The 72,089-nt window shown below is 32.8% G+C and overlaps 5 protein-coding genes and 1 long non-coding RNA gene across 8 annotated transcripts in view; 4 read left to right on the top strand and 2 right to left on the bottom strand.

Annotated features, from left to right (window-relative positions):
• Window positions 1-4,896, top strand: part of LOC133194145 (ATP synthase subunit beta, mitochondrial) — a 9,494-nt gene extending 4,598 nt beyond the window's left edge. Inside the window, exons 5-10 of the mRNA XM_061330127.1 lie at window positions 661-845; window positions 1,916-2,074; window positions 2,441-2,563; window positions 3,260-3,472; window positions 4,076-4,277; window positions 4,599-4,896. Coding sequence (XP_061186111.1) covers window positions 661-845; window positions 1,916-2,074; window positions 2,441-2,563; window positions 3,260-3,472; window positions 4,076-4,277; window positions 4,599-4,696 — 980 coding nt within the window. The 3' untranslated portion in view covers window positions 4,697-4,896. The remainder of the gene's footprint in view (window positions 1-660; window positions 846-1,915; window positions 2,075-2,440; window positions 2,564-3,259; window positions 3,473-4,075; window positions 4,278-4,598) is intronic.
• A 12,828-nt stretch (window positions 4,897-17,724) lies between these two features.
• LOC133193786 (cytochrome c-like) lies at window positions 17,725-19,885 on the top strand. Its single transcript, XM_061329716.1, has 3 exons — window positions 17,725-17,778; window positions 18,705-18,886; window positions 19,289-19,885. Coding segments are annotated over exons 1-3 (330 nt in total). The 5' UTR covers window positions 17,725-17,776; the 3' UTR covers window positions 19,435-19,885.
• A 3,404-nt stretch (window positions 19,886-23,289) lies between these two features.
• Window positions 23,290-48,687, top strand: LOC133194151 (serine/threonine-protein phosphatase 6 regulatory ankyrin repeat subunit A-like). 3 transcript variants are annotated; one of them, XM_061330134.1, is made up of 28 exons: window positions 23,290-23,453; window positions 27,936-28,019; window positions 28,585-28,734; window positions 29,932-30,132; window positions 30,567-30,719; window positions 31,351-31,554; window positions 32,024-32,110; window positions 34,442-34,520; window positions 35,783-35,897; window positions 36,295-36,447; window positions 36,962-37,030; window positions 37,664-37,807; window positions 37,988-38,099; window positions 38,342-38,407; window positions 38,721-38,796; window positions 39,459-39,584; window positions 39,752-39,839; window positions 40,065-40,182; window positions 40,506-40,646; window positions 41,207-41,276; window positions 41,416-41,503; window positions 41,797-41,880; window positions 42,128-42,273; window positions 42,601-42,680; window positions 42,950-43,032; window positions 43,780-43,871; window positions 45,422-45,571; window positions 45,889-48,687. In XM_061330134.1, exons 1-28 carry the CDS (start codon window positions 23,379-23,381, stop codon window positions 46,008-46,010), a joined length of 3,156 nt encoding a protein of 1,051 aa, XP_061186118.1. In that variant the 5' UTR covers window positions 23,290-23,378; the 3' UTR covers window positions 46,011-48,687. The 3 variants fall into 3 exon arrangements, with proteins under 3 accessions (XP_061186118.1, XP_061186119.1, XP_061186120.1); XM_061330135.1 differs by lacking the exon at window positions 34,442-34,520 and adding an exon at window positions 32,864-32,915; XM_061330136.1 differs by lacking the exon at window positions 45,422-45,571.
• Window positions 48,688-56,138: 7,451 nt separating this feature from the next.
• Window positions 56,139-58,287, bottom strand: LOC133193784 (uncharacterized). The gene is made up of 5 exons (XM_061329715.1): window positions 58,231-58,287; window positions 57,963-58,103; window positions 57,695-57,790; window positions 56,622-56,739; window positions 56,139-56,254 (listed from the first exon to the last, which is right to left on the bottom strand). The coding sequence occupies exons 1-5, from the start codon at window positions 58,277-58,279 to the stop codon at window positions 56,170-56,172; spliced, it is 489 nt and encodes a 162-aa protein (XP_061185699.1). The 5' UTR covers window positions 58,280-58,287; the 3' UTR covers window positions 56,139-56,169.
• A 2,022-nt stretch (window positions 58,288-60,309) lies between these two features.
• Window positions 60,310-64,442, top strand: LOC133193783 (uncharacterized). The gene is made up of 5 exons (XM_061329714.1): window positions 60,310-60,393; window positions 61,030-61,170; window positions 61,366-61,461; window positions 63,721-63,832; window positions 64,043-64,442. Exons 1-5 carry the CDS (start codon window positions 60,312-60,314, stop codon window positions 64,125-64,127), a joined length of 516 nt encoding a protein of 171 aa, XP_061185698.1. The 5' UTR covers window positions 60,310-60,311; the 3' UTR covers window positions 64,128-64,442.
• Window positions 64,443-69,718: 5,276 nt separating this feature from the next.
• LOC133193785 (uncharacterized) lies at window positions 69,719-71,246 on the bottom strand. Its single transcript, XR_009722009.1, has 3 exons — window positions 71,136-71,246; window positions 70,878-70,973; window positions 69,719-69,796 (listed from the first exon to the last, which is right to left on the bottom strand). It is a non-coding gene; the product is annotated as an uncharacterized LOC133193785 (long non-coding RNA).
• Window positions 71,247-72,089: the final 843 nt, after the last annotated feature.

Genomic DNA, 72,089 nt, shown 5'->3' with positions numbered 1-72,089 from the left:
GTATAATTCGGTGTACCCCTTGGATATAAAACAAAATAGTTATGACTAGCGGTATTTTGGGAATTTACCGGCAACAGTTTATTTCACACATTTTACATTTAAATAAATATCACAAGACAATGAAAAAATATTTAGGTATACTATTTTAATTAATCGTTACAAATAAATGGTAATAAAAAAAATTCAATTGCGATTGTGAAAACTCCTCCGTATTTTAAACTTTGATACGGTTGCGGTTTTATTTTTAGTAAACGATTGCGACTTCCAACTTCACAAGATGGACACAGCATGTTGTAAATATACTTTGAGACATTATTGATGATATAATAAGTTTTTTTGTACATCGACGGATATTTAATGGAACTTATTTTGTAAGAAATCAATGGAATAAATATTTAATTGTTTATTGTTTATTATTTTTTTCTCGGTAAAGTAATTTAAAAAAAATACGAAAATGGCACAGATTTGCTTTAAAATTGACGTAAATTTTACTGATTTTGGGGCATTTTTCGTAAACTTGGGCCTTAGATAGGTCGATTCGTTAAATAGGACGATCCCAGCGGTTCTGAGAAAAAAAGTATCGTCCTATCTTCCAAAACTTACGGTAGATGGATTTCTGTAGGATGTGTTAGCTATACTTGTGTCTGTGTATCTGTACAGGTCTGTTTGGTGGAGCTGGAGTAGGTAAAACTGTACTGATTATGGAACTGATCAACAACGTCGCCAAAGCTCACGGAGGTTACTCTGTGTTTGCTGGTGTAGGGGAGAGAACTCGTGAAGGAAATGACTTGTACCACGAAATGATCACATCTAAAGTCATCAGTCTGACAGACGATACCTCCAAGGTTTGAAATTGACACATAATTTTACCAATGCTGATTTCAGTACTTAGAAACCATTCATTAATCCAGCTGGTCAACAAATGATCAGTGAGAATATAGGGTAGTTCTTAAATACTGAAGTACATTTATTGAGTTACTTTTGTAAAAAAAAAAAAAAAAAAAAAAAGATAATTTTTGAACATTACATTAGCTGCAATAATGTAGCCCTCTCCGATTTTTTTTAATCTGATATTTTCAGGAGAGGGCTACAATTCCACTGCATCTCTGTAATGGTGCAAATATATTTTTTTAGATACGGGCGACTGCAGGCAAAATAAATTGTTTTTGCACTCAACTTACTTCCAATAAGACAGAATTTTTATTCACTATCAACATCATAGCCCTTTATACGCGAAAATCAAGTAAAATAATTCTGCGTGTTTACCAGTCGTTCTCTTCAGCAGCCATGACAGTTCTCGCGTGATGTACTGAGACTTACGCTTGAAATTTAGAATCGCTTGATAAAGTAAATGTCGGTGTTGATAAACGTTTGTGTTGTATAATATCACTAAACATCGATAAATAAAAGCATTCCATGGGATATTTTTTTCATAAACAGTGATACTTATGCTTAAAATAAGGGAAATCCTAAACGATCCGCTCCCCTAGATCCCGTATTCTCATTGGTTGTCCCAAAATAAAATCGATCAAGGTCAGTAAACATGGCGGATAAATTTAAGTTGGGATGTTGACATACACGAAAAATAACCGATATACGGATTGTTCTGTATATTTTTGGATCTATTCATGTCTTGAATAACTACATTTTATGAGTTCAGGTAAGATATGTCAATAAAATACCCACTTACTGATAATTTGAGCCGAAATCATTGCGGCAGTGAATCACTCCCGCACTTGCACCATTACGGAGATCCTAAGGAGTTGTAGCCCTCTCCCAAAAAAAAAAAAAAAAAAAAAAAAAATCGGAGAGGGCTACATTATTGCAGCTAACATTACATATGTGACCTCCACATATCTTACATACTGAAATTTTTAGGAGCAAGTTCAAAAGAATGTTTATTTTATGATTACAGGTATCACTGGTGTACGGACAGATGAATGAGCCCCCAGGAGCTCGTGCTCGAGTCGCCCTGACAGGTCTGACTGTGGCCGAGTATTTCAGAGATCAGGAGGGACAGGACGTACTGCTCTTTATTGACAACATTTTCCGATTCACACAGGCAGGATCTGAGGTGAATATTGCGAGCCAAGATCTGCATCTCACAAAGTTGGAGCAATGGAGGCCTTATATTAATTCAGAAAACTCAGAACCCTTTTATAAAAATTTCTCTATTGATGTGCAGAATAGTGAGATCTTATTTCAACTCTGCAAACTTTAAAATCCTATTGTAAAATTTCTCCATTCACTGGCAAAGCATGATTACTGGGGAAAAAACTGTTTGATAAAGTAAAGCATGAAAGTAAGGCAATTGTTGGGGACCATTGTTTATTTGCTGAAAGTTGAAACATTTTGTGGATTTCTATTCTGAATTCAGTGTGATGCTTTTTGAAACTTTCATTTAGGAACGTGAGGTTTAATTTTCTCTTTGTACTCCTAGGTATCTGCCTTGCTGGGTCGTATCCCATCTGCTGTAGGATATCAGCCAACTCTGGCCACTGACATGGGTAGTATGCAGGAAAGAATTACTACTACCAAGAAAGGATCCATCACATCTGTACAGGTAAATATTTAAGATTTACAAGTTAAAGGATCTATTAAGCTACCAAGTTCTAAATTATTAATTGAGATCCAGAGGAAGTGAAGTATGCAGACCTGCCTGACCTCCCGATTTACCCTAAATTTTTAGGATTCTAGACCTAATTACACTGTAAGGTTTAAATTCCAAAATGAAATCTCCCAATTTTGGAATTTCTAATATTTTTTATTTCAAAATTATTGGAAAGAAAATAGAAACAGTAGATACAGATGCCTGAGTGTTAGAAAATCCTCATGCAGTTTTCAAGCATCTGCTTGAGAAGTATCTGTCCAGTGGACAGACATCCTCATAAATTGATATACAGGTAGTTATGAAAAAAAAAATTACACCTGTACTTCCTGTAGTTATCCAGTTTGGTCATATCTATCTGTCAGATATAATATTAAGGTGTATCCTCTGAATACAACCTTAAGTATCTTTAATTTGAATTTACTTAAATTTCTGCATCGAAAGTAGAAAAAAATTTCTGCATAAAAGTCCAATCTCGCTGACACATTGGTAGAAAATTACATATTACTATCATCTGGTTTAGGTAGGTCTGAGTATGTAATTTTATCAATTATTGTTAAACAAATTTCTAGAATTACATTTTCAAACCTTGTTGTGTCCAGCATTAGACATTTACTGATGGGAGAATTCAATGTTAATTTTGTATTGTAGGCCATTTATGTGCCAGCTGATGACTTGACAGATCCTGCTCCTGCCACCACATTCGCTCACTTGGACGCCACCACCGTGTTGTCCCGTGGTATTGCTGAGTTGGGTATTTACCCCGCTGTGGATCCCCTAGATTCCAATTCCCGTATTCTGGATGTAAATGTTGTAGGAGAGAGGCATTACCGAGTAGCTCGTGGTGTCCAGAAAATTTTACAGGTATGTTCCTGCTTTATAAACTCTAATAATTTTACTATTTCATAAAATGAATAGTTGTGAAAATAACTGAGATGAGCAGAAATGTGTTATTCAGCAAAATAAGTTCCATTTTGATAAGAGTCGGGAAATGCAGTATTGTACTTCAGTAAAATAAGTTCCATTTTGATAAGAGTCAGGAAATGCAGTATTGTACTTCACTTTACACATGTACTTTTGATAGGTAAAATGTCATTTTAGTTTGCTATGCACATAGAAGGGCTTATGCCATTGAGGTGCGGTTGAAATTAATATGAGTTTCCTACTATCTATAACGAAACTTTATACAGATGTCATCTCAGCTTTTCCCAAAGTCCTGTGGAGAGTTATCTCTTACCTCAGTTGTTTAAATTTTTTGGATAATATAACTGGCACATTTCTATGTTATTATTCCTGAAATTAACAAAAGTAATGGCGTCATATTATTGAAAATGATTAATTAAATGCAGATTTCATAGTAGACAGGTAAAGTAATCATTAAAATTGAAATTGTCCAGGTATATTGTAAACAAAAATGTTATTGGCCAAAATGGTCAGTTTTAAAATTACTTTCATTTAATTTTTCAGGATTTCAAATCACTACAAGATATCATTGCCATTTTGGGTATGGATGAATTGTCAGAAGAGGACAAATTGACAGTGGTCCGAGCCAGAAAGATCCAGAAGTTCTTATCTCAGCCTTTCCAGGTAGCAGAAGTCTTCACAGGTCAGGAGGGGAAATACGTACCTCTCAAAGAAACCATCACCGGATTCGAGAGAGTATTAAATGGTGAGTTCTAAAGTATATAATGCTCAGTGAAACCAACATTGAATTTGAGAGTGTTGAGTATGCACTAGTACAATGGAGGGATATTTAAGATTGCATGTATATAGGGTAATGAATTTTATGAACATCAGAAAGAAATATGATTTTGATAAAGGCGATTTCTGTTTTAATTAAAAACATAAGCAAGTAACTTCCTTTAGTTTGTAAAAGGAAATTGTTAAAATGATAACATGTTTAAGATCAAATATATACTGTTAAATAAAGTTTGATGACACTCAAACCAGCATGTATTGAGATGACAGCTTACACTGTGTAATATTTCAGGTGAATATGATCACATCCCCGAGGTAGCTTTCTACATGGTGGGTCCCATTGAAGAAGTAGACCAGAAAGCAGCCAGACTAGCAGAGGAACAGACCTAAGGCAGCCTTGTTGATTCTTAATAACTATAGGGTGATCTGACTTCTTAATATAGGGAATATAATTTATGATTGAACATTAGTGCTGTGAATTGGACAACAGAGATGTAAAAAGATGACCAAGTGACATATTTTGTGATGTATGAAAAGTTGTAGGTCTTACAAATCTACAATAAACATGTTTTGAAAAAACTGAATATAAAGTTTCAATGGTTTGTTTTTGCTATGAATAGCAAGCAAATTCAGAAAATTGTGGTCCTTTGCTTTCTTGTTCATTGGGGTGCAGTGATACGGCATATTGTTGCTGTCATGTTTGTCCTGGCTTGTCTGTCAAACATGCAAGAAAAATGTTATATATTTTGGAAGCAATATGTTTTGGTGCAAAAGTTAAGGAGTTTGTGAATGTCTTGTCACAAGATATGCACTCGGAAAAAGTATAAAAGGCCAAGATTAAATTTTTTGAGAAGTAGGTCAATCACATTTAAAGGTCTTATCCGACAGGTAATGTACATATAAAACTATAAATGCCCTGTTTCTTCAGGTACAAAAAGCCATCACCAAAGTTAATTTGTCTTCTAATTAGGTCAAGGTCATGAGGTCAAAAATGATGACTCCATCAAAGGTTTCGTTAGAGACTTAGAGTTGATGAATGTGAAATATGAAAACCATATCTTAACTCTTTCAAAAGTTGTAACCAATGTTAAAATTTTCGAGAAGTTGGTCAAAGGCATGGGCACTGGAAGTTAATGTAAATATATAGTATGTATAAAAAAGGATTTATACATGCACATACTATATATTTAAGTTAACTTCCAGTGGCCGTGGTCAAAGGTTAAAAAATTTTGAGTAAAAAATTATAGAACATTTGAAAAGGTATTGTCACAGGTGCACATCTGAAACCTCATATTCAAAAACTTTTTGACAAAAAGTTATTACCAATGTTAAAATTGCTGAAATGTAGGTCAAGGTTACAAAGTAAAATAGTACATGGAAAAGTCTTGTCACGCATAATGCACATCTGAAATATGAAAGCCCTATCTTCTCACATGGAAAAGTCATTGCCAATGTTGAAAAGTAGGTCAAACTTCAAGGTCACAGAGTCAAAATTTATAGTACATTTGGAGAGGTCTTGTTATAGGTAATGCAAATATAAAGTATAAAAACCTAATCTTCTCTCATTCAGTAGGTATGACCAAGGTTAGAAGTTTCTGGGGCATACTGACAGACAGACGAATGAGATTTAACGTGCATTAAAATGCCAGTAACATTTCCAGAAACGACCAACGGCCGACATTTTTTAAGGCAAAAAATAAGATAGTCGGCTGTTCATCGTTCGGCCGTTGTCTTGCCTGATTTTGACCTCTGTTTTTCTCGGTCGACTACTTTTGTGTCTGTCGGGTCATGTTATATTTTTTTCTGTGTCGGTGGCCGATTCCTTTAATTGAAGCAGTTGTTGAATAGTCTGTCGACCAACCTGCGATTATTATCCGACCATCGGCAGACAGTTCGTTAAGTCGGTCGTGGGTCGGTCGACATTTACGAATTGGGTTGTCGGCCGACGGTGAAAATCAAACTGCAGCTTAGCGAACGATGATCGGGCGACTGCATGAAATAGCGTACGGGATACGTCTGTGTGATTTACACACCAATTACATTCACAGTACAAAAAACCCAGAAGCAACCCTACCTGTGGGGCGACAATATGTACAGTGAGGGTATAGGCACATAATGTCACCGACAACAATATGTACCGTCATAATCGCAGCGATTAAAAAGACTATTTAACTAAGAGTCAGAAAACCAACAGTTTGTAGAAATGCATGTGACGTTCAATAAATTGGTGGGTTTCAGCGCACGCATGCAAACACTAACACAACCATTAAGACTTCTCAGCTATGTTATATTATTTTTTAAAAGTAGGTCAAACTCCAAGGTCAAGGTTAATGCCAAAATTGTTGGTATCCAAAGGAAGGTCTTGTCACAAGGAATATACATGTGAAGGATGAAAGCCCTTGCACCAACTGTTCAAAAGTTATAGCCAAGATTAAAGTTTTTTTTCAAAAGTAGGTTAAACTCCAAGGTCAAAGGGTCAAATTTGTTGGTTTCTAAAGGAAGGTCTTGTCACAAGGAATGCACATGTGAAGTATGAAAGCCCTGGCACCAACTGTTTAAAGTTAATGGCTAAGGTTAAAAGTTTTTTAAAAGTAGGTCAAACTTCAGGGTCAAGGTTAAAGATGTTGGTATCCAAGGAAGGTCTTATCACAAGGAATGCACATGTGAAGTATGAAAACCCTAGCAATAACTGTTCAAAAGTTATGACCAAGGTTAAAGTTTTTCAAAATTAAAGTAGGTCAAAGTCAAAGGTCAAAGTTGTTGGTATCCAAAGGAAGGTCATGTCACATGGAATACACATGTGAAGTTGGAAAGCCCAAGCACCAACTGTTCAAAAGTTGTGGTCAAGGTTAAAGTGTCATAAAATTTTGCAAAAGTGGGTCAAACTTCAAGGTCAAAAGGTCAAATATGATGGTACCCAAAGAAAGGTCTTGTCACAAGGAATACACATGTGAAGTATGAAAGCCATAGCTTCAGCCAATCAAAAGTTATGGGCAAGGTTAAAGTTTTTGCGGACAGACAGACAGCTAGACGGACGGACAGGGAATACTATATGCCCCCGAATCTTCGATTACGGGGACATAAAAAGTATATACACACCAAAGAATGCAAAAAATTGATCATTTTTCATACTATGTCACAATTTATCCACAGCTCTATTTTTTTTAAGATTATACTTACAAGTGGGTTTTTCCTCCATGTTTTTCTTAACTGAAATATGAATAGTTATACGCATATACGGAGCAAAGACCTACTATACATGTACATAAAAATACTCTTTTGTAATATTACATTCGTATCTTTCAGAGAAATATTTAAAGTTCATTTAGTCAAGGGTCATTTCACAAACGTAATTTAAATGCCTCTATTTGTTATGAGCTGAGTGTGTTAGTAAAAAAAAAAAAAAAAAAAAAAAACAAGATGTGTTTGTGAAACACTGATGCCCCCGTATGGCAGCTTATAGCAAAGGTTAAACTTTATCAAATGCAAATCAAGTATATTGGTACCCAAAGAAAGATCTTGTCTCGAAGAATATACCTGTGAAATATGAAAGCCCTAGCAGCAACCATTGAATAGATATGGAAAAGGTTAAAGTTTTTCAAAAGGAAGTCAAACATCAAGGTCAAATGGTCAAAATTAATGATGCCCAAGGAAAGGCCTTCTCACAAGGAATACAAATGTGAAATATGAAAGCCGTAGCACCAATCGTTAAAACGTTATGGGCCAGGTTAAAGTTTTTCAAAAGTAGGTCAAACTCCAAGGTCAAGGTTAAATGGTCAAAGTTGTTGGTATCCAAAGGAAGGTCTTGTCACAAGGATTACATATGTGAGGTATGAAAGCCCTAGCTCCAACCATTCAAAAGTTATGGCCAAGGTTAAAGTTTTCTAAAAGTAGGTCAAACTCCAAGGTCAAAAGGTCAAAGTTGTTGGTATTCAAAGAAAGGACTTGTCACAAGAAATACACATGTGAAGTATGAAAGCACTAGCACCAATCGTTCAAAAGTCATGGCCAAGGTTAAAGTTTTTCAAAAGTAGGTCAAGGATCAAAGGGTCAAAGTCAAAACTGATACTCAGGATTTTTAATGATTTGGTTCGAACCCCAAAAATACCTCAGAAAATGATTTTTACTGCAAGAATTTTCCGCAGAAAATTTTTGTTTGTCACAATTTCATACTTTTCAATACACTTTTATACATTTGAAACTATGGGCATTTTGCATGCCTTGTTCGGACCATCTCCTTTAAGCAAAGGTGATCCTTAATTATTGTGTGTTTACAGAAAAAAAAAATTAAAAAAAAAAAACTTCCCTCACCCTTAATCGTCTGTTTTTAATGCTGCATGAAATAAGAGAGCAGATTTCCTCTCCGTAGAATAATAAATCATTGCCATAGAAGCCTTATTTTCGATGTATGAGATTAATTAAAACTTATGTAAATTGGATAGCATCCTAACAAATTAAAAGTTTGAAATTACGTATACGTGTACATGTACATGTTGTATTGATGGAAAATGTTTTAAGATTATAACTAGCATGTACAAAGGTATCAAGTCAAAAGTAGTATAGTTAATGGAATAAGTTCAGAAATGTTTGAATGTATTAAAGTATTGGAATTCGACAAGGGGAGAATTTGTCACCATTCTTATTTTCCCTGTACTAAAATGACCTTGGGGAATTTTTATCTGGTTACAAAGCGAAGGGATTATCTTGTTTGTCAGAAAAACTCAAGAGAGAACTTAATCTCAACTTGTAAACAGCTTTCTGTTTTATTATATGCAGATGATACTATCTTGCCAGAAAATTCAGAGGATTTTCAGGACATGCTGAATACGTTTTCTAAATATTGCAAGAAGTTGCACCTTAAGGAGGTTGGATCCTGCCATCAAAAGTAATGAGAATTTTTTATCAAGTATATTTTTAGAATTTATACACATAGCTTAATTAAAAATCAAAACAAAAAATGGGGGTCAATGCGCGTCTTTTGGCGCTACAGAGCATTTAGTGTGACCTTTTTGCACTGTAAATATGTCTTACACATAAATCAATTTTTAAAGTTTTTCCTCCAATATTTTTATTCAAATAAATTATGGGAACAAACACAGTCTTATTTCATCTTGAATAGACACATTAAAATTTGTGACAACGAAATTTTTTTTTTTTTCAAATTACTCCACATGTTCAATTATTTGACCTTTTTGCACTCAAAAAATTTCATTTTTCTGGCATAAAAAATTTAACAAGCAAAAATATCATTTGAAAGTAATGATATTTTACTGAATTTAAGAAGAATGGTTAAAAGTATCTTATATATTCAGAAAATAAAATAAAAAGTGAGGGTCTGTGATGTTAATTTTTAGATGTTACTAAAATAGTACTAATTTATATTCATATATAATGATAGAATTCGTGACAGTTTATTTAATATATAATTTAGGACCAGTATAAAACAGTTCACTGCACAAAATAACTCTGTGTGCAGACTGCATGTAAAAATAGGAATCCGAACTTAACATACTTTAAATACTTCGAAAGAGAAAAAATGATCATTTTCTTCTAAAAAAAACCTTCCACCACAAAATATAGTTCCTCACTTAATGCTTTTGGTATGGAATTTAATAATGGAGTTTTGACTGAATATAGTTTAATTGGCATTGTAGAATCCAAAATTATTGTAAGAATTAAAACTTTATGCAGAATTTTTGAAATATAGGTTAAGATATAAATCTGCTCGAAAGCTCAGGAGCGAACCTCGTTAAGGTTAAATAGTAAGGAAACAAAAGTTGTAATCTTTGGTAGAGGTAAAAATAATAGCTCTTTTATATTTGAGGGCTCCCAGCCTGATATAGTTGATAACTTTAAATATTTAGGTGTTACATTTTGTGAAATGAAATGTATGGAGATAACGAACAGTATTCAAGCTCAAAAGCCCATTAAACAATACAAATTTTGGAGCAGAGCAAACACGGACCTCCAAAACATCAGAGGTGGGATCAGGTGCCATGGAGGAGTGAGCATCCCCTGCCGACCGGTCGAAAATTCAGTATGTAAATAATGACCTAACAATTAGTATGAAAAACGTCAATGAGCATAAACTGTATTTGCTGACAAGGTCATTGTATCGACCATAGAACTTCTGAAATGACGACTTTAAACGAGACTACTGATATTCTTGTTTCATCAACTTGTTTGTCAATAACTTACCTCGTTTTAGAAATACGTAGAGCATGTTCTTGCGTATCGAACCAACTGAGAGATATAAACCCCGTATTCAGGTGATGAAGGTATGTTGCTGCATAAGTAAGGGAAGTTGACGATTGAAAAGTTAAAGTCATCATGTTTATCATAAAGCTTGGTTGTTAGTGAAAGTAATTCTTTCAATTTAAATACCAAAGAATTATATGACAAAGCCACCAAAGCTATGTATAATGTTATTGGTATAGATGTAGAAAACATAATTAAGCAATTGATTGTAAATTAGACATGTTTGATAAAATCGTCAAACCAATACTCCTATATGGATGCAAAATGTTGGGTTTTCACAATGCTAAACTAATCGAGAAATTACACTTCAAATTTTGTAAACATATTCTGAGCTTAAAAACATCAACACCAAACTTTATGGTTTATGGAGAACTTGGTAGATATCCTTTAATAATTGATATCAAAGTTAGATGATTTAATTTTGGGGTAAACTCATTAATGCTCATGCAGAGCTCTAAATTATCTGCAAAACTTTTATGTGCATTGAAAATATATAAGAATTAATCAATGATGTGATTTTGTTCAGAAAATTTTAAATGAATGTGGATTGACTGTTCTGCATGTCTACTACCTCCAAGTCAATTTTCAAAAGATAACATATTTGAATGATTTTTCACATTTATATTGCTATTTATATGAATTTTCAAAAAACATAACTTATTTGGGAAAACAAAAAGAGAGATAAGTCTCTAATTTGACTGAACGGAAAATGGAAATTTATTTTCAAAGCATCCCCCTTGAAACAACAATTCCTTTTTTCAGGCCTGCCAGGAAATGCCGGATTTGATGCTTTGTATTTATGAAGAACTACTCTTTCTCCAATTTATTCTTTCCTCGCCTTCACCGTTTACTGTTAAAATTCCTGAATCCGCCATTTTTTGTTATTATTGTAATATTCTTGCTATCTTAGGGTTTATTCAAGCATGCGATATTAAAGATATTAAAGAATACAAAACAGGTAATATCAGCTATGAGCAGTGGCAGTTGGTAGTAAACAGTGAGCAGTTGGCTGTCATATAAGGAATTCCATAGCTAAAGATGCGTTGAACGATCCGTTGAATAAAATTCTTTTTTTTCACAGACATACTATTTTCACTGAAAAAAAAAAATCGCAGAAAAACTCTCGATCGATCTTTCCCTAGCTTCAGAAAGGGTTTAATGAAATACACCTTAAAATTTGTTGTTCACACTTTGAATGCTTTGCACTCGTGAAAATATCAAAATCCTGTCCCACTTGTGAAAATAGATTCTGTTTCCAAGCAGTAAGAAAAAAAAGATATCTTCAAAATATAATAGAAACTTTCTATAGGTATGCTCTCTCGATCTTTCTCTCTCTCTCTCTCTCTCTCTCTCTCTCTCTCTGATACACGCCAAGAAAAAGTACGCATTCTAGTTTTAGAGCGAACTCAGTAAGAGCTGAATCTGTGATTTTTGCCCCAGGGAGATGTGCGCGAGGCAATTAATGTCAGCAGTTTTGAGGGAAGGATCTTAAGTTTTACTGGTTTTAAATTAAAGCTAGAATACTCATTATTTAGAAGCCTTTGCACCCTTTTTTTGTTTGTTTGTTTTTGTTTTGTTTTGTTTTGTTTTTTTTGAAGGGGGGGGGGGGTTCCATGCAAATCATATGAGGTTAAAAAAGTAAAATAGAAGAAAAAGAAATTAAGTGAAATAAATTACAGTAAACTAATTAATTGCTCAGTAAAAATTAAACGCCTTTCAAATTTTTTAGTGTTTCCATATCAAAATATTTTTTTCCTAGTAGAAATTAACATCGGGCACGATGAACTAAGTTGTTGTGGAAGTCTCGCGCCTTATTAAGGTATCATACCGGTAATTGACCAATGAAAATGAACTTTGTCAATTGTAGTTCCATACATATAAAATTATTATTTTTTCCTTTTGAATTTTTTTTTCTAATTTCCTTTCAGTCTATTTTTACAACTTTGGTACCTATGTCTAGTGCATTTTACATATTTTGTAAACAAATAAAGGTTTTTGACAGGAACTTTTTTTTCAGGGCATAGGAGGCAACTTCCTGGTGTAGAAGTTTATTTTTCTTTTACTAAGAAAACGAAAAACTTAGGATCCACTCCCTCAAATCTGCTGCCGTTAATTGTCTCGCCAGCGTTAGGGGAAGATGGGTGATTTGCATCAATTACACTTTTATTGACTCCATCGCTGTGGAAAAATGGACGGGATTTCTTGGCATGTGTAGATACATGTATAAGATCATTGGCCTTGTCATGATTTGCTCTTTCTAGGAGCGTTTTTTTTTTAATTTCTAAATTTTTAAATTATTTGTGCATAGATATTTTTAGAGAGTGTTACTTTTATCTATTTGTTATGGTGTTCTGCAGGTTTCATGCATTTCGCTCGACACAGTAAATCAACATTAAAGTCATTTTCTGTCTAAATATATTATTTCAAAAGAATTTGATGCATTGACAATGAAATTAAAAAAAAACAGAAGCACAGAAAAGGGGGGAGGGGATGTCTTTTACCGTGCGAAACATCCCGAGGAAAATTGGAGTGTCGAGTGAAGTTCTTTAATTGCAAGCTAATTAATTTTGCTTTTATAAACATATAACTGTCCTACAATACATTGCATTGTAATGCTTGATGTACTGTCTAATTAAAACATACTTGGTCAATTTTTATTATTAGGCAAAACAGTGAAAAAAAAACTTTCCTGTTTGACCGATGAGTGAATATTTTGAGCCTCAAACAAAGCACCGATGACTTTGTAGAACAATCAAAGACGCTTTTCAATACTGCTTAGCAGTACTTGTTTAGTGAGATAAGCTCACACTAAGTCCTTTACGCGCGATATTACCCGTAACCGTTATTTACTCTGACTTTAACACATGGTCATTTGTGAATGTCTCTCTAACGTCTTATATATAGTATACAAGCCTGTTGCTCGTTAGCATTGCTTAAATATTTACATAATATAAAGCAGAAAATCAATGATCGTTTTATCTACGTTGTTCAAAGGGACATAATTTGAGTTATCGAACTTTGAAACAAAACTTACATTATGCAAATTTCCAAATAAACATTCAATCACAAGGACAAATTGTATATAAAAGCTGTCTTTGGAGGGTGGATGGTGGGGGAATATTTCTAATACATTGACAACTAAAATGATTGTGCTTTTTTAAATACAAGTAGAATTGAACCATACTGCACTCTGCTGCAATACAGTGCGATACATTGTGATGCCTGCCAAATTGTCCAATCAAAATGAACTCAGTCAAATTTTTTTTCTTTACTGAATTTAAAAACTGATTGAATACACACTTTTTTTCATTTTATGCTTTGAAAAAAAAAAAAGGTTTCAAAAACAGACTGGAGAGCATTTCTATTATTCTCATATTCTTAAATATTTGTTTTGTTTGATATGAATCAAAACTAACAATCATTAATTAAGGCGAAGGACTTGGCAAAGTTACGTGTTACTGTTTTTTTTTTTATCGAATGACTAGTTTGAGTATGTGTAAAAGATCCAAAAGAAATTAGCACTCCTTTTTGACAGATGAGTGGATTTTTTGTTTGCAAGAGAATTTATACTGTTTACCATAATAAGAATTTAACTGCATTTTATTGCACTGCACTACAATGCAATGTCATTAAAAAAAAAAAAAAAAATGAAGTCCATTTTTGTTTACATTATGGTATTGAAAATAAGGTTTAAATTGTTGTTTAGTGTTTTATGCTACGCCTAGTTTGGGTATATGAAAGATTGAAAAAGAGAGAAATCTCGTGTTTGACTGATGAGCGTAAATTTTGAGAGTGATGCAGATAAGCACCAGGAAGGATAAACAGAACATATTCTGATAACAGTACTTAGAGCTAAGTTCTCATCAAAGAACAGTTACTTTTGCTGATTTTTTTCATTTAAAGACTGATATGGATACCTCAGTGTATATACATGTATAAGATCATTGGCCTTGTCATGATTTGCTCTTTCTAGGAGCGTTTTTTTTTTATTTCTAAATTGTTAAATCATTTGTGCATAAATGTTTTTAGAGAGTGTTACTTTTATGTATTTGTTATGGTGTTCTGCAGGTTTCATGCATTTCGCTCGACACAGTAATTAACATTAAGTCATTTTCTGTCTAAATATATTATTTCAAAAGAATTTAATGCATTGACAATGAAATTCAAATAAACAGAAGCACAGAAAAGGGGGGGGGATGTCTTTTACCTTGCGAAACATCCCGAGGAAAATTGGAGTGTCGAGTGAAGTTCTTTAATTGCAAGCTAATTAATTTTGCTTTTATAAACATATAACTGTCCTACAATACATTGCATTGTAATGCTTGATGTACTGTCTAACTAAAACATACTTGGTCAATTTTTATTATTAGGCAAAAGTGAAAAAAAAATTCTGTTTGACCGATGAGTGAATATTTTGAGCCTCAAACAAAGCACCGATGACTTTGTAGGACAATCAAAGACTCTTTTCAATACTGCTTAGCAGTACTTGTTTAGTGAGATAAGCTCACACTAAGTCCTTTACGCGCGATATTACCCGTGACCGTTATTTACTCTGACTTTAAAGAACAGTTACTTTTGCTGTTTTTTTTTTTTTATTATTATTATTGAAAGACTGATATGGATATAAGCGAAACATCCCGAGGAAAATTGGAGTGTCGAGTGAAGTTCTTTAATTGCAAGCTAATTAATTTTCTTTTGAATAAAATTATAACTGTCAAACAATACATTGCAGTGAAATGCTTGATGAACTGTCTAATTAAAACATACTTGGTCAATTTTTATTATTAAGCAAAACAGTGAAAAAAAAACTTTCCCGTTTGACTGATGAGTGAATATTTTGAGCCTCAAACAAAGACGCTTTTCAATACTGCTTAGCAGTACTTGTTTAGTGAGATAAGCTCACATTAAGTCCTTTACGCGCGGCATTACCCGTGACCGTTATTTACTCTGACTTTAACAAATGGTCATTTGTGAATGTCTCTCTAGCGTCTTATATATAGTATACAAACCTGTTACTCGTTAGCATTGCTTAAACATTTGCATAATATAAAGCAGAAAATCAATGATCGTTTTATCTACGTTGTTCAAAGGGACGTAATTTGAGTTATCGAACTTTGAAACAAAACTTACATTATGCAAATTTCCAAATAAACATTCAATCACAAGGACAAATTGTATATAAAAGCTGTCTTTGGAGGGTGGATGGTGGGGGAATATTTCTAATACATTGACAAGTAAAATAGTTGTGCTTGTTCAAATACAAGTAGAATTGCACCATACTGCACTCTGCTGCAATACAATGCGATACATTGTGATGCCTGCCAAATTGTCCAATCAAAATGAACTCAGTCAAATTTTTTTTCTTTACTGAATTTAAAAACTGATTGAATACACACTTCTTTTTTTTTCATTTTATGCTTTGAAAAAAAATGTTTCAAAAACAGACTGGAGAGCATTTCTATTATTCTCCTATTCTTAAATATTTGTTTTGTTTGATATGAATCAAAACTAACAATCATTAATTAAGTCAAAGGACTTTCGCAAAGTTACGTGTTACTGTTTTTTTTTTATCGAATGACTAGTTTGAGTATGTGTAAAAGATCCAAAAGAAATTAGCACTCCTTTTTGACTGATGAGTGGATTTTTTGTTTGCAAGAGAATTTATACTGTTTACCATAATAAGAATTTAACTGCATTTTATTGCACTGCACTACAATGCAATGTCATTCAAAAAAAAAAGAAAAAAAAAAAAAAAGAAGAAATTAAGTCCATTTTTGTTTACATTATGGTATTGAACATAAGGTGTAAATTGTTGTTTAGTGTTTTATGCAACGCCTAGTTTGGGTATATGAAAGATTGAAAAAGAGAGAAATCTCGTGTTTGACTGATGAGCGTAAATTTTGAGAGTGATGCAGATAAGCACCAGGAAGGATAAACAGAACATATTCTGATAACAGTACTTAGAGCTAAGTTCTCATCAAAGAACAGTTACTTTTGCTGATTTTTTTTTTCATTGAAAGACTGATATGGAAGTTAATTGCAATGTGTTTGATCAGTGACATTCGCGGGTCTAGAGGGAGGTCCGGAACCCCCCCCCCCCCCCCCTGCAATTTGCAGAGTTATTTAAAGTATATACTGAAGCAAATAAAAAATTACTTTGGACCCCCACCCCCACCCTAGAAAACGTGGACCCCACCATATCGCCACCACGAAATGTGTTTTTCACGTTTGGGAATCCATTTTTTCTTCTTCTTTTTTTCTTTTGCTTGTCAAGAAATTTTTGGGTTGGATTTTTTTTTTGACTGGGTTGGACCCCCCTGGAAAAAATTCCTGGATCCGCGCCTGAGTGATATTATCACGATTATACCTGTAGTAACATGAGTAAATACACGTATGTTGCTTCATTGTACCTGTTATCTGAAGACCACATATATTAGTTTTTTAAAGGATATAGTGAATGGATTTGTAATATTTGTTTGAAAGTTAATGTTCAGACGGATTTTGACCAGTTAACAGCTAGGGACATATGAACGTACGATATACATGTACTTCCTAAACTAATATACCGGAGGTATCCTGTTAAGTTTAATGTTTTATATATGATGCATTTGTGTTTTATACATAATAATTATGATAATTTTCTTTTTTACCCCACTTCACTGAATTAATTAATTGTTATATAGGCCTATATAGTTCGATCACCGTCAGAGTATGGAGTAAAAAAAAAAAAAATTCAGAAACAAATGCCTGTGATTCTTCCGTATTTTTTTTTTTTTTTTCAAATGTTCATATAACATAATAATTTAGTAACTGTATATTTTCCATTTCCGATCGAGGTTTCGTAAGATTTTACGAAACATTTGCTTTTTAGAATTTCATCAGCCACTAGATGGCAGATCGGTTGTAATAATGGACTGGGCCCCAATTTAAGGGATGTTTCTTCATAAATTCTTCATTGTTTTAATTGAGTGGACAACTAAATTCTAGAAAAATCATCTTTGTGAGTACAAACCTCTAAAATAAAAGGTGAAAATATTTAAAAGACAAAATATAATATGATTGCTGTCTTTTTCTTTCCTTTGGAAAAGCTACACACCCCTACCAATTGGAACAGTCCATGGTGCTTTCCGACTGTGACGTCAAAGGTTAAATAACCTCCCTTTCAAAGTTTCATTCGTAAGATCTGCGAAGGTAGACGGAACATCATCAAAAATGTAAGTAGAATTCACTAAAAAGAATTAATGTACGTCAGATATTGCCTTTTTGTGAAGAAACAGAAACTTTTCTTTGATTTTGATATCAATTTAAGTTCATAATCTGCGTACTTTTTGTTTAATCGTCAAATATAAAATGGACCGGTATGTCGGTTATTTCAAGGACACTAACTGTGAAAGAACTTGTCAACATCACGAAGCTGTGAAAGAACTAATAATTGAAAATCGGTGCCTTTGTATTGTTTTTGGGTAAATGCTGAATTTATTTCAACATCTCTTAGCTTTAATTCCGAAAGATTTGAGTGCTGTTGTTATAACATTGCTCGAGATCAGCTGTTGTATCTTGAACACGTGTAGTTACTGAGAAAACAATAGTAAAGACACAAAAGACGCTCTTTTTCGGGTGTATAAATTGTTAAAATGTTTATATTCGATAAATAGTATTCCTTCTGATTTAATATGTTCAGTAGGAAGTCAAATACAAAACAAGGACACAGGAAGGACACTTACTGTAAACAAATTGATCTGTCTCAAAAAGAAGAGAAAATTATCATTATTTGCTTCTTATGATGAGAAAAAATAAAATTCCAGTGAATTAGGATTTATGGCTGTAAAATCTGCTTTAGATTGCCACAAGCCTTGACATGCCAGGGGTCTTCAAGTGCTTGATTATGGCTGTAGGTTATTACTTTCACACTCATCTGACACAAAGTAAAAAGAACATTAACTGTGTTCCAGTGTTACATAAGTTGAATATTTATTCATTAGAAGGTTGAGTAACCAAGAATATCATTTTCTCACTTGAGAATATTGATGGAATGAAGCACAATAACATAATTCCTTACAATTTTACCATACCTCACAAGTAACAATGCAATGTTTAAGAATGAGAGGAAATTATGACTAATGATTATTTCTGATTTCAGGCCTGACGTACCAGCTGGAGATATTGAGAAGGGAAAGAAGATCTTTGTCCAGAAGTGTGCTCAGTGTCACACAGTAGAGGCTGGCGGTAAACACAAAACAGGACCCAATCTTAACGGATTGTTTGGCAGAAAGACTGGTCAGGCAGTTGGCTTCAATTATACAGAGGCAAACAAAAACAAAGGTACAAAAAACTGTCATATTTCATTGCAGGTTTCTTTGTAGTGACTGGAAAAGGCATGGTAATTTTTCTTTACACAAGTGTCACTATCAAGAGTAGATTTTGACATGACTTTTTTCTGTGAAGTTGGTGTCATTTTTCAAATGAATTACACTTTATTATTCTTTTCACATGAAATGAATAGGGAAACATCTAAAATTTTGTGTCTAATATTACTACATATGTGAGAAAAAATTTAAACAGAGAGAAGTGTTTGTTTAACCCCTCTTAATATCACATTCTTATATGGTTTTTAATTTCTTCAAAATTAGCTATTGAAAAATCAAATAAAAGGTCATTTATAGCATGTGTTTCTTTTTTTCCTATTGATGTTAGATTTTACTACTTTGTTTCATGCTGTTGCAGGAATCACGTGGGGCAAGGACACAATCTTTGAATACTTAGCCAACCCCAAGAAATACATCCCTGGAACAAAGATGGTGTTTGCTGGAATCAAGAAGCCCCAAGAAAGAGGCCATCTTATTGCCTACCTGGAAGATGCTACAAAATAACCGCGGCACTCAATAGGATTCTAAATTATTTGTCTTTTTTTTCACTTCAGGCATTTGAGATTTGTGATTTGGTACATGTCAGTTATTTAAAAAAAAGGACATGTTTACATGAAATAATTTTTTTACTTCAAAGAAATAGTGTGTAAAGGAAAATAAATGTGCCATGTATTGTACATGTAAAACTATCTTCAAAACAACCTTTGACACTTCCAGTTAAGTATCTGTTTAATTTTTGTGAAGTTAATAGTCACAAAGTTAAACCCGTCTCGGAAATGTTTTGAATTAGGCTAGAATAAAAGGGGGATATGTAATTGGTGGTACCTGGTTGCCCCAGGATGGGCAGCTACTCCCATTGCTGAATGTCATACATTTTAATTGTAACAATTTTAACAGTCTTGTATATGTATAGTTAACAACAAATTTGTGTTTTAATAAAAAGTTGACTTTGAAACTGGTCTCATTTGTATTTTTACAAAGCCATGTAGGTTTTATTTGTACTTGAAATATTTTGTCAGATATGATGAAATGTTCTCCAGTGTAACTCACTATTAGTGATACACAGCAAGAGCTGTCTATATTGAAAAAGGTTAACTATCCAGGAATTTCATATAGTATATGATATTAACTGGATGTTTTCGAAAGCAGTAGAAAACTTCATCTGTAATTAAAGCATGCTATATTATGTTAATTATACTGTGAACAAAGAAAAGAACTATTAGAAACACATAGTTCAAAGTCATTGATTATACAAATGGATTCTGCAAGTGAAGTATCAGCAAGATTGAACCAGAAAAAAAGGGAGAAGGCAAAAATTTGGCATTTTTCAGGGTTAATGATCAGCAAAAATTATAGAATAATTATATAGGTTATTTATCAATTCTGAATAAGATGCATTATATGGGACTGAAAAGATGTAAACTGTATCCTTAATAGGAATTCAAAAGAAAAAATATTGGTCGTAAATTGGCCTTTTAATGTAGAAACTATTAACACACTACAAGTTATAGAACAGTTGTTTGAGTTATATGCAGAATTGATAGAGACAACAAACTTCTGCACTGAAGTAAAAACAAGCATAAGCATATTGACCTTGAAACCACAGGTGCCTGACATATGTATATTGTACAACCCCCCATCACAGTTTCTTGACATGAGAATCTCTTTAGAATTTGGATACACTGTCCATGAATTTCCTAGCACATCATGCCTAAATTCTGATATCTGATGTATGCCTATTAGAATGTGTATAATACAATGTATACAATATGCAAGGAATTTGTGTATTTTAAATGAGTTACAGTATCGGGAAAAAATCCAGAAGGGGGTGGTACGTGTACACAATCCATAAACAATAAACAATGGATTTAACTAAATAAGTATTAAAAGTATATGTACATTTTTTAGCATCTTATTTGAAATGTATTTTTGTTTTTATTTTCCTGGGATTTTGAAAAAAACAAAACAAAAACTAGAAATATGTCCATAGGACATGATTGCCCCGCCCAGGGTATATTAGTAAATGCAACATGAAAATTTATATTAGTGTATGAAATTTAATGAGAATATCTTGAATAGTTTCTTTAAAATTGAAATCTAAAAAGTTGGATATAGATGATAAATTCTTACCAAATTATGTATAAGTGCATAAGCTTGCATAAATATATCTTGAATGATTTCTTTAAAACTAAGTAAAATGCAAATTTAAGAAAAGTGAGGTCAAGGTCTCAGGAAAGTTCACAGTCAAACATTTTTAATGCAGTTGAATAGTTCTCACAAATACCATCAGCATATTAAGTTTGATAAAAAATATAATGAATGGTTTATTAAAAACAGAGCTAAACACTAATTGAAAATATATGAAGTTAAGATCAAAGGAAAGGTCAAGGTCAAAAAATGTTGATGCAGTTGAAAAGCTTACATCAGTATGTATTAGCATATGAAGTTTGATAAAAATATTATGAATCAATGGTTTATTTAAAACTTAGTTAAACACAAATTAAGAAAAGTAAAAGGTCAAGGTCAAAAATGTTGATGCAGTTGAATAGCATACATCAGTACGTATCAGCATATGAAGTTTGACACTCATTTAAGAAAAGTGAGGTTGTCAAAGGAGAGGTCAAGGTCAAAAAATGTTGATGCGATTGAATAGCTTTCATCAGTATGTATCAGCATATGAAGTTTGATAACACTGTCCTGAATGGTTTCTTTAAAACTGAGCTAAACACAAATTTAAGAAAAGTAAGGTCAAGGTCAAAGGAAAGGTCAAGGTCAAAAAATGTTGATGCAGTTGAATAGCTCTCATCAGTATGTTTAAGCATATGAAATTTCCTCTGCCAGATTTCATTATTATACACTTAGGTTCAAATGATATCAAATTTGGATGTTCAAGAAAACTATTATCACACTTGCAGAAAGATTTAGCTGAAATTAGACAGAAGTTTCCAAATTGTAAATTGATTTTTTCAGAACTATTAACAAGGCTTATTTGGAGGGGTTTAAATTGGGAAGAAGGAGAAAGGGAAAGGTCTACCATTAATAAAAGAAAGTATGATTTTATTGGGAATGAAAATAATATTAGACATGCTAAAATTGAACCCAGAAAAAGATATTTATTTAGGAGGGATGGCATTCATCTCTCAGATTTGGGTAATGATTTTTTACTGTAAGATTTCAAGATCAAAATTCAACAAAGTATCATTTAAAGTTTGATGACATTTTTATAATTATTTATTATGCATTGATGATGCTGACAAACAGTCGGATCATCTGATTGTTGTCAATTTCTTTGTCTGTGTGTAATAAATAAACAAATGTTTTTATTTCAACATTATTCTTTTTAAAACTATGTAAGCTCTACATGTATGTGTGTTAATATTTTAAAACACATAAACATTTTTATTACATATATATACATAGCCTTTCAAATATGAGGGGGAGGAATGTAGTAAAGTATAATGTTTTTATGATCGGGCCCGAGATCCTAATATTCTTACTCTGAATGGTTGTCAACTATAAACAATAAAGTTCAGTTGCATCGTAGACCTGACAGTGTTAACACACCATAAATAACCTGGGAGGTTTTTCAGCTCTTTGAGTTCACCTGCATAGGTGTGCATAGGTGAGTTATCTCTTTTATATTTGTATATAGTTATACAAATACAACAGTAGTAAAACATGAAAATTTGTATCAGTGTATGAAGTTTGATGAAAATGTCTTCTCAATAGTTTCTCAAAAATTGAGTTTTATACAAAATAAATAGTAAAGTCAAAGGTCATAGGGAAGAGAAATGGACACAGTAGGTAAATTCTCACCAAATAATGTACCAGTGCATAAATTTACATTAAGAAAATATCTGGAATAGTTTCTTTGAAACTGAGCAAAACACAGCTTTGAGAAAAATTATGCCAAGGTCAAAGGAAAGGTCAAAGTCAAAAACATTGATGAAGTTGCATGAATAGCTCTCCTCAATATGCATCAGCATATGAAGTTTGACTAAAAAATATCTTGAGTTGTTTCTTTGAAACTTAGCTAAACACAAATTTGAGAAAAGTGAGGTCAAGGTCAAAGGAAAGGTCAGGTAAAAAATGTTGATACAATCGAATAGCTCTCATCAATATATATAATAAGCAAATGAATTTTGACAAAATATCTTGATTTGTTTCTTTGAAATTTAGCTAAACACAAATTTGAAGTCAAGGTTAAAGGAATGAATTAAAGTAAAAAATGTTGATGTAGTTGAATAACTTTCCTCAATATGTAGATAAATTTTGATTAAAAAAAAAAAACAAGTTAGGCATGTTAAATAATGTTCGGGATCGGTAAGCTCCGTTCTGTTTTGTCACATGACAAATCGAACCAATCGCACATCAAAACAACAAAAACATGGCGGCTATGGGATGAAAACCCGTTTCCTGTAGTTTGAAGAAGTTTGCAAAGCAAGGAAATGCTGTTTGCCCACAAAAAACCAGTGTCTCCAATGAAGTTAGGAACTTTGGTATTGCAGTCTCTTGAGGATGAGGTAAACAATCGACAACGTATAGAACGTGTTATCGAGTTGTCCTCCCAGGGCGAGTTGTTTGTGCAGGAACGGAAATAGCCCGCTAATCCATCAAGCTATGCCTTGTCTGAACCCGATGTTGTTAAAAGACTTGGCGTTTTCCTATCAATTAAGCTTTAGATGATTTGAACTTCTAATAAACCAATAATTTCTCTTGAAATCTACACCAAGGATGCATAAGGACCTCAGATTATGACAGCCTGATATTTTAGCAAATGATTGTATTGACATACCCTAGTTAGAAAAATCTAACTGCATCTCAGAACAGACCCTTTCCAGCCAAAGAAAAATAATCTATATAAAGGAAAAAATCACCATATTTCCCCAACATTTTTTTTCTTGCTTCAAATTCATCCACTGTGTTGACACAGAGAACTGTAAATTGTTATCAGATGATAGTATGTGTAGAATTATCTGCCCCTTCCTGTTTTGCTACATTGCCAACATACAGAATGGGGTAGACTTGACTTTACTGGTCCCCAGATCCGCAAGATCCACAAGATCCGCACGCTCATTGCACTATGACGTATGATTTATGTCACTCAACTGATAAGGGTTAGTCTTGCACACTACTCGACTGCTTAGGGTTAGTTGTGCACTCACCTGAGAGATTAGAGTTAGTCCTTGCACAGGTATTTGACCAGGGATCGACATTAACGGTTGTCCGATTGCCGGGGGCAAGTAAATTCTCAGTACGGGCAAGTGAAACTGCTGATGTACTTGTCCGATCGGGCAAGTGAATATTTGATAGATTTTTTAAATCTTACATTAGTTTATAAACAAAACAATAATTTGAACATTTGATTTCTACCAGGAATATATGACATTCTTTTTGTAGTCGGAAATTCCTCGGTAGCGCCGTTTATTCAAAAATCGGGTTCGTTATTCCATTTTTCTTTCTGGGTAGTTGACAAAACTGACTTCTTAACATTCTTATTATGAAATATGATATTTAAAAATAGCTCATTTATTTACTCACAAAACATAAAGAAAACCAGTTATTCTCGGCACACGATGTATTCTGATTAGGATATTTATGTTTCAAAACATGGCCAATGTTTTTCTTTAGCGTGGCTTCAGTTTTTCAGGGGGAAAAAATCTAAATTCACAAAAAGATCATTAAGAAAATAATTTTCAAAAATATGAATTTTATTTAAAAGGAGATATTGCTGCATGGCAGTGTGAGTTTACAAGTATTTAAAATGTAGCATCACCTGCACATCAAGATATTTTTCTGGCACTTAACTTGCCAAATATAATAAAAAAATATCTCACTTTATTTACAATAATAAATTAAGTTAATCGTTTTCCCTTCTTTCTAAATTTTGGGCAACTAAGTTTTGTATTTGGACAAGTCAAAGTTTGAGTTCACTTGCCCAAAGGGCAAGTGAATCTGTAAGTTGATGTCTATCCCTGTTGACTGATTAGGGTTAGTCTTGCATCCGTCAGTGAGATTAGGGTTAGTCCTCGCACATTATTTGACTGATTTAATAGGATTAGTCTAGCATCTGCCCAGGAGATTTGGGTTAGTCCTCACATACCAACTGAGAGATAGGGTTAGGGCTAGTGACTCATTCTTTTAGATAAATTAAGAAATTCAGTTGCTTCTGTAATTTTTGCAAGATCTTGATTCAGCTTCAGCTGCATTTTTTTGGTTTGTTTACATAAAAAATGGCTCAGTGGACGAAAGAAACGACACTTGGCATGCGCTTCACGCGCTTCATTGACAATTATATTTTGTCAATTTTTCAATGATTAAACAATATTTATTAATTTTTTTCAGAGAAAAAGGTTAAAAGCTTGGTTTAAAAACAAAGTTTAAAACAAAACTTTTAACCATAGAATTCGATTTATGGGTCAAAAAAGACCAAAAACCTCATACTTTATATCTTTTTATTTATAGCTCAAGCAATCTCATATACAGTTAAACTTCGTTATCTCGAAGTTGACGGGACCGTTGACCGAGATATCCGGGGGTTCGACATATCGAGGGTTATAATTCAAATGAACTTCAAATAAACTTAGTGCAATGAACATGTACTTAATAGTAAAAACATGTCAAATTCCTTCTTGTTTGAAATTCTGTATACATAATGTATATGTATATATAATTCTTTAATAAACATGTACATGTATTTAGCAATAAAAAGATTTTTACATCCTCTTTACAATTCACAAAATAAAAAAACTTCGTATAATATGCACAGAAGTATGATCTTTCTACCAACGCGGCATGTCAACTGCTAGCATCGTTTCCCATGTATACATAACCGGATATTGTCTATGCATTGTAAATTAAAACCGGTCGCTGTCAGAATAACGAAAACGAAATATACATTTTCTTTTAGAAGAAAAACATGTTCATACATGTATAATCAGTTAAAAGAAAATTATTTTACCATAATAAAATCAAATGCAAAAGAAAAATCAAGCACTTTTGTCTAACAACAGAACAACACTGAATCACAGGACACTATAGCACAAGTTTTTACTGCGACACACGCTCACATGATGGTGTGTATGGACGATTGTAAATTCTGCACGCTCATATATAGGAAAAATAAATTCTAATTGCATTAAATTACAGAATTTTGTTTTACTTCGATGTTTATGATTTTCATTTTCATATGCATAAACTATGTATGTGCGCATATTTCACATAGCATCAAATAGCGATTATCAAGATAAACGTACCCAAGCCACAAAACAACGTGTTATCCACGTGTATGCATTAGGCCAATACACACAACCTTGGCTTGCATAATTAAAATCAGGGTAAGCCATACATACACTTCATATAATTATCGCGCTATTATTTGTTGATCACAGGAACACAGGTAACCCGTGCGTGACAGACAGGTGGGTGTTATCAATAGAGCGTCCAGTTTACCTAACGGACTTGATCATCAGTGCGGAAAATTATCCTGACTTCGAGATAACGCATGTGATTATAATGAATGGGTACACAATTTTACTTCGAGATAACCGGAGTATTCGACATTACCATGTTCGACATAGAGAGGTTTATTTTAATCATTTATAAAGCAAATTTCGTCGGGACCGCGGCCTTACTTCGACATATCAGGGGTATTCGAGATATCTGTGTTCGAGATTTCGAAGTTTAGCTGTATACTGAAGTCGCCTACAGCGATACTATATTTTAGCATGTTTTTTCTGGGGGCCGGTAAAGTTAAGTCGTTCCACAGAATGAATTCTATCATTAAAACCTAGGGGCCTGTCTCCCAGATTTTTAAATGTAAACATGAATTAATAAAATTTTGAATCAACTTTGAATACACTTTTTCTGACACTTTCAAATAAGAATTACCATGTTTAAAAAAAAAAAAAAACTTACCACACCTATATACATAAACTCTACAAGGGACGAAAACTGTCATCTTCAAAAAAAAATACCCCACCCTCTTCAGCACCTGTTACTGGACTCTAATGCATTAATTTATTTCACTGTCATGGTTCTTTTCCCTACAGTGATGATTTTCCTAAAATGTAAATTTTGATCATAATGGTCTATCAGTTATCAACATGTGTTCAAGGAAGTACCAGAAAATAGATATTTTAAAAAAAGCATACAAAATTTTTATTACATTTGTACAACTTTTTCAGGTTTAATGTATAATTGATGTGATAGGTATTCCAGTTATCCATATTAAGTTAATATGATTTCAGATTCACAAACTAATCCTCAGACATTTCATCATTAGCAGGGGTTGAAATTTTCCTGGAAATCCCACTAGCCCAGGGACTACTGATCAGTAAAAAATTACTAGCCCAAACCTCAAACTAACTAGCCCAACAATTTTTTATGCAAAATGAAAAATAACAAGTTAGAGTTTCAAATGCTTTGGTGACAGAAACAAATTAAACTAGTTCTCAGTCAAGAGAAACCCAGTCTACATAGAAAAATGAAAGTAAACTGACGAGAATTTTTTTTCTGTTCTGCTAGTCTGACGAACATTCGTTACGTTTAAATAAGCTAACCCGAGTCTTAAAATGACTAGCCTCGGGCATAAGTCGGGCTACCGTATATTTCAACCCCTGAATTTAGTCATTAGAGTATTCAACTGTGGATATAGAATGATTAGCATCTGATTAACAAGGGACATTAATGATTATTACATTTTAAATGCAGAATACAACCTTACAGGAAAATAGATAAAATGAATTTAAAAAAAAATTGCAATATTCATGATAATGCTGCACTTTTGAAAACTATGGAATGAACAGCTAGTGATAATCATGATAATACGTGTACAGGATTCTTAAAAGCTATTTATCTTATGTACCTCATAGGTTGAATTTGTATAAAACATATTTGTATGCATGTGGTAAAAGCAAACTTCTGGCAGATTCAGTGTCCTAACATTAAATGTTTACTCTCGGACACAGACTTTGCTAGTAAAATATACTTTATATTTTTGACAGCCTCAGTTGGTACAAGCCTGCTTCCATGGTGATCCAGATGAAGTCAGAGCATTGCTTTACAAGAAAGAAGATGTTAATTACCAGGTTCATTAGTTTTACCCTATAGTATTAGAAATTTGGATATTTTCTAATACAACAACAGAAATTTACCATTAGATGGTGTATTCATATAATTGTGAAATTATCTTCATAGTTGACTATGCAACAGTTTGATTCAGAAAACTTAACTGAAAAATTGAAGTCTACATGTGAGAATTGTCTGTTGTGTAGTATGCATGCGAATGATGTGCACATTGAGAGTGAGTTTTCGTTAAAGTGTCTCAGTGTGCAAGAATGCGGTGTATAGTAAATGCCAGATATGTGTTGTGTTAGAGTCTCTCAGATGACTGTGACATGCTGTCTGATAGTGTCTCAGTGATGCTATGTGTTCTTAGTGTGTATGATAGTGATGTTCTTGAGAGAGTCTTAGTATGAGTGACAGACTTGCAGCGATGTTCTGTATGTGAGTTTCTAAGTATACAATATGATCCTATACTGTTGGACATGCCAGGGTGTAATAGACAGTGTTCTGCTATTATGATGTGTCTAATAATTCAATAATCCATAAGTAAGAATTACTCTGACTTATAATTATACTGTTTTTATTTAGGATGCGGAGAAGAGAAGCCCACTACATGCAGCTGCATATTGTGGAGAAGCGGAGATTGCCGATCTGCTGATAATGAGTGGAGCACGTGTTAACACTAAAGACAACAAATGGCTGACTCCACTTCACAGAGCATGCTGTTCAAAGAGTGATGTAAGAATCTCCAGCTGTCATATCTGTACTTTTTGTGGAGACAGGTCAAGAAAAGATTTGATTATACATCGGGTTAGGGAGATGTAGACTATTAGACTTGCTTTTTTGTGCTACATTTGACTTGATTATTTCCTTCATGAATGGCCAAGTTAAATTTCTTGTAGTAACTGTTAATACCTTAGGTCAAACTTGAATTAATGGTACATCTAAGAAAAAAGACCAGGTCAAAGTTTTTGGCACATGTACATTCCCAATAACTTTAAACCCAGCATGGACCAGACTTGTGAACCTGATCCATTTAGACTAATGTAATATCTTCTTCAGATGCTGCATATTGCATATATTTATGCCCCCCTTCGAAGCATGGAAGGCATATTGCTCTGCTGCTGTCTGTTGGTCGGTCGGTGTCTCTGTCGGTCCACCCAGTTTCGGTTCATTCTCGGTTGCGCATACTGAAATGAAATTTGGTATACAGATTTATCATAAGAATATCTAGGTCAAGTTTCTTTTTGGGTATGATTGAGCAATTTTTGACAGAGTTATGCCCCATGGACTTAGAAAAATTCCAATTATTTGCAGTTTCCGACCATTTTCTTCACAGAGGTTGCACATACTGAAATGAAATTTGAGGTACAGATTTATCTTAAGAATATCTAGGTTAAATTCTGTTTTGGGTACAATCGAGCAATTTTTGACAGAGTCATACCCCTTGGACTTAGAAAAATTCCAATTATTTGCAGTTTCCGTTCATTTTCTTCGCAGAAGTTGCACAGAACGAAATGATATTTGGTATACAGATTTATCATAAGAATATCTAGGCAGGTTATGTTTTGGGTACGATCAAGCAATTTTTGACAAAGTCATGCCCCTTGGACTTAGAAAAATTCTAATTATTTGGGGGTGGGTGGGGGGAATAAGTGTTTCACAAACATCTCTTGTTTACATTTGTATGTACTGTACATATATGATTTTGGAAATCTGAAACCTAGTGACTTCCATTCAAAAAACATTTAAAAGCATTTCAGAGATCTTAATTCATCCATGTACATGTTTATCAAGTATTAAAGTGTGGGAGAAGAACAGGCCATAACTTTTTCTTGATATTTACATTGTAAGTGTTTTCAGTTTAACTTAATTAATTTTTTTGGCAGTATTTAAATTTTTTTTTGTTATCATTGAGCATCATTTTGCTTTCAGGACACAGTTGAAACATTACTCAGACATCAGGCGGATGTAAACGCACGTGACAAGAACTGGCAAACTCCGCTGCACGTAGCAGCAGCTAACAATGCAGTGAGATGTGCGGAGTATCTTATACCACTACTGACCAATGTTAACGTATCGGACCGCGCTGGAAGAACCAGTTTACAGCATGCCTCATTCAACGGCCACAAAGAGGTAAAGCAAGAATTGATATGGTCAATAGACCATATACACTTAATACTTAGTAAACGCTTATGCAGATTATGTAAAAAATTTTCTGCAATAGCTGTAATGTTAATTCCCATACTAACAAACAAAAAAAGACATTTTATTGTATATATTTATGTCTGTATAAACAGTCATATAAAGTATGATAATCATATTAGGTATTGTATAATTGATATGAATGTCATTGCATGTTTTCATTGATGGAAGAGCCACTGCTCAAGAAATATTTATAGGTGGCTTGCTTAGCGGCATTTAAGTATTGATAAATGATAATAATAAGTGGATATTACTCCCTTAATGATAACAGATTTGATAAGATTTGAGGTAGCCTAAGATTATTTCATTGTTGTCCATAGATACCAGTGACCATTTAAAAGTATTGTTAATATTTTTTCATTCAGATGGCCAAGCTTCTTCTTGAGAAAGGAGCCACAATAAATGCCTTTGATAAGAAGGACCGAAGGGCCATACACTGGGCGGCTTATATGGGGCACACTGAGCTTGTCCGCTCTCTAGTGGAGTATGGTGCAGAACTCAACTGTAGAGATAAACAGGTACAGTCTAATAAACAGGCACTGTCTAATAAACAGGTACAGTCTAATAAACAGGTACAGTCTATAGAGATAAATAGGTCAAGTCTATAGAGATAAATAGGTGAAATCTATAGAGATAAATATGTACAGTCTGTAGTGATAAACAGTTAAAGTCTAATAAACAGATACAGTCTACAGAGAGATCAGGAATGGTAACAATATACATGTATTTACAGTCAAACCTTAATATCTTGAACTTGATGGGACCAAGAAAAAAACTTTGAGATACCCAATGATTTGAGATATCGAGGGTAAAATACTCAAAAAAATAAGCACTTGGGATTTCCAATCATTTTGACGTATCCTTGGTATTTGAGATATCCGTGTCTGAGATGCCGAAGTTCAACTGTATATATATATATATATTACTCTGAGTTACCTAGGATGAAAGATATACCAATATATTTCCTTCTTTTATCTTGCATTTTAAGTGAGCTACCACAATGAACAACAAGGAAGACATCATACAAGCCTTTCTATAAAGATGAAAGAAAACACATCAACATATTCATTAAACACAGTTTACTTAATCTTTGAAAGTGTGTGATTGCATAGTAGATTTAAACATTAATATTGAAATTTGACCTTGCAGATGTACACCCCCTTACATGCGGCAGCCTCTAGTGGACAGGTCAGTGTGGTCAAGCTCCTTCTAGAGCTGGGAGTGGAAGTGGACGCTGTCAATGTCCATGGTAACACGGCCCTCCACATAGCATGTTTGAATGGACAAGACGTGGTGGTCACTGAACTCCTGCAGTTTGGAGCTTCCATTAATGCTGTCAATCACAGGGGAATGGTCAGTAAAGAAAGTTACTATAAGGGTAGTGTAAAGGGTCTAATCTTAGTATGTGGTCAGTAATGGCTACTCTTAATGATTTGTAGTGTTTTTGACTTCGAATGTCTGTGACATTTCCAAGAATGATTTAAAAGTCTAATGTTTTCTTAGTGGTATTGAGTAGAAATGAATTATTAAAATTACTGCACACAGAAAATGTAAGAGTTTACATACTGTTTTCTAGTATCATAACTCCTAGGCAATTTGATTTTAATGAGACAATAAAAATATGTTCTACATAGTATTAATACAGCAGATTATGAGATTGCTTGGTTTTTTTGCACCAATGACACTCAAATTGAAAGATTTTCAAAAGTATCAAAATGGACAAACTTGGAATCCAGTTGGCTCATACATTTATATATTTACTTGTACCTACATTTACATGTATAAAGAATTGTTATATAATTATTTTGGTTTCATTTTTCAGACTCCTTTGCATTATGCTGCCTCATCCACACACGGAGGGATCTGTTTAGAGATATTAGTGACAGAGGGGGCCAACACAAAGACACAGGTATATATGCAGTACTTATTGCACCAGGCTTTAGTCACGGGATTATAATGAGATACTTTTCAATATTAATTTAATGCTGGCAACACATATTAAACTCAAGCTCAGAAGAGGCATGCATTCAGAGATGGAAGAACTTACATCTTTCTTTTAGTTTATTTATTTTAAAAACTTATTTACATGTATATAATAGAACAAGTTAGCATATGCATGGCATTAATTGTTAAGAAATGAGCAAAATTAGGCACTTCTGGGAAGCAGTGACACTGAAAACTGAACACAAATTTCATCAATAGAATTTTCCGGGAAAACTGAATATATATGATAAGCTGCTTTACATTAATTAAATTTTTATATGTATCTAATGTTCACCTATTTGCAGGTTATTTTCACTTTTGAATATATATGTATATATACTTTTTTGGGGAATGCTGATTTATTTTATGTATTTTATATGGAGATGGGGTTTTAACTTTTCACAAGGGCTAAATGATTCAATGATAATTTCAGATGCAAACTTTTCTGACAAATGATTCCATGTCTTCAAATCCACGAATTTATGAACTTCTCTCTGTTGGTTTTATCTTGGAAAGATATACATGTATTTGAAAAGTGTGGCATATATTTTTTTTCTTATAATTTTTGATTTTTAGTAAATACCAAAGTTTTTTTTAATCTGAATATATCTATGTGACAGTACTTTCTCAGAAGTCTGGTGTTGCATAAACCCGATAACAATTTTATTCTTTTCCAAAGACACCATCTGACTCCAAGGAACAAGAAAGTGATAAAAAACCAAGGAATAAGTGTAGGTTTGGGGCCAAAGGTCAAATTGCATGCTTGGCTGCTTCTCATATACTAATGAATATGCATAATTTATTTACTTCATTTACATGTACATGCTCTGCTGTCTCAGCAGATTTGAAAAGTATAGTATATTGCATGGGAGAAAATGATGTGACGTAAGTGTATGGATAGGTTTTATACCTATGTGTACTTACTGGGTTACTCTCCCTTAGCCCTGAGAATGTCCTTGAATAGTGTTAGATGTACATGCACATTCAAAAATATGTATCCTCCCCCCATCCCCCACCCCAATTAAAAGAAAATAAATAAATAAAACACCACCACCAAAAAAAACCCCCAAAACAACAAAAAACAAAACAAAAACAACAAACAAAAACAAAACAAACAAAAACAAAACACCCCCCCCCCCCCCCCAAAAAAAAAAAAAAAAACAACAACAACAAAAAGAGAAACAAACAAACATGCAAGCAAAAAAAAAAACAAACTAACTAAAAACAAGAAGCAAACCAAAAATTAGCAGTCATATTCAGTTTCTTTAATAGATGTGAAGCTCATACATGGCGATGAATTAATGGTCTTCATCCAATGGCATTCTTTTTGCAACATTAGTTAAATACATGCAAGTCTGTCTCAAGAAAATGATTTATAGTCTTTTGCAATTGGGATCAGTGATATGACAGGAAAAGTTTCCATAAAAGTCAAAGAAATGGAAAAACTTTAAATTACCAATGGAAACTGTTAGTTAAAAGGAGTATTGATACATGTGTTTTCACATTTAATGTAGGAAACATCAATGCTTAACATATGCTTTTCCTCCTTATCCCTGGGGTCTTTTTCTGGTCTGACCACTTTTCTATTATTTACATGTATTATTTCTATTTTCAGCATCTAATGTAATCAAAAAAAAAAAAAGATGGACTTGAAAATTCCATAACAGGATCAAGAAACAAATGTGAATGTAGCTCAATATATACTGTTTATACATGTATATTCCCTTAAGAATATGTGAAAGGCATACTTGTGTATCTTGAAAATTTAAACATTTATATTAAAAAAAAGAATGGAGTTTTCAAGACCAAGTTTATGTTTTATGTACTTTGAAAGTTGACCATTTTAAAGGTACAGGATGTTAAATAAAGTAAGAGGTATTATTACAGTAACTGTTTAAATCATGTAATGTTTAATCAGATGACTCACTCTAAATATCCAAGGCACTCTGAATATCCAAGGCAATTTTTTTTAAAGAAAGCAAAAAATTCATAGCCCGACTCTTTTTTCTTTGATTATGGATGTCATAATACATATTTTGCCACACCGCAAAAAGAATTTAAATTGTCAAAAAAAATCTGTTATTGCATATATTTGAATTCATAAGTGATGAATTATCAAAATGGTCAAAATTCATAATGAGTACATATTGACATTTCCATGTTGAATTGCATACATGTAGTATTCTCCTCATCTAATTTAGGGAGGTTGATATGATATTATATTGCATTGCTGACCTCTTTCTGTGTATTATTCCAGTGCAATGATGGGCGATCCCCTTTACATATGACTGCAGTGCATGGTAGATTTACTCGAGCACAGACTCTACTCGAGCACGGTGAGCGAGAACTAATTTCTGCTTGCTCTGGTGTGAATGCACTCAAGAGTGTAAATTTTTTCCTCATTCTGAAAAAATTAAGACTACAGGAAATCCGATTTAACAATTTAACAGTCTTTTAATTGACTGCCATAGAAATGTACATGCCCCTGTTTTAGTTCTAGTTTAATCAAATGTTCTGGAATTCAATTTTTTTGTAAAAGACATTGCAATTCCTATACTTTCTTGTAATTATATCTTGGACTTTGAATATCTTTAGTTGAGAGGGCTAGCATTATTATGTAGGATAAATAACAAATAAAGGAGAACAGGTGCTGTTACAGAAAAACGTCCTTACCCAAGGTCACATGACACGTTCCATTACAATGCTGTAGCGTTTACACTCTTGGTGTTCAGAAACACTACAACATGTATATTATAACATTTTATCTATTCTTGAAAATATTTTAATTTTTTAATTAAAAAATGGCTGTGAGTAAAACTTGGGATGATGGCATGTTTTATTTACACAATTATTTTTTTTTTTGTCTGTGCATGTAAACCATTTTATAAGGGACACTTTGATTATTCAACACTAATATCACTAAATGAATTGTTAGTGTTACATAATGCATTTTAAATACCAGCCAATATAGACATGCTAGAGTATTAGTTAGTCATAGTTTTAAATATATATTACCTACTACATGTATTACAATAGAATTGCATTGCTTGTTAGTTGCTGGTAGGTATTCCAAGTATATTAAGTTGTTCCTGATACATCACCATCCAAATATTATGTAAACCACTTTTCTTTTAAAATGTTAATATCATATCATAATTTAGTAAGCTCCATTTTTTTAATGAATGACACTATTCTTTCAAAGGGTATCTCAATTTTGAAGATAGTCCTTCAATTGAACTTCGTTCACTCATGCAAAATGATAGCTCCTTAACAATAAAAAATTAAATGGAATTTTACATTTAAGCTATTGATATTTTCTTGCATAATGTTCATTCATCAAAAAATTATATTTAAATGAAACATGAAAATAGATTTCATATTCATATTCATTCCAGTAATAGATTTTATTCATGAATTTTTGTATAGCTACATGTACATATAGTCTTGCACTGGTATATTTAATAGGCTTTTACTATGTAAAGTACAAATGATTTATTAACAATTGTTAAACAAAATAGAAATTAGGGAATGTAGAAATATGGCTGTTGAATGCATGATTCACATTAGATAATTTTTTGACAAGTCCTTGTACCTACAGGGGCAGATATTGATGTGTGTGATAAGTTTGGGAACACCCCCCTTCATATAGCTGCCAGATATGGACATGAGCTATTGATAAACACGCTACTAGAGAATGGATCAGATCCAATGAAGTAAGTCAAACAGTGCATTAACAGTCATTAAGAATTTGAGAAAAAACTATTAGATACAGGAAGTTTGGAAATATAAATGTAATGCAAGGGAGGTTATCCCTAGAAAATAACACTTTAACAAGTACTGCAGATTCCTAAATATACATGCAGAATTTATTATTGCATAATTTCATGAGAGGGACCACTCATGAAATAAAATTGCTTTGTTTTCATATGCTGAAATACATGAAAAACTCTTTATCAACATTCCACTGGCCAATTCCTGTTCTGGCAAATTGTCATCTACGAGACATTTCATGATATTATAAGGAATGTAAAGTACATAAATGTAAATTCCATTTACATGATGTAAGGTTGATATATCTTTATATGTTGTGTATTTGTGATTTTCTTACAGGCGAGGCACCAGTGGCATGCTTCCTGTTCACATCGCAGCTTTAAATGGCCACGTGGACTGTGTAAAGAAGCTCCTCACGGCCATGGTTGACCTGGAAATCGACATCACGGACAACTTTGGGAGAACCTGCCTCCATGGGGGAGCATGTAGTGGGTAAGTTTGCAGAGCGGCTGTCTCTGCTGTGTGATGTACATTAGTACATGTTCACACTTGTATCTACATGTGTGTTACTTCTGTATACAGAGTAATTATCACCTCCATTTTGTTTTTGCCTTTTTCGCCTTTGTTCTTATATTCCTTATTGTGTGAGGAGGTCAATGATGAGTTAATTTTGCTTATGATGTTGATGGGTTGGTACTGTACTGATATATACATGTACATAGCATACAATGTAGTATGTTTTACATGAAATACATATAGATGCTATGTATATACCAACATATACATATACCTTAAATCTTCTTCTAGGATAGATTAGGTGTATCAGAATAAGAGAAGTAGGAGTCAACTCAATATTAGAAATTTAAAACATGCTTGTACAGAAGTTGTTCATAAATATTTTATTGTCAGATTCACATACATGTAGATATTATGCCATTCAAATGTATGATTTACTTGTATTTTTATTTGATGAAGTCCCATGATTTACATATATTTAATATTACAGGAGAGTAGAAGTGGTGGATCTATTGTTGAAGATGGGAGCAGATGTGCTGTGTGCAGACCATGAAGGGAGGTAAGCAGTCTTATTTCATTTGATCAGCCACTTATAAGGGCCACATTATGCAGGTGCTCTATAGTGATCAGTCTGTTCACCCATCTCTCCATCTAGCTGTCCATCTGATTTTATTTGTATTGAGTATGTTTTCTCTCCCCTTGATTGTGCATTGACCTGGAACTTATTTTCTAAATGAAAGGTCAAGGTCAGAAAAACCTCTGTGTGTAAAATCCTTGTTCAGAGCATATTTTTCTTCCCCTTGGTCCTACCTGGCTCAAACTTCACCCATAGAGTGCCTTTGGATAGATGGCATGCTGTGTCTTTCAGCCATGTTTCTTGATTAAAGATCAATCTTTGTAAAATTCTTTTCTTAAATAATTATCTCCCATTGGCCCCCTCTGTCTCATCTTCACCAAAGGAGTGCCTTGAATAATGGGTCACTCATCCTAATGCCCTTTGATAAAAAAAGGGAGGGGAGGGGGGGGGGGGGGTCACGGTCTCAATGATATTTAGTTCAAATTAAACATGTAAATATGTAAGTACACAGGTAAAAATTGAGGTATTATTTTGGCCTGAACATAGGTTGTAACCTTGTAGATGTATTGAATGCAATATTTCAGTTTTTATATTGTGTTTGTATTTTTTTGACAGGGTGCCTTTACATTACGCCAGTGCACACGTTCACGGTCAGTGTGTAATGTCCCTTATAAATGCAGGCCGAGCTGCTGTCAATATCACTGACAGACGAGGCTGTACACCTCTACACTATGCCTCGGCTTGGGACCATGATGCAAAGTATGTCACTTTTTGTCTTGTTTACAACCTTCGTTTTCATCAGTAAATGTACTTCATGTGTATGTTAAAGGGCGTGCTGTATCTATGTAGTAAACTCTTAAGGGAAGAATTAAATTGGAATTATCAACTACCAAATGCGTGGTGCTTTGGAAATGTATTTTGTCTTCTCTAATTGTACAGAGTTGTGGAACTGCTACTTAAGAATGATGCCAGACCAAGCATAAGAGACCACGAAGGTTTTAACACGTTACACTATGCAGCTGTGAAGGGACACAGGCTGACCTTAGAAATGGTTTGTACACATCAAGGACTAGAGGAATGAATATTAGAGTTGTCAATGTGTAAATGGTTTACTGTCAAATGATGCAAGTATCCTTAGTAAAACTGTTACTTAATTACTAAGATTTTTTATTCTATATAAAAAAAAATATAAGACAAAAATAATATTTTCTGTTGGGGAGGTTTAAACTGGTTCATTGTTTTATTTGCCATCAGACACAATTTTTGTACATGTATGTTTTTCATTTCTTGTAGTTATTAGACTGTGCCTCAACAGATTTAATACGAAGTGGAGCTCCCTTGTCTCCAGCCCATATAGCGGTCAGTATATTAAGGAAGTCACTATAAACACTTCTATATCATAACATATCAGTTGCTAATATATATATATATATGTATGGCAGTCAGTTTAATGAATGTTACTAATCTATAGCAGTCAGTCTAATGAAAAAGGTACCAATACTCATGCTAAGTGGAAATCATAAAGAATAAATTATTATCAAATGTTGTGGGCAGTTCAGTGAAATAAATATAACCAAGTGAATAGATAATGCAGTGCTTAAGTGAATTTTCATTGAAATGAGCTGTATTAACTGTGGTGTTTTATACTTTTTTATTTATTTCTGATTTTCAGGCCTATAATGGACATAATGAAGCACTTCACATACTCCTAGGCTGTATCATGAATCTGGATATCCGAGATTCGCATGGTAAGACATCTCATGATCTCTCAAGTGGCTCAAGTGATTTAAGAGTGTCCTGTGTTTAATTTGTGTTCTTGCATTTTGTCAGTAAATGTTTTACTTTTTCATTTTCTTCTCAAGAACCTAAAAGGCCTCTTCAATGAAGGGGATTTAAGATTATTCAAATAAAAGGACAAGTCCTCTGGTGACAAGGGTTGGGGATTAATAAATAATTAAAAAGGGAAGCAAGAAGAAGCTTCTTCCCTAAAAAAAATCAAAAGTTACATAAAAGCTTTAGTCTTGATTAAGAATTATTCATATGATAAGTCACAAGGTTAAGGTGGCATCAAAGTAGGGGTTCAAAGCTTTACACAATAATACAAAAAAGAATTCCTTCATAAATTCCTACACAGAAATTCAAAGCCGTGCAAATTCAAAGTTTGTTATAGTCTTGACCCAAGGGGAAGGACGTAATCACTAGGGTCTACGTATTAACAGGAAATATAATTATACAGTATGTATAGAGAAATGCATAGTTGTTTCTGCACAACAAGACTAAAATATAATCACTGACTCATTGGGAAAGAGCCTTTGCACCAGCTTTGATATCCTTGTTTCAAGATAACAACAATTTTAGAAGCAAGTGTAATTTCAAGTTTATTTGTGCTAACAGAGAGATAATTTTACAGGACGGACTATGCTCGACCTGGCTTGTCTCCATGGCCATGCCGAGTGTGTGGAGACACTCTTACTACAAGGTGCCGCCATTTTGGTCCAGGATAGCACCACCAGAAGGACACCACTTCACTCAGCAGGTGGGGATGCCTCCATTCTCAAGCATATTTTTAAAATAAATGTAGTTTGCCAACAAGGAGTGTTTTAATTGTTATTGAGGTACAAAGCAAAGATTGTGAAGCTTGAAGTTCATTTTTTAAAGAAGAAAAATAAATCTGATTTTATCATTATGTTTCACATTTTGAAGCTATGAATGGACATACCGAATGTTTACGGCTGCTGATGGAAACAGCTGAAGACAGCAATATCGTAGATTGTACAGATGTTTATGAAAGGTAATAACCTGGAACAAGAGGGTATGGTCTATGAAGAACTGAACTTGAATCCAAATACTTAATTCTTATTTCTGTAATAATTTGAAAACACAAGAAATATACATACAGTTTTTAGTCAATTAAGACATTTTCCACTGTGTAATAGTATTGTATAGTAATATATATAATATGTAATGTATGTAATAATATAATAATGTGTAATACTGTTATATTACGTTGTTTCAGAACTCCATTAATGATGGCTGTGGCCAATGGACATGTAGACACAGTGTTATACCTCATAGCTAATGGTGCCATAGTCAACGCTAAAGATAGCCAAGGAAGGACTGCTTTACATAGAGGGGTGAGTTACAACTTAGAATAACTGTCTAAACCTATTCAAGTCACAAACTTTATAAAGCTCATGAAGCATAACGAAATCATGGCAGTTTAGGTTCTTATCTTAAATTATGCAGGACCAAAAGTCATGACAATTTAAGTTCTTAATATGTTAAATGATGTTGAACCAATTGTTTGGTTGTATAATCCGAAACAGTGATATCACTCTATTGGTCTTTAATTAATAAAACGGAAAAAGAATCAAGGATATCAGAGTCATAAAGTTGAATTTGATTATCCAATGGTATGTATATTTAAGTACCATTAAATGTTTTATTTTTTCCCCAGGCTGCCAATGGACATGAGGAGTGTGTAGATGCCCTCCTACATAATGGAGCTGATGTTACTGTCCGGGACCACAGAGGGAGAATGCCTGCCTACCTGGCTGCCACCTGTGGTCAGGTGTGCATACTGTCCAATCTCCTCGCGGTAAGTCAAATGGACAAGTGTTCATTCATTCATACTGTCCAATCTCCTCGTGGTAAGTCAAATGGACAGGTGTTCATTCATTCATACTGTCCAATCTCCTCGCGGTAAGTCAAATGGACAGGTGTTCATTCATTCATACTGTCCAATCTCCTCACAGTAAATCAAATGGACAGGTGTTCATTCATTCATACTGTCCAATCTCCTTGCGGTAAGTCAAATGGACAGGTGTTCATTCATTCATACTGTCCAATCTCCTTGCGGTAAGTCAGATGGACAGGTGTTCATTCATTCATACTGTCCAATCTCCTCGCGTTAAGTAAATTGGACAGGTGTATGTACAATCTATTCTCTTGGCTGTAATTAAATGGACAGGTGGACATCCAGGTTTGAAGAAGTCAGGGTGAATGCACCTTTCTGACAATTACATGTAAAATTTAGATGCAGTAATAACATATTTGAAATACGAGGAGATGTGATAAGTTTGATTTCATTTTGTAAATGTACAGTGGTAACATGCATGTAGTGCTGGAATATCACCATATCTTGCTTTTTATTTGTAGATGGGACCTAGCAGTAGTAAATCTGAGGATCAGTTAGGATATACACCTTTACACATAGCTTGTTATAATGGTAAGGTTTTTTTTTCAGTGCATGTAATTGGCAGTTTTAAAACTACTCAAATTTCAAATCTGTCAAAAGATTGTCAAATAAAGTAATAGCCTGTTTATTCCAAGATGAAGTAATACCCTGTTTTTTGTATACACTGCAGGCCAAGACAACTGTGTGGAAACCATTTTAGAACAAGAAAAAATAACAGAGCTTTCAGGGAACCCCTTCTCACCTCTTCATTGTGCTGTGTGAGTCTATAGCAGATCCACAATAATTCTCAGTCAAATTCTGACATGTAACTAGAAAAAGTATCATGTAAAGTACATATACCTCTTCTGTAAACCAGTATATAAGAAAATATAACATAACAAAGACGTATAATGTGGTTGTCTTTTATATTTTTCTATATCCCTGAGACTGTTTTGAGGATTAAAATTTATACCATAAACCTGCACTTTTAAAATTCATGAATTTTTTACATTAAACAAAATGCTACATACATGTACATGTAAATTTAAGATTCTTGTTAATAATATTTCAGGATAAATGGAAATGATACTTGTACAGAAATTTTATTAGAAGCTTTAGGTGATAAAATTGTGAACTTAACAGATAGCAAAGGAAGGTAAGAGGTTCAATAAAGGTTATATAATATGTACACTCTGTTTATGTCAATTAAGTCTGCAAAATGCTGCTAAATGTTGTTTGACTGTTTTAAGATCTTGTCAGATAGATTTAAATTGTTTTTACTACTCTGTAAATAAAATGTTTTGCAGGAATATATGTATGCAAATTAGAAATTTAGATGTTTATTAGAGTATGCAAGCTCAATGTTAAATAAATGAATTATGTGATAACTTGTTTCTGTGTAGGACACCCTTACATGCGGCAGCCTTCAGTGACCAGTGTGAATCTATGCAAATGTTACTTAACCATGGGGCACTGGTCAATCACTGTGATACAACGGGGAAATCCCCTATCATGCTTGCTGCAGCCAATGGCCATGCAGCAGCAGTAGGCAAGTTATTTATAGATTTGTTGTTTGGAAATTCTTTCAGACTGGAGATCCCCCAGCCAAATGACTTTGAAAGAAAAAAAAATTAAAGTTAATTCATGTTCAGGGTTAACAGTTTTCTTGGGTTTCCAACCATTTTCATGCCATGTACTGTATTTGCCTTGTCATTTGTCAATAACTATTTCTTGATCCAGTTTGAAAATGAAGGTTTAAATACATGTACTTATCACACAGAGGATTAATTTTTGCAGAAATTGGTTTCCCATTAATTTAAATGTGCTTGTGACAAGTTTGTTTTCTTTTATTGTTGTTTATGTTTTTCTTTCACAGAATTATTATTAGAGCAAAATGCTGATCTTTCGTTAACTGATAATGAGGGAAATTCTTGTCTACATTTTGCCTGCTCAAGAGTAAGTACTTGTAACATGAAAAAGTACTGCGAAACCAAAGTCTTGAGATCATAATTTTTTTTTAAAAAGAGCTATTTAAGAGCTATAAAGTGTGCAAAATGCATAATACAGTTTTAGTGTTGTATATAAATGTTGGTGTTCTTGGAATATTATTTTCAAAATGATGAGCAGAAGTTTTATATTTCATCTTGTAGCCCTAAATATTTGTTATTAAATTTGAGATCTTATTTAATGAAAACCTATTTTACATGATACTAATTTTATTTCAGGAGCATGAAAATGTGGCACTTCTTCTCTTAGACAAAATCAATGATTCCAATATCTGTAATATAGCAAATCATGAACTAAAAACGTAAGTATTACATCAGGAAAAAAAACTTAAGGGTGTTTTCAGCTACTGTATACAGGGTTATTTTCACCCCGTGTTATTTTCGCCTTATCACACTTGAAACAATTCTACCTCATTTTAAATTCGCTCAGTCAAAATTCTAAGAAATAAAGTGTGTTTTGAATTTGCCCCGTTTTAAATTCACCCACCCATGAGTATGGTGAAAGGGGCGAAAATAAAACAGGGTAAAAAATTTCCCTGTATACAATATTATTACATATTCCTGTATGTAACAATACGCCCTTAAAACACAGAAATTAGTTCTGTAAAACAGAGACATTATTTAATGGTGTAAATGCGTCATAAACGTTAACAGGGAATGAGCCAAGAATCAAGATCTCAAACTTTAAAAGTATATGATGCAGTTTGTTTTGGGAAAGGGATGCAAGTGGGTGTATTATCTCCTGTATTAGGAAATTTAGATAAAGTCAAAATATGTTAGCTTTATTTTATTCCTTTTCAAGTTATAGTACATGTAATGCCCTCAGATAATTGTTCCTGAAACATGAATTGCATGTCCTGAGTTTTAGTTCATGTAAAGAACTATAAACTGTAGTAAGATAAGTATGGAATTCTTGGAAATCTTTCCCGCTGTCTGTTGCTTGAAATGATTGACTCTTCATAATTCAGATTGTGTACACACTGAGAATTGTAGTTTTAAGGTTGTATTTAACAATTCTGAAAAAAAGTTTCTTCACTGTTTTATTGCAGGCCCTTGCATATAGCAGCTAAATATGGTTTAACTCCTGTTGTACAAGATCTTATTACTAAAGGCAGCAGTGTTTTTGCTATAGATGAAAATGGTAAGATTTCTGTCTGAGCATCACTAAGCATGGTATGCATTACTCATGTATTCCAAATCTTTAAATATCAAATATGTGCATCTGACATTGATTGAGCACGTGTATTTTAAGATGATTTGCCTTTGAATCATTTTAGCTCATCTGAGCTGTAAGCTCAAGTGAGCTTTTCTGATCACCTCTTGTTTGAAAAACCGAATTTCAACTGTACAGTATATAGGAAAAAATCTTAATAAAAATCTTTCCTTCAAGAACCACTGGGCCCCCCAAAAAAGAACTTTATGTGAAATCTTTCAGACGTAGGGTACATTTTTAATTGTTGAAATCTTGGTCCCAGGGGATAAGATATGGCCACTATAGAGGATCAAATGTGAAAGCTTCCAAATGTGTAGATTTTAAATTGTTCAGATCAAGGCCTCCATGTGTAGACTGGGGCCACAATGAGCAATAATTATTTTGCATGGGATTATACAAGAATTTATTTTTTTTTAAAATCTTCCAAGAACAACAGTAGAAACATTCATTTGCATACATTCTCAAGTTACGTGGGTTAACTTTTTTTTCTTCATATTTTGGTCCACAGGTTAGAGTTTGCTAAAATTTGGATCACATATAAGGTATTTTCTCCTTAACTGCAAGGCCATGTAAGTCATATTGATATTAAAGCATTCCCATTTTGTGTTGATTCAGAGACTCAAAGAGTTAGAGTGGGGGCCATAATATGGGGTCACAATTTTTCATGGGAATATAAAATATTTTTGGAAATCTGAAGAACAGTAGGGCTAAAGTTACTCAGGTGAGCTTTGTGGCCCATGGGCCTCTTGTTTTCTTCTTGCTTACCTTAATGCTCAGCTTTGGTCATGAATTAAGTTCCTCTGTCGGTTCATTTAGAATGTTATGCACTTGAAAGTACATTTATCATGTTATTTCTTCTGAATTTCTGGAAATTAGCATGAAAAACTCCGTGGAAATGAACATTCAGGAATGAATTTGATAATAAATATGGTATTATTCCTCTTAAAGGATTTGATATTCATTCTGTTTAAAAAAAAAAAAAAGAAGAAGCAAGTTCCTCATGACAATGACTGAAAATTCAGGAAAGAAAAAAATCATTTTAGGAATGAAAATGGTAAACTGAATTAAAGTTTAATATTTACTGAAATGAGTAACAGGCTAACTTTACAAAGAAAATTGAGATAAAAAAAAAATACAAGACACCATATCAGAGTCCGTTTTCACAAAAATTCTTATGACTAAGATTAAAATTTGCCAACTCTGTAATTTCTTTGTTTAATAAAGGAAATTATTATTTTAGAAGAATAATTCACAGTATACAGTGATGTAATAGAAATATAAGATTTTTTTGTAACTTACTGCAATTTAGGTGCATATAGAAAAACTGGAAAATTTTAATCGTAGTCGTAAGATTTTTTTGTATAAAGGGCTACAGGTATTTAAACAACACTCTGAATCTATTTGAACTACTTTCTAAGCATCTTCTCATGCTGTGGTCTTGCCGCATTTTCATTCACTTTTCTCTGTCTCTGTTTCAGGCCATACTCCGGCCTTGGCATGTGCTCCCAATAACCGTGTGGCCGACTGTCTAGCCATTATTCTCGCTCATATGCCTCTTGCCCCAACCCCTAACAACGTCTATCCCAGAACCAATCGATTTGACAGCAGTACGCCTAATAACACATTTGGTAAGTCACTGCATTTATGTTTCATGGCATGAGTTTGTGGAAAGTACAATGTACCTTGCTAATAATAAAATATGCCTTTGTAGATGTGCATGCTTTGCTAAATGTCATCATAAAAAGATTGTTCATTTTTTTAATGAATTTTCTTAAAAGTTCTTATTGATTAAATGTGATTGCAAGTTATAGGCTAATGCTCTTGAAAATAAAGTGGCAAAGTTAAATAAAAGAGAGCAATGAATTAGTTGAATTGAGATAATGTTTACAACAGCAAAGTTTAGAAAAGTAAATGATGTTGTTTCATATAAGACACTTTCTTGCAGGGGGGACTAGAACACTGGAACCAACAGGGGACCAGATTAGCATAGGAAGCCCATCAAGTTCTGTCCAAGACGTAAAAGAACACTCTGGTTCATATCAAAGTTCTGACTCGGAGTTCTATTGAAACATAAAATAAAATATATCAGAGATCTGGAGGGCATGAACATCCCCACTAAACCATGTGGATAATATCCGAATGTCTGACCTGTGAGAATTTGTGCTTACTGCCATGAAGTTACCATTTCTACAGGGGACCAATTTTTTGTAAATGGAAATTTTGAGTGGATGCAATTTCATGTTTTTCGTTGTTGCTGTTACAAGTTAATGAGAAAGCAAACATTCAAGCAAGTTATTGAAAGTGAGACCACTGAAATGAAAGAAAACCATTTTATTGAGAGTGCATATTTATCACACAGCCATCGTACACACATAAAATGCTTATCTGACCACCCCAATATTATGAAACAAACAAAGAAAATTTTGAGACATGTTTGGCATGTTGCCTTATAGCTTCCTTTGATGAGTTTAAGAAGTTATGCAACTTGATCTATTATTGCTGTCTAAGTTCCATAAAATGTTACCAATTTTATATGTTTTTCTAAGCAAGTGATATTAAAGAGGGATATAGTTTAAAAGAGAGAAATGACATATGATACCAATATCTCCTTTAGAATTTTCTTTAGAGATGTGGACAAGTTACCTGAGAAAGGATTTCTTCCCCTAAATTTTTCATTTAACTATTTAGATTCTCACTTGATGTACATGTATTTTTGGTGCTTAACTGTAGTCACTGAGAACATTCTGATTCCTACCTCATTATTTTCAGGGTAGGAAAGTGGACAGTATACATGTATATGCAGTATCTAATTTTGCTATACAGTCCGTGCTGATACCAGAATTGTCTCTTCATCTTGTGCAAGAAATCTGTTGGTTTTTTCCGTTCTTTTTTATTTTCCTAGCTTAACTTGTCAAAACACAATGCGACTTTTCTCCTGAATTAATTTAAGTGGGGACCAGTGAGTTACTGTCTGATTAGGGTTTTTTTGGCAATTAACTTCCAGTTTTAATTGAGATACTAGTATAAATTATTAAATGCAAATTTTGTACTGAAAGTAGCTTCAATATTAGGAAGTGCTATTATACAACTAAGCTTGTATCAGGTTCTGATAAGTTCTTAATTTATTAGTTTATTATTGATTTTTAAAACTCTTTCGTTTCTACCAAGTAGAGATTTGATTGTCTTATTAGATGAGACAAGAACTGCCGGTGTTATGAAATGTTTCTCTTAATAAATTTCAATGTAAATACTTGTACTTAAAGATGTTCAATTTTTTTATACAGATTTATTTAACACAAGATATAGATATACCTATATTATAGAAAACTCATGTATATTTAATCGTTTGATATACATGTGTATATAAAGAATTATAAGTATTTTATTCAAAAGTTTTCACATTTATAGTGTCTCATTAAATCAGTATTTAAAATTAATTTTTTTTGCCAACTCTATCTTAATTATATAACTATTTGTGTTAATAGTATGCTAGTAACATGTATACTATAGGACCAATTTATATACTGCCTTTGTTAACTACATGTACATGTTATTTAGTATACTGGGGATTGCTAGTTATAAGCACAAATCATATCCATATACAGTCAAACCTTTTTATCTCGAAGTCGATGGGACCGAGAAAAAAGTTCGAGATATTCAAGGATTCAAGATATCAGGGGTAAAATACTTAAAGAATAAGTGGTTGGGACTTCAAAATCACTTTGACATATCCATGGTATTCGAAATATCAGTGTTCGAGATATCAAAGTTCAACTGTATTGTAACTCAGAGTTTCATTTTTAGAAACTGTGCTGGAAATAGAATTTTAACACCAAATTTACACAAACATACAGATATTTTTTTCAGCCTGTTGTTCCAGCATAAAAGTTTTGATTAGATAAGCTTAAGATTCCTAACCTGTGTATTTAAAGTTGAAATGTATATAGCTTTTCATACAAACCATTTAAATGCTTTATTGAGTAATGGAATCATTTCAATGCTTTATTAGATCATTTTCAGTGTTTCATTACCATTTAAAGGGTATACAAATATAATAATTTAGCAAGTTTTCAAGGGAAATAATTTTTTATTAATGCTTATCAGTCTTGTAAGGAATATAATAAGTTGCTTTATTGGGTCATCCAGGGAGTTTTTTGTCAAAGCTTTTCTGTAAAAACAGTAAAATCACTTATTTTAGTGTGGAAAATTTTTCGGGTTTTGATGAAAAAGAGATTTAATTTAGTAATTGAAGTTGACAGACAAACATGATACTTAGTTTGAAATTTCGTGGAGGACATTAATGGGTGGGTTGTGTCGTACCATGAAAATCAACCACACAAAAATTATTAGTAATTTCACAGTATTTAAACAAAAAGGAAAAAAGGGAGACAACTTTAAAAGTCATTTATTGCAATGTTAAAATACTTCTTTAGATATCATTTTGTGAGAGGAAACACAAATTTCATAATCAGAAAGCACCCATATTCCCGAAGAGAGAATTGGTCTACTCATATCACAGGTTATATTTTTGTGTGTATGTATTACCTTGATTGGTTGGTTGAAATTACTTTTAATTTTTTCCCAATGTTGTTGAATTTTCAGAGTTTAAGTACAAGTTGAATTTAAATTGCATTCTTATGATGAAATAACCCAGATTTTGTTTGCAGTAGAGATTTCTAATGGTTGTCCAAATTCAGTAATAAAATAAATGGCTGTGGGTTTCTAGCTAACTTCAAAGAATTATGCAAGAAATATTTTATATATATATATATATATATATATATATATATATATATATATATATATATATATATATATATATATATATATATATATATATATATATATATATATATACATACATACATACATACATACATACATACATACATACATACATATATATATATATATATATATATATATATATATATATATATATATATATATATATATATATATATATATATAATGTCATGGGTATACATTGTAATGCCTTTTTAATCATGCTGGCATTTTTGTAGAAACACTTAAGGATACCTCCATATTGATTAAAGAATTAGGACTTTAAGAAATTTTATCTGTAGGCAGATTTTGTATTACAGTGAGTGTGTTTGTCTATCATTTACACTGAAACATAGATTTATTTGAATGAGTTGTCCCTCTTTTCAATATTCACATCTCTCTCACTGTGGTGTTTTGTGTGTTAAATGATTTGAGATGAATTTAGTTACTAGTATATATTAGATATTTACTGTTTTCTCATTATTTAATTGAGATACAGTTTTAAGGACCTAAAACATTAATTTTGTTTGAAAAACAATAACATAATAATTATGTTGTCCAAAACTCAGATGGATAGTAAAAAACATAGGAAATAAAAGGAATTTAAAACACGTCTCTTTGTTAGTGTGATATTTGCCTTAAGTTACCAAGTTGAAAGGGTCTTATCGTACGTCTGGCATGATTGTAATAAGCACTGGGCTCTCTACCAAAATTATGATATTCTTGGCCCCAGGATCAGGGGTTCTAGAGTTACGGGGTGGGTGTGTCGGTATATATTGTCGTTTTGTAAATATTATCGTTGGCGACAATATGCACATATCCTCACTGCACATATTGTCGTCCATCGAAACGTATTGTCGTCCGCTGAAAAATTGTACATACTGTTGGTGGTGACATTATGTGCCACCTGTTTTTGAATGGTTTACCACCAGCTGGATAAACTAAAACTTTACATTCTGTGTTTAAATGCTGTATTATATAAATGAATTTATCAATTTTAAAGAGGAATTTTTTGTGCATTTTGGTTTCGATAAAATGAATTTGCAATTTAGTAAAATGTGATTCTTAATCTATTTTTTGCAAAGGATGTATTAACAATTTCAAAGGAATTGACCTATAGGAGAAAAAAAGTCGCATTAAAAATCAATGTTCATGATAAAATGTCAATATTATGTTAATTTTAGTGTCTGGGAGGTATGGAAACCTATATATCAAATTTGATGCAGAGGAAGGGTTATGAAAAACATGACTTGTGAAATGTAAATATAAGTAATATATGTCCATTTTTGGTGTTTATGAGGTTGATAAACGACCTGAAAGCAAGTGATAGTTCTTGTATAAGTAACTTCTTGTCCCATTGTCGGTCTTCACCACATAATGTTAACATAATGTTGACATTATGAAAAAAACCCACTTAAATCATTATGGTAATTACGAAATTTGATTGATGATGAAAGTTTCATTTTTTTGGACTGATATTTTGGTTAGATCTCGTAGAGTACATTTCATTCAGAGAAGGGTCACATATATATCGGACACACGTTTGGTGACTCATTATCAAATTGCAAAACTGGGTCAAACTCCAAGACCAAATATGATGGTACTCAAAACAAGAGGCCCATGGGCCACATCGCTCACCTGAGCACACTGGCTAGACTAAGGCACAAATCAATTCAGTAATGAACGGGGGGTGGGGGGGAGGGTGGTGCTTGAATTTTAAACTACCTGATGATGCTTTCCTGTCAATATAACAAATGAATTTGTTGTACTTGAGAAGATTTTAAAAGAATTTTCCCATTTATTCATTTGTAAAAATTTGATCCCCCATTGTAGCTCCTCCCTATCTCAGGGGTAATCATTTGAACAAACTTGAATCTACATTACCCGAGGATGTTTCCATATCAATAAGACTAACATAGCTTTTCTGTTCTTGAGAAGAATTTTTTTTTCTATATGTTCTGATGTAAAACTTTCGATCCCCCATTGGGCCCCACCCTACTCCCGGGGGTCATCATTTGAACAAAATTGAATCTACACTACCTGAGGATGCTTCCATATAAATTTGACTCCTCATGGCTTTGCTGTTCTTGAGAAGAAATTTTTCCTATATATTTCTATGTAAAACTTTGATCCTCCATTGTGGCCCCGCCCTACCCCTGGGAGCCATGAATTGAACAATATTGAATCTACACTTCCTGAGGATGCTTCCATATAAACATGACTCTTCATGGCTTTACTGTTCTTGAGAAGAAGATTTTTCCTATATATTTCTAAGTAAAATTTGGATCCTCCATTGTGGCCCCGCCCTACCCCCGGGGGTCATGATTTGAACAAACTTGAATCTACACTTCCTGAGGATGCTTCCATATAAATATGACTCTTCATGGCTTTGCTGTTCTTGAAAAGAAGATTTTTAAAGATTTTTCCTATATATTTCTATGTAAAACTTTGATCCTCCATTGTGGCCCCGCCCTACCCCCGGGGGTCATGATTTGAACAAAATTGAATCTACACTTCCTGAGGATGCTTCCCTATAAATATGACTCTTCATGGCTTTACTGTTCTTGAGAAGAAGATTTTTAAAGACTTTTCCTATATATTTCTATGTAAAACTTTGATCCTCCATTGTGGCCCCGCCCTACCCCCGGGAATCATGATTTGAACAAACTTGAATCTACACTACCTGGGGATGCTTCCCTATAAATATGACTCTTCATGGCTTTACTGTTCTTGAGAAGAAGATTTTTAAAGATTTTTCCTATATATTTCTATGTAAAATTTTGATCCTCCATTGTGGCCCCGCCCTACCCCCGGGGGTCATGATTTGAACAAAATTGAATCTACACTTCCTGAGGATGCTTTGCTATAAATATGACTCTTCATGGCTTTACTGTTCTTGAGAAGAAGATTTTTAAAGATTTTTCCTATATATTTCTATGTAAAACTTTGATCCTCCATTGTGGCCCCGCCCTACCCCCGGGGGTCATGATTTGAACAAAATTAAATCTACACTTCCTGAGGATGCTTCCCTATAAATATGACTCTTCATGGCTTTACTGTTCTTGAGAAGAAGATTTTTAAAGATTTTTCCTATATATTTCTATGTAAATTTTTGATCCTCCATTGTGGCCCCGCCCTACCCCCGGGGGTCATGATTTGAACAAAATTGAATCTACACTTCCTGAGGATGCTTCCCTATAAATATGACTCTTCATGGCTTTACTGTTCTTGAGAAGAAGATTTTTAAAGATTTTTCCTATATATTTCTATGTAAAACTTTGATCCTCCATTGTGGCCCCGCCCTACCCCCGGGGGTCATGATTTGAACAAACTTGAATCTACACTACCTGGGGATGCTTCCATATAAATATGACTCTTCATGGCTTTACTGTTCTTGAGAAGAAGATTTTTAAAGATTTTTCCTATATATTTCTATGTAAAACTTTGATCCTCCATTGTGGCCCCGCCCTACCCCCGGGGGTCATGATTTGAACAAACTTGAATCTACACTACCTGGGGATGCTTCCATATGAGTTTCATCTTTCCTGGCCCTGTGGTTCTTGAGAAGAAGATTTTTTAAAGATGCTATTCATTTTTCACTAATTCTTAATTATCTCCCCTTGAAAGAGGGCGTGGCCCTTTATTTTAACAAACTTGAATCCCCTTCACCCAAGGATGCTTTGTGGCAAGTTTGGTTGAAATTGGCCCAGTGGTTCTGGAGAAGAAGTCGAAAATGTGAAAAGTTTACAGACAGACGGACAGACGGACAGACGGACAGACGGACTACAGACAAAATGTGATCAGAAAAGCTCACTTGAGCTTTCAGCTCAGGTGAGCTAAAAAGGTCTTGTCACAAGGAATACACATGTGAAATATGAAAGCCATAGCTCCAGCTAATCAAAAGTTATGAGCAAAAGTTAAAGTATTTGCGGACAGACAGACAGATAGACAGACGGACGGAGAGGGCAAAAACTAATCTTCGATTACGGGGGCATAAAAATAAAGACAATGCATGTATGTTTTGTTGGTCATTTGATATGAGTTTTAGTTGATGAAAAATGAATAATGAAAGATATACGTAACATACTTAATAAAGAAATCTATATCATTTGTTTAGCATTACTTTATTAAACTATTATAGTTTAAATGGTTCCTCAGTTAAATTTTTATATATATATATATATATATATATATATATATATATATATATATATATATATATATATATATATATATATATATATATATATACTGATATATACTGCATTGAGATTTTCCAAAGAATGGAGGATGATCAATATTTCCAGATTTGTTTTCAATAATTATATTTAATATGTTATAACCTTTTTTTCTGGGTATTTTAGATTTAGCGAACAGATGATATAGAATTTTTTTTTCATACTCTATAATCATCGCTTTTTTCACTGGAGATAAAAAATGAACATAATATGGAACCTGGAGTTTCGATTTTGTGTGATTTGAAATCATAATGAACTAGAAATATGTCCATATGACATGAATACCCAGCTCAAAGTGTGTAAGTATTGCGACATGAAAAGATAAGTACTTGCTTCTGTTTGAGCGATTATTAAATTATGATGAAAAAGGAAATAATTTTCACGACCTTTTTTAAATACAAAACTTATTCCTGTAGTGAAGTACAGTTTTTGTTTTTGTAGCATGTTACATTTTCGCTAGCCAAGGGTTTCTGATCCACACCGCTTTTTGAGAAGCCGTTCGGATCAGAAACCCATGGTTAGCAGGGATGAGCATGTTGGTTCATCCCAACAAACTGTTGGTTCATCCCAACAAACTAACAGATAACAGCTTAATAAAGTTTCATACTTAAATGTTCATTCATTTAAGGCCAAAGAAACAGAAAATTTGGACACAAGTTGAGTAATTCTCACCAATATAAATCAGTAGTTGAATACCTGAGACTGCCGCTCTCATCAATATGTATCAGTATATGAAATTTAATAATTGAAACTGAGCTAAACGCATCGTGATGGACGGACAGACGAAAGGCCGGACAGAAGATCGAAAGGATGGATATGGTAGAAATGAAATTCCTATTTATTCCAATAGTTAACCATAGTTTAACTTATCACTATAGTTAAGGAGGGATTCTTCTCATGGGAACACTTATTTCTTATATTTAAAAATCAATGAAATTTTCACAGAATCAAGAAGACACTATCACTAAGTGATGGTATCAATTAGATTAAATTTGACCGTTTTATATTAGAGGCAAGGTCAGGTCTAGGTCAGTACCTTTTCCCTGGACATTAAGAATAAAAAATTACTGTTTCCAGTAATGAGATGCCTACTTCTATTTCAATGAATTAAATGTTTTTCTTTTTGCATAAAGAGATATTACCATATATAGGGTATAGGATATATAGGATATTGGCTAATCCGATTTTTCTCTATTTTTCTTACAATTTTAAGATATTTTAGTTATTTTTATATGCTTCCTATATTTAAATTTTTCTTATTTTCACATATGGTAAAGTTGTCAGATAAAGATACAAAATGATATAAAAACAAAAAGTTTTGACCGTTTACTAAGAGAGAAAAAACACTTTTTACGGATTTTGGGCTCAAATCTGAACTTAGATTGGAAGCTTTTAAAAGCTAATATAATTGTAGTTTGTTTGGAAAATCAAATGTATTTGATATATTTTAAAACTTTAGTCCCTTATTATTAATTTAACTCATTAAATCATTTAAAGATTTTCTCCAAGTCTTTGATTGTGTAAAAATTATAACTAAATAACTAAAAATTATAACTAAATTCATTGTTCTATAATTATTTTGAGAGGCAGAAAAGAAGATATTTTCATACGCCGCCTTTCCGCCAAAAATATAGTCCCTGCTAGATTTCAAACTCAGTTTACCATTTCTATTTAAAGCTGTGCAATTGTGATGAGGAAAGAAAAATATGATCTTTTAAATCTCTTACATCTAAATATGTAAAACATATAAGCAAATGTACTTTGAATATTTCATCTAGTCAGAAACCAGACAAGAATCCCTCCTTAAGCATAGTTTTCAAAGTTATCACTATAGTTAAACATAGTTTTTAAAGTTATCACTATATATCGTAAATCAAAGTGTTAAAGTGATCATTATGATTAATCAAAGTTAAAGATTTACCACAACTGTATATAATGTCCTGTGGTAGAAGTCTCAATTAATTTCATATTAATTGCACAGAATAAATAATTTCCAGTTTTACTGATTTTCTCATTTACCAGAGTTATCTGTTGCTATCATGTATTTTAAATAAGTATATTAATAGCATTAAGTAAATCAAACAAGGTGTATAGAGTTATCATCTTATATTATATTATAAGATGATAACTCTTTTCATCTTGTTTGTTTTACTAAATGCTATTAATATACTGTAATTTACTAATATGAAAAAGACCAAGTAAAAAGAAAGACAAATAATATTCTTTTAAGAAATGCTTAGCCAGTATAGTAGTCATTGAAAACATTAGGTTTCAAAAAGAATTACTGAAAATAAATTTTAAAATAAACTGTAATGCACACAACGTGCGACAAAATTATAAAAAAAACAACTAGTCTATTATACAGGAGGACTATTTGCAGCCGCATTTGATGGAAGATGCTTAATACTATTAGTTTAGTGGTTCACTTAAGCTGGTTTGACTTATAATAAAGATAAATTAAAACAAACTATATTAAAACAGGCATATCCTTACAAAAACTACAATATTTAATGATAGTTAACCATAGTTTACTATTGTTAACTAAAGTGATAACTTTTACATTTTGATTAACTATAGTGATAACTATGAAAACTTTGATTTACTATAGTGATCACTATGACACTATAGTGATAACTATGAAAACTTTGAAATACGTTAGTTTTCACTATGAAAACTTTGATTTACTATGGTTATCAATCTAATATACTTTAGATCGTTGTATATCATTTTTTTTTAAAATTTAATATTGTCTTTTCACGTAAGGTATTTGCTCTTCCTTAGATAATGTGTCAAGGTATATATATCAAAAGATTTATTGAAAGTCTAGTCTAAATGTGTCTCTTTGCTCCTACCTAATTTCTGGAGTCACAAAAATGACTTAACTTGATTCAATGCAAATAAGATATTGTACAGTATAGTACTAGGTCTCAAGGTCAAAATTAAAATGAGATAATTTCTTAAAGTATTTGAGATGTTTGACCGCTTTTCTAAATAAATGCAAGCGAGAATAGAGAATATATTACTATGACTTCACACAACAGTTCTGCCATTTCTAGTTCCAAACACAAATCCCTTGGCTTTCTATAAGATCAACGTACATTGTATATTGTAAAACTGGAGATTCAGGCGTTTAAATACTAAGTTCCAATACAATGCATAGGAAAACTTGAAAGAAATTATTAACATTCTTTATTTTGTAAATCCTACATATTTTCCCGATAATGATACGTGTACTGAGTTTTTCTGTATGGACATTCCCTGATGAAGAAACCAAGGTTGCCTCCCATCCTGAAAATATTAATATCAAAAAATTAAAAGGACGAATGCTATAGCAAAAAGCTAAATTCAAATTCAAATTCCTTATATCTGTGCAATGATTATATTTTGATTTAATTGTTAAAATAGATCTAAGAATTAATTAGGCTATATACACTTCTATCATCTTACTGCATTTAATCTGAAAAAAAAAAAATAATGAAATTCCACGATATCTCATATTTGTTAGTCTTTCATACATTTTTCTTCCCAACTATCCGGGGTATTTCTATGTTTAAATAATGTATTTCAAAGATAATAAAACATGATATTTCACAAATGAATACTTCAATGATTTTACCATGAAAACCTTTTGGGACGTAAAATATGTTCTACCTACCCGTCTGGCTCTGGGTCAGTTCCAGTGATTAAAAAACCTGGACCGAAAGGTGATGCAAAATTTTCCCGCGTTCGGAACCATTCCCCACATTCATCGTTATTGTAAGAAGCTCCAGACACTATAACATGTATAATTATATAAACAAGAAATGAGTGAAACGTGGCAAAACTCTCAGTATAAAAATGGTACATTCCCTATTTACTGTTTGTGTTTAATTTTCATTGATCTTAGAATAAGTCAACCGATATACATAAAAGATTTATAATTTTCGCGTTTCGTATTTTTTTTTTTAAAGTTTACTATAAAGTTTACGATCTATTTTATCTTATATTGTTTTGATACCAAACTTTCTCAGGAGGGCACAAGTCAAAACTTTTCTACGGATTAAAACATGCAAAAAGTTTCGAGATAAAGTTTAATCTGTCTGTCTATCCATTCTACTTTCTGATTTGGTTGTATGTCTATCTATCTATCCCACTGTATGTTTGTATAGCTGTATGTTTGACTACAAGATACTTAAAAGAAATCTTAAACATATTTCATGGTATTTATAGTCGGGCCTCTTTTTACGTCTCTATGCGCTAGAGTGAATCAAGGATTGGCTTTAGTCAGATTGGATTTTACAAAATTTAAGGAAAAACCGAAGCTTAGGATGTGAAGGAATTAACTGGATTTTATGACTGATGAGGATGAAGAAAGTGATGCTTGAGTTATCTGATGTATTTCCTCTGCCTTTAAAAAAAGTGAACTGTGTATCCCAATAAGTTATCAACAATTCCAATGCAGTCTTATAGAATGTCAATAATGGCAGGCTAGAATAAGTTAGATTTGGAGGATATCCCGATAATGCAGATGCAGATTAATTATCATCTATACTTTCTAATATTTGACTTTTCCATTTAAATTTGCCAAAATTACTAGCATTATTGGAACCAATGTATACATAGATAGTAAAACACTCGAACTCTACGAAGTCTGTCTTATAGAAATGCAATCTGTTATGTTATTAAGGTATTACCTATTATTGAAGAACGTCTAAGACTATTTGAGAGTAGTTTCTAGCTGATACAAACCAGAACAGCATATAGCTCGTCTCTGTCCTCCATCATTGATGAATCCATTGAGGTAGCCTTTCTGTGGACAAACGAACCGTTCAAATTCTCCAAGGACTTAAACAGAAAAATTAAATCAAATATAACATATATAAAGGGGTTATATATGTTAAAACTTTATCATTACTGCATAAGACAAGTTTAAAAAAGTCAGAAATCAAGACAGGTTGAAAAAAAAATTGCGAAAGCTAATGATTTTTTTTTCGTCTTTGATAAAAACTTAACTTACCGAGAATGAGACATTGGTTTACATTTCCTGGTGGAGGCAGACAAAATGCCGAAAAAATAGAGGTTGTATCGCCCCGAAAAACAAGCGCTCCATTGCCTGTACAGCTCGGATTTGACACACCAGAAAGGGGTTCGGTGTTTTCTACAATGCATTAGGTCGATTTCTAGATCTAAATTTAAAATATTCCTTAAAATGAGTTCCAAAAAGCAATATTATTATACTTTAAGTTCACGGTTACTTAATAAAAATAACATTGACCAATTCCTACCTTGAACAACATTCCCCAACCTGATTCTTTCTGCTTCTGCCGTCAACATTCCGAAAAAGCAAAGAAATACAATTAACATCATGTTCTCTTTAACAAGAAAATTAGTTTTTTCCCATCTTTTATAGGTATAATGTATTTCATAATGACTTACATCTGTTACTGTTTATTTGATCGACTTAATAAATTGAGAGTCTTATGAATTTTAATTTCTAATGAGGATATGTGAAATAAATCAGAAACCCCCAGAGTACACAGAACAATTGATAATAAACTTCAGGAAATAATAAATATGTCATGCAATAATCTATCTTCATTGAGCATTTTTATGCTTATATTGTGCTCTTCATTTTGCATTTGCATATAATTTCTGTCAGATTTTTTGCAAGAGAGAGAGAGAGAGAGAGAGAGAGAGAGAGAGAGAGAGAGAGTACTAGTTAAGATTTAGTATGGCTTTATTAGTTTTTCTAGTAATCAAATTTCGTGTTTAGGCAAAAATACAATTTTGTTGATATGAAATTCATGTGCAGCTACCTTCTGAAATTTTAACTTTAGTGAAATTTGTACTTTGTTGATCATCTAATTTTTGGTCTGGTTCGACCATGAAAGAATTGATTGGTTGATTGATTGTATGTTGTTTTACGTCCCATTCGAGAATTTTTCACTCATACAGAGACGTCACCATATACCGGTGAAGGTCTTCATATTTAGACCTTTACTAGGCACTCAGGGCCATTGAACAGTGAGGGACCTTTATCGTGCCAACGCCTGCCATGACACAGGGCCTCGGTTTTTAAGGTGTCATCCGAAGGACCCGCAACTTTCACTTCTCCGACGCCTTGCGAAGGAACAGTTGCTACCTATTTTTTTTATCGACTTAGGTCAGTCGCGGGCGATTTTCGAACTCACGGCCTATCGATTGAAAGAATTGAAAATGGGAGTTCAACAAAAAATGATAGACTTGAAATATCTGAAATGGTTTAGAGAAGAAAAAAAGGTATAATCTCTGTGTTAGCTTTTGCAAATGAGAGAGAGAGAGAGAGAGAGAGAGAGAGAGAGAGAGAGAGAGAGAGAGAGAGAGAACATTTAATACGACTTGCTATCAAATTTCGTACTTAAAAGCAAAACATACTTTCTTTCAGATTAAATTTTGATATCTGCATATAACAAATCTCTTTAAACTTAGCAAAATAGAATACTGAAAGACGTTTTTGTTAGTTGCTATCTTCAGACTGCAAGAGCTGATTTCCTGTGGAAACACAGCACCAGACATTACTAGTATTTGCTACAGCCTTAGTTCATACATCATGAATGTTGCAAACTAAGTCGATATAAGTAATGTTATTATCTTTGCAAGATTTCATGACACACAAGTTACCTGAATGACCCTTGCGAATTCCTACAGATAGTGTGAACTAAGTATAGCTGATTTAACTGATTTTGCTTCCCCTTTTGTAAGCATTTATTCACACGGCTTCACGTATCACGATATTTAACCCTTCATATTTTATTCAAATATTCTTTTTACATATGCTTTGAAATGAGAATCAATTTTAAATTGAAAGGATGAAAGTTGAAGATTATTTTGTCAAGTTCACAACTACATTATGTAACATTTAATTAGCTATGAACACAAGTAAAAAAAAAAAAAACAGGAGTAAATAAAGAAAATTACTTTTATTGGGTAAAACTAAAAAATAAGATAGTTTTATTTTAAAAAAAGTTAAATATCTTGATACACGGGTGATTTTTAGTGTATTGCGATATACCGGTATATCATTACACACCTGGAAAATTGAGAAATAATAAATAAAAAATGGAGTTGTCAAATAAACACGTTCAAACAATCTATGTTAATGAATTCATTAAATGCATCTAGGGGAACATCATGCTAATTAGAAATTTGTAAAAATGATCGCTGTAAAAATTAGTTGCGAAACACATTAAATTATCATTTTTTGGATATAAAAATTTGTTCATCAATCATCCTTATTATAATCACTCCTTACAGTTGAATGTCTTATAAATGCAATTGCAAATCATCATATAGGCAGTTAAAAACTAGTCAACGGGAAACGTACATGATGCTAAGTATTGTTTTGATTTGCTTGGTCGTAACATTTTCAGTTAACGCTGGACGAAAGAATTTAGGACCTATAATAATAGGTACGAAATATATTGGTTCACTTTTTAAAGATTCATAGACATAGATATCTGTTAAACTTAAAATATTTACGGACTGTTAGAGAATTTTTAAAAAGTTTAAAAATTAGTAATGGTTACAGTTATACTAGTGTGTGAATCTAAACATAAAACAACAATGTGAATGTCAAAGTGTATAGGAGATATTATTTATAGAACTCATATACCTCAGATAAACAAAGGAATCTAAAAAAAAATACTTGTGTACTAATTTCAAGATTAATTAAGGGTATTCTCATCATATGTAAGCACTCATTAAGAAAATTTCAATTTCTAGTGTAAGAACTTGTCAAACAAATTTTCAAAATATTCTGATTTAAAATTTGCAAAGTATATCTAGTTATTTGTTATGGTTTCTACAGCTATTTAGTTCCTTTTAAGCATATATTACCACCCCTTATATACTTAACCAGTTCATGTTTGCCTATGTGTCTCATATACAACGCAGTTAAATAGAAGACACTAATCTTATAATTATTACATTCATCAAGATGCGTTATGTTTTAGGTAGTTTTTGTGTTAATGCTTTAATATTTATATATTTCTTCGGTTACTTTTCTGTAGTAATCATTATGCGATGATATTTAACGTTTCTTGTAGAAAGATTTCCACCGACACGGAACACATTAAATCGGGTGTGTGCTGACGATGCTCCTCGGGTTTTCAGGGGCGAGGCAGTTTCAGTTGATTCTGAATTTTGTCTACCTGCTCCAGGACCAATTAAGGGGTGTTTCAATGTGGGTAAGACAAATAAAAAAAACTAAAGCAAAATAAATAAATAAAAATAAAATAAAATAACAAATTTTCATTTATTTTTGTTACATATATACATGTAATGTACAAGCTTCAGCTATATTTTTGAGTGTTACATTAATATATAATGCTCAAATTCCATTGATATATTAATTTCATAACGTCATTTTCTTTCGTCTCCAGACATCCATCCACTTTTTGGCCTTGTGTGTCCAAATAAGGCGTACATAAATGGGTTCTTGAACGACGGTAGAAGAAGGCGAATCCGTTGTTGCTCCGGTATGTATTAAAAACCCCTAAAATTGTCTTAAAAATTGGATAAAATTTTTCAAACATGAAAAATCATATAAAGAATACTATATGTCTGTCAAATAATTATAATTATTTGATAGAGCGTAAGAAAAACCTTCAATTTCTAATTTCTTCAACAGTATCCTCAAACAAGAGAGCTCGCATCGTGATCGGAAGGTCGTGTGTTCGAATCACGGCTGCGACTGACCTAAGTCGATAAAAATAGGTAGCAACTGTTCCTTCGCCAAGCGCTCGGCACTTTGAGGTGAAAGTTGCGGGTCCTTCGAAAGAGACCTTACAAACCGATCGAGGCCCCGTGTCACGATAGGCGTTGGCACGACAAAGGACCCAAATTGCTCAATGGCCTTGAGTGCCGAGTAAAGGTCTAAATTTGAAGCCCTTCACCGGTAAATGGTGACGTCTCTATATGCGTGAAAAATTCTCGAACGGGACGCAAAAAACATACAATCAATCAATCAACCCTCAAACAATATTCCTTAATATAATAAAAATAGATCATATGTATTTTGTTTTTAAGTAGGTTTAGTAATATTCAAATAATCTTGATAATATTTTTTTTTCGCTTCAACAGTCTCTTTTGCCATGTAATATACAGCTTAAGAGCCAAGGTTCGGATAAGCTATTCTGATCGAAGAGACAAGAGTACGACTGTCTTTCTGTATTGTTCTGCTTGTGTTATGTAAACTTTTCACATTTTAAACTTGTTCTCTAAAACAAATGGACCATTTTAACTAGATTACGACAACGCATTATAATTAGTGGGTAAAGGAGATTTGGATTTTGTCACATGAAGGACCACATCTTCTTTCATTAGAAAATAATGATTAGGAAATACGTGTTATTAAAATTGGATGGTATCTTTCAATAATCTTCTTCCCAAGATCCACCATATCACAAAACGTAAGAAATTCCTATATGAATGAAGATTTAATACTGATCAATTCATGCCCACGGAGGTAGGATGGGACCATAGCTGGTAATAAAACTTTTACACAAGAGTGAATAGGAAACTTCTTTACACACAATTTAGAAACATCATGGTTATGATACATTGTAAAGAAGCATCCTGTGATAGTGCATATGATAGTTAATCATATACTTAGTAGGGATTGCACCGCTTCAGCACTGTGTGATACGTGTGAAGTCACAATACCTCGCATCAACGACGGCTCCGAAAATCATATCACTTTCAGGTATCTGAAACACTGCACATCAAACTGAAATTAACGTTTTTATAAATTTCAAAAATTAATTAACTTGATTTATAGAAATATACATGTAAAACAATTCATGTACTAAAATGTTGACTTAATAAATTGTATTTTAAACTTCATTTGACTATGGATTATTCCGCTACACAATTATAATACTCAATACATACGGCTCACGGCGGGTGTAACTGGTCGATAGGGCATGATTTCTCCTCGTAGACACCTGATCCCACCTCTGGAATTTCCAGGGGTCCGTGTTTTTCTGCCCTTTTCACAGATTTGTATTATTTGTAGGTTTTATGAGATCGATCACTGCTCGTTATCTTGATCTTTGTTATTTTAAGAAAGAAGGTCATTTACAGGCATGAAAATGTTTACATGATATATGATATAGATTTTAGTATTTTGATATTCTCTATTTCTCTATTTCATCATATCATATATGACCCCTTGGGCAGCTTATGATCACGACAGGGAATTAAAATTGAGAATTGAAATTGTTAGGAAAGAAAATGTTAACCATTATTTTTCTCTGAAATCATACAAAATTATACTAATATGTAAGCATTACCAAGATATGTAGATTCAAGTTATTTTTTTTAAAATACAAAATCTGGGGTTAGGGTTGGGTTAAATTTGGAAATTATATTTAACATACATTTAGTGCATTTATTCAGGAAAAAACAAATGTATTTATTCAGGAAAAAATAAACAACAGCAATGTATTGATAGTAATATAAATATTAAAGCATCCCAATGTCTGTGGATATAAATTTGGTTAAGTCGTTACCCCTCAGAGCTCCATTGGCACCACAATATGCCTAAAACTTTTTATCAGTACAGAGAAAAAAAATGCTTTAATCTTCTGAAGTATATTACCAAGGTTACTGATGTGAGCGTTGTGGCCCATGGGCCTCTTATTTTTTGAGAATTGGTATATAATTTAGCATATTCGATAGAAAAAGAACCTGAATATTACCCCTGTTTTCAATAATTTATTCTGATATCTTTAAAGCACTTGGGGTCTCCTATACAGATAGAGAGTGTCGGGAATATTTCCGGACAAGACAAAACTTCAGATCACCATTACCACAAGGTTTTTATCTAACAGCAATAAAACCAGCCATGTAAGTTATTTTCTTTAAACATCTGTATATTTGTCATTATTGAACTTAAAGTCGTCACATAAAAATTGAACGCAATAGGTTCGGTATCACATCTCAACAAGACTTTATAATATACTTGCCCTTACGTTAAGGAATACTGTTTGTCTATCAAAGATACTATAGTTCTTACGGAGAGTATAGTATGTTGAGTAATGTTTCCTTTATTTTCAGTATCAAAGGTGTTCGAGGTGAAATCGTTAGAGGCTGTCTTTACAGAAATATTGTGTTTCATTACGGAGGAAGAAGAGAATACTAAGCTAAAAAATAATTCCGACCACTGAGTTCTCATGGTGCAGACTGGAAATCCTCAAGAACAAGAATGTAAAAAAAGAAATCTTTGGAAAAATATTATCAATATCTGACCGTTATTTATCCAGCAAAATAAAGAATTTGTAATGCAGTTCAATCTTTTTCCATGAAACAAATTTCTTTCATGTTAAGTGTGTTTTAAAATCTATGTTTGTTGGTCTTGTTCTTTTATTTATAATCCGTCTATTTAGTTTCTGCTTTGTTCTGATTGATTTAACCCCCTGAGCCAGTTCGCAGAAATGTTAGTGGCAAATTTCACCACCAAGTCAAAAAAGTTATTAAACTATGGAATCTCTAACATCGTTATCTCGTGTACCATAAATATCTTGGAAGTCCCAATCCACTGTTTCTTACCCATCGAATTCGAGATAAAGAGGTTTGACTGTGGAAACATTAGATAAGTATGAGATCTTTACTAAGTACATGTAGTTGCTGAGCATTCATTGAGGAGGGCTGTCCATAAAGTTTTTGTACAGTTGTCTTTAAGGACATTGGCAAGTCAAGGTTTTCCGGAGAGAAAAGGTTTAATACATGGGTTTTTTCACTTATGAAATAGTGATTGAGAGTGATCTCCCGTGTAGAATTCTCTAAGCGGTGAAAACCAATAAAGCGTATGTTTACAGAGGTAAACAAAAGCACGTGTACTTCCTTCAACGGGTAGAATCATCTATACAGCAAGAAAGAAAAGTAGTAATGACTTTGTTGTACATTGTATTCAGGGGACAAAGAGCCAACAGGTTGTCATTTACCATAATTATGCTCAGTATGCTGGGAAGACCAAAGATGCACATGACATATGCTGAAAGGTAGACCGACTGAGAACAGTACCTAGGTTGTATGAAGGAAGCAGCATTTAGCAACTACGAATAAAAATTGAAATAAATTCATGCCAATATTTTTTATGACAATGTGTTTCAATCAATTCAGTCAATTACATGATAGAATCAATCAACCAGTCTGACTCTCTTGACCATTATGAATAATACGTAATTATAGCTGTTAAGGGAAGTAACTCAAAAATAAAGATCGGCGCCGATATGTCCTTAGCTTGTTTCTATATATACACTTTCAGCCAAAATATCTAGAAGTCATAGGAAATGAAGATACAATAATGTATATAATACAAAAACTATATGAAATAAATGGGTTTTGGAGAAATATTATGGTAAAAAATTATGTTGGTCTCTTTTATCAACATTTTACATAGGAAATGCATTGAGAATTGCAAAAACACCGATTTGACAAAATCTTAAAAAGAAGGTTGGCTTGGTAGGTTAAACAATTCAGAATATTACCTGTTTAGTACAATTAAACCTACTCAAGAGTTCTTGAAAAATTCTATACGATAACCAGGAACCTTGCCAATGTCCTTAATTCATTTTGAATACTCTTGTCTAAGAAACATAATGCTCCTACGTGTTCATGTTCTTCTCCCTACAACTGAAGTCCTGCTGGACAAGTCAGTACTGGTGAATATAGTTAACAACTCGATCCATCAATCTTTTTTTAATAGGGCCAAAATTTAGGGAACCCCAATCTTTCAACTGGCGACAAACTTTCAAATATAATGATCCAAGATTGTGCTCGATGAAGGGTCAAATGTGAAAGAGAGGACATTGACACTTGTCAGAATGTATTAAAAGTATAAGATAAAAATCTTGTTTTATACAGTTGAAAGGCAATATGAAAACCATGTATTCTTTTGCTTTCAATAATTCAGATTTGAAAAAAAGAATCAGAATATACGATCAAAGAAAAAAATCATCAAAAAGAATCAGATTATATCTAATATGTTTCTTACTCAGTGCAGTCAAATTTGCAAATGTCTTGTAACATGACAAAACCCTTAAATGGCTTTTAAGCCCCAAAACCAATCTTCCAAACTCCAATGTGCACCGTTTTTGTTCCGATATGAAGTTAGGATTACCAATGGTGATCGGTGATGTGGCTACAGAATCGGTCTAACAGTCAAAAACAAAATGGTATAGGACCGTTTTGTTTATCATAGCACCTAGAAGTTACATATGTTTTGATGTCCATATTCCGTCAGGCACATTTAAGACTTCCCCTGTTTTGTGGAACAATCTTGCAATTGTCGTATGATGACAAGTAAATGCTATTGCAATCTTTAGATACTAATGTTTTTAAATCACTTTGCAACATTTTGTACCAGAAGAAAGAATAATTTTTGAATTGATTTCAATTCCTACAAACCCTTACAAAGGAACAACCTCCAGACTTCATACTGAGTAGATTAGTACGCTCTTTTCGGGTCAAACGCCGCATAGGTTATTTTTTATTAGTATAAGCATGAAGAACACAAACACAAAGAATAAAATGGGAATTTATTCCTCCAAAACCCGTTTACATGATATCCATGCTTTCTATGAAATGGTTACGTCTAATTTAACATTAATTGACCTCCTTTAAACTTATGTAACATTTCATTATATCAACTACATTATAAGCAAGTTGTGAAAAGTTAAATATGAATTTTCTTTGGTTTTGGGTAAGCAATTTTGTGTAATGTATATATATTAAGAATCCAGATGACAAAGCAGGTAACAAGATAGTTTTTATGAGGCTCATCATTACAAATTTTGCATTTTCAAAGAACTTTTAGAGGATTTTTAATTTTGCATGTGGTACTCCAGCTTATATTCAAAGTACCCCTTCCATTTCTGAGGAGGTAATTCTTCAAAATGATATGACATTTTCAAATATTTTATCCAACAACCAAATTGAATTACCACACCTAAACGTCACAAAATTGCAAAGCGGGTTCTAGTTAAAGTGCTACCAGGCCCCTTTCTTTACGCCCCGCTAAAATGTTAACAGCAGTGAGTAACCTCAGGATTACTTTGCAACATCATATTTGAGAAGTGGTATTAATCAGAGGTGGAAACTTAAAAACGAAAATGAAATTTTAGAAAATTTAAATTCACATTTTTTTCAAACATCAGTAGCATCAAAACTTTATGACTTTCAAACACTTTATGTAACTATTCCCCACATAAATTAAAGACATTGAAGACCAGCCTTTTTGACATCATAAACAGCTGCATCTTCAGAAAAAATGGACCTTGTAAATTTGCATACCTTGTCGTTGGTCATCTGCATTGTGTGTGTAAGTTGTGTGACACCGCAAGAAGGGTTTGAATGTATATTTCAGCCCTTTTAATTTCTTAAATAAGTTAAGTGTGAATTTGAAGGTTAGTGCCGGTGTTTCATATTCGAGTGATATTTTAATATCACTACCACAATTGATAGAATACAAATTGAAGATTGAAACTGAATTTAAAAATCATACAACTTCCTCCTGAAGATAATCAAAAAGTGCAATTTTCCCCATGTTTCAAATGGGGGAGGGGGGGTGGCAGTTTTACAAAGGAATATTTTAAGAACAAAACGGACAACTGTTAATTTGCCTTCATACATATTAAAGAAAACATTGGCAAATACATGTACTCGAATTTGTAAAAGACACTATGCTTTTATCTTTTTTGTGTTTGCTTTTTTGTTGGTTTTAATTTGTTATACATGTATTTGTGTAGCTGTGTCTATTTTAGTTTGTTTCAGTTTTTATTTGTAGTTGAATTGTGTTAGAGAGGTCTACTGTATTAAACGGCCTTTTGTTATATGTAACTAAAAATGTTCTCTCCTTTGTCATTTATTTTTTCTGCATTTAGTAAGAAGCTCTTAATGAGACAAGCCTCTGTTATCCTGCTTCCTTTCATGTCATAAAGGTTAATTGAATGACTTTTTTCTTTGTTAAACTTTTTTGTTTTCACGTTTTAGACATTTATCTGTAGATATCATTGCTTTTATAAATCCTTTTTATATGTGATTTTTTTCCTCTAAACCTTTTTTAAATAAGCTCGTCCAAGAAATATGACAGTACAGAGAAACTTGTCTAAACTGGATGTTGTGAATTCCGGAATTTTGCCTAATTCAATGAAACCAGTGATTTCCGGATTGGAAAAGTTTTTCTGCATGCGTTTGTTTATCACCCATTCTCATTTTGGTTAACAAAAGGAAAATTTTTTTATTTTACACTTGGTCAGAAAAAGTTTGAGTTTCTTAAATTCCAATTTTTATTCCCATTTTTCTTTCCTTATTTCTTTATGTTATTCATTTGATTACATAAGTCTATCTGGTCTTTACCGTACTCATTTAAGTCTATCTAGGATTCAATAGTATTGTTCATACAATAGCTGGGTTCATATACAAAATTACAGATCAATAGGAATTTTTTAAACCCATGTTGACTTTTTATCCGGCTCTTATCTTTGAAATTGCAAATCAAAATTATTTGTTGCCCAACTTATAACATTGATGTGTTAAATGATGTGTTAAAGCTTTATCAAAAGATGTACTCTGGAGTCTATATGCGATGTGTCTTTTAAGATAAACTTTTGCTTTCATCTAGCAACAACAGAAAAGTGACTTTTATTTGAAAATAGTTCCTCCAGTGTAGAATGTTATATCTCAAGGTCAAATTTACAAGGAGAGAATTTCTAATATAATATTTTTGAGATTTTTCCATCAGTAACTTTTATTGGTATAAGAATATAGAATACTGTACTGCCACATCACTGAAAATTCGAGAATTAAATAATTTGTTCCAAAATAATGCATATGAAAATTTTATAAAATTTATTTTTTAAAAATATTTTTATTGTGAAACAACTTTTTCTGATAATGAGTTTTTCTGTATGGACATTCCCTGAGGAGGAAGCCAAGGTTACCTCCCATCCTAAAAATAACAAAAGATTTAATATCAATAAATATACAGTAAAACTCGGATATACAGAATTCGCGTATAGGGAAATCTCGGTAACAATAAAAAAATATGAATCCGGTAGAGGGCTTTGCACTGTTTTTTTTTTATATTCAGATATAAGAGAATCTTGGATATAAAGAAGCAAAACACGACGTTCCAATGACTTTCTTTTAATCAAGTTTTATTGTAAGTCAAATGCTCAAATATTAATTCTTATTCTTCCTGATGTCAAACAATGGTTGTCATTCTGGTAGCATCCTTACACAGCAAGTATTATAGCAATTGATAAAAGATTAAACACAAAAATCTTGAAAGATTAAACCCACATTCATTCAGATTTGACAAGGGCTTCTATCATTAAAGTGCAATAGTTTTATGGAAAAAAATCTATAGATCCTAATATATTATACATTTCCTCAGTTAGTATCGAAATGTACATGTATTTTTTGTAAATTTTATTAGAAATACTACAGACGTAGTGGAGAGTTAAAATATGTGCTTCCATCGTCTTATTGTGATAATTTTGTTGAACAATGGAAATAAGAGAAGTGGTCATCTCAAATTTGTAAGCCCCAAAATATTATGCATTTTTAACCAGGATTGGAAATCATATTCTTTTAAATTAAATTTTAAAAAACATTAAAAAAAAAAGCACAAATTCATGAGTACCCATGAGAATAATATTTTGGTTACTTAAAATATAAGCTGTGCCTACCCGTCTGGAACCGGCGTAGATCCGGTAATTAAGAAACCAGGACCGAAAGGGGATGGAAACCTTTCCCGGATTCTGAGCCATTCACCACATTCATTATCATTGTAAGAAGCTCCGAATACTAAAAAATTATAATAATAATAGATTATAAAACAGAAGTTTAGAATACAAATTGATAATAAAAGAATAAAAGAGAAAGGTGCATTGGTTACTCTTGATTATGTTTAATTCCTAGGATTTTTTTAAACAAATCAACTAATATGTGTACAGAATTGATGCTTATATGATTTTGGCATTTTAGGTTTGACAATGCGTTCCTTGAATATCTGTTTTGTATCTCTTTGAATATACCAATATTTATAATTATCATTATCTTATGATTTCTAAAGTGCTTTAAAAATCTCTAACAAATTTATAAGAACCAAAAAATGTTCGCAATTCAAGTGATTTCCAGTTGGATTCTATAGAAATGCTTCCTTCTGGAATTTTGTGAAACGTCAAGAAAGGTTCCTACATTTTTGTGAGGAAACTTAAAGTAGCAATACTTCAATAATAAATTCCTTAGAAAATTATACATAACTGAGGAGCGCATCGACAGACCTTAAATGGTAATTATATACGGTCTGTTCCATCTTGTTTTGATTCATACCGAACGTTCTGAAAAGGGAACTAGACACTTTCTACATTATCAAATTTTTCTATCGTCATTTCCCTTATTCATGAAGCAATATGCCTTTGTTACTTGCATATGGGGATTTTGTCTCCCATTTGATTCGATACGCAAGAACATGCTCTATGTATGAACAAAAACGAGGTACGTTATTGACAAACAAGTTGATGAAACAAGAATATCAACAGTCTCGTTTAAAGTAATCATTCCGTAGGTTCTATGGTCAATACAATGACTTTGTTATCAAATACAATTTATCACTAAGTCATATGCTGACTGACGTTTTTCATACATTTGTACTAATTGTTAGGCCATTATTTATACACTGAATTGTCGACGGATTTTTCCCGTTATTTACCGATCATGACAAGGAGCACACGGCCAGTGTGTCCTCCATAGCACCTGATCCCACCTCTGATTTTTTTTTGGAAGTCCGTGTTTGCTCTGTTCCCGATTTGATTGTTTTAATGGACTTTGAGCTTGAATACTGTTTAATTTGTTATCTCCATATTTCATTCTAGCTGCTACATACCAGAACAGCAAATGACCCGTCTCTGTCCTCCTTCACGGAGAAACCCATTGATGTAGCCTTTCTGTGGACAAACGAACCCTTCCGATTCACCCAGGACTTGAAAACATAATTCAAACATGAAATAGAAAAGTTTTATGTACGTAAAAATTAATCATTACTGTCCATGTCAAGTTTAAGAGAAAGACAAAAACCAAAACTGTTTTTTTAAACTGGGGAAGGTTAAGAATTTTTCTTTGTCTTGATACAAACATGACTTACTGAGAATGACACATCGCTTTACATTTCCCGGTGGAGGCACACAGAATGCAGCGGTTGTATCTCCTCGAAATACAAGTGCTCCATTTCCAACACAATTCTGATTTATCGCTCCACCGCTGGGTTCAGTGTTTTCTACAACAAATGAAAGTCACTGCTACATTTAAGTGTAAACGGTGTCTGTAGAAAGAGTCCAGTCAGACAACACAACACAATTCTGATTTATCGCTCCACCGCTGGGTTCAGTGTTTTCTACAACAAATGAAAGTCACTGCTACATTTAAGTGTAAACGGTGTCTGTAGAAAGAGTCCAGTCAGACAACACAACACAATTCTGATTTATCGCTCCACCGCTGGGTTCAGTGTTTTCTACAACAAATGAAAGTCACTGCTACATTTAAGTGTAAACGGTGTCTGTAGAAAGAGTCCAGTCAGACAAGCATGGAATAGCTATAGCTCGTGTGTCTTGTATTTGGAAATGACATCTTTATAGAAGCCTCCATTCGATGTTTGAACCTCCATGAAATATAGTGATTCAAATGATGAAAAGCAGTTTTCCTACATAAGTACTAGTATTTAAAGTGGAATAGATATGTTTGCTCTTTTTTAATTTTTGTATTTTCAACCTTGGTATCTTACCTTGAACGACGTTTCCCAACTTAATTCTTTCTGCGTTTACCATCAATTGTCCGAACAAACAGAGAAAAATAACGAACATCGTTATCTTTTTTCAAGAACATTAAGTCTTACAAAGTCTTTATAGCTCTACGATGACGTAAGTTTTACTTTTTTTAATTGTGAACTTGATGGACTAAGATTAATTGGACATTTCTTTTTTGAATTTTAATTTTAAATGAGGATATATAACATAAATCAATAGATTCCATTTATAAAACAAGATAATTAATGCACGGTTTCTTAACCTTGTGACAAGATATAATAAATATTTCAGTCATT

The sequence above is a fragment of the Saccostrea echinata genome, unplaced genomic scaffold (genome assembly GCF_033153115.1).
Source record: "Saccostrea echinata isolate AGI-Se365-2 ecotype Australia unplaced genomic scaffold, CSIRO_AGI_Sech_v1 ptg000028l, whole genome shotgun sequence".
Taxonomy (NCBI): Eukaryota; Metazoa; Mollusca; class Bivalvia; order Ostreida; family Ostreidae; genus Saccostrea; species Saccostrea echinata.
Note: the sequence above shows the minus strand (reverse complement) of the source record. Positions and strands in the feature narration are given on the sequence as shown.

What these genes read in the sequence shown, in the direction of transcription:
- LOC133193786 (XM_061329716.1), top strand. An exon ending in AGAGGCAAACAAAAACAAAG is followed by an intron (nt 18,887 to 19,288) that starts GTACAAAAAACT and finishes ATGCTGTTGCAG; the next exon opens with GAATCACGTGGGGCAAGGAC.
- LOC133194151 (XM_061330134.1), top strand. Translation starts at nt 23,379, where the DNA reads ATGCTGTTTGCCCACAAAAAACCAGTGTCTCCAATGAAGTTAGGAACT. An exon ending in TGGCCATGCAGCAGCAGTAG is followed by an intron (nt 42,274 to 42,600) that starts GCAAGTTATTTA and finishes TTTCTTTCACAG; the next exon opens with AATTATTATTAGAGCAAAAT. An exon ending in TACGCCTAATAACACATTTG is followed by an intron (nt 45,572 to 45,888) that starts GTAAGTCACTGC and finishes ACTTTCTTGCAG; the next exon opens with GGGGGACTAGAACACTGGAA.
- LOC133193784 (XM_061329715.1), bottom strand. Translation starts at nt 58,279, where the DNA reads ATGTTGACGGCAGAAGCAGAAAGAATCAGGTTGGGGAATGTTGTTCAA. An exon ending in ACGAGCTATATGCTGTTCTG is followed by an intron (nt 56,740 to 57,694) that starts GTTTGTATCAGC and finishes TACATGTTATAG; the next exon opens with TGTCTGGAGCTTCTTACAAT. An exon ending in ACTGACCCAGAGCCAGACGG is followed by an intron (nt 56,255 to 56,621) that starts GTAGGTAGAACA and finishes TAATATTTTCAG; the next exon opens with GATGGGAGGCAACCTTGGTT.
- LOC133193783 (XM_061329714.1), top strand. Translation starts at nt 60,312, where the DNA reads ATGCTAAGTATTGTTTTGATTTGCTTGGTCGTAACATTTTCAGTTAAC. An exon ending in GCGAATCCGTTGTTGCTCCG is followed by an intron (nt 61,462 to 63,720) that starts GTATGTATTAAA and finishes ATATCTTTAAAG; the next exon opens with CACTTGGGGTCTCCTATACA. An exon ending in ACAGCAATAAAACCAGCCAT is followed by an intron (nt 63,833 to 64,042) that starts GTAAGTTATTTT and finishes CTTTATTTTCAG; the next exon opens with TATCAAAGGTGTTCGAGGTG.